Source organism: Vidua chalybeata, chromosome 3, assembly GCF_026979565.1.
Source record: "Vidua chalybeata isolate OUT-0048 chromosome 3, bVidCha1 merged haplotype, whole genome shotgun sequence".
NCBI classification, from domain to species: domain Eukaryota; kingdom Metazoa; phylum Chordata; class Aves; order Passeriformes; family Viduidae; genus Vidua; species Vidua chalybeata.
Genome location: NC_071532.1, coordinates 67958039 through 68018510, shown reverse-complemented (window position 1 = coordinate 68018510; position 60472 = coordinate 67958039). Strand labels below are relative to the sequence as shown.

The 60472-nt window shown below is 41.1% G+C and overlaps 2 protein-coding genes across 5 annotated transcripts; both read right to left on the bottom strand.

Moving 5' to 3' along the window:
• Positions 1–319: 319 nt before the first annotated feature.
• On the bottom strand, positions 320–10847 carry DDO (D-aspartate oxidase). Of its 4 annotated transcripts, XM_053939641.1 has the most exons (6): positions 10530–10847; positions 8031–8137; positions 6025–6232; positions 5721–5829; positions 4732–4908; positions 320–2207 (listed from the first exon to the last, which is right to left on the bottom strand). In XM_053939641.1, exons 3-6 carry the CDS (start codon positions 6194–6196, stop codon positions 1640–1642), a joined length of 1026 nt encoding a protein of 341 aa, XP_053795616.1. In that variant the 5' UTR covers positions 6197–6232; positions 8031–8137; positions 10530–10847; the 3' UTR covers positions 320–1639. The 4 variants fall into 4 exon arrangements, with proteins under 4 accessions (XP_053795616.1, XP_053795618.1, XP_053795615.1 ...); XM_053939643.1 differs by lacking the exon at positions 4732–4908 and having other exon boundaries at positions 10530–10611; XM_053939640.1 differs by lacking the exon at positions 8031–8137 and having other exon boundaries at positions 10530–10601.
• Positions 10848–13746: 2899 nt separating this feature from the next.
• Positions 13747–48914, bottom strand: SLC22A16 (solute carrier family 22 member 16). Its single transcript, XM_053939142.1, has 8 exons — positions 48817–48914; positions 31235–31711; positions 28498–28615; positions 26193–26742; positions 24203–24330; positions 23699–23808; positions 23094–23193; positions 13747–18262 (listed from the first exon to the last, which is right to left on the bottom strand). The coding sequence occupies exons 1-8, from the start codon at positions 48864–48866 to the stop codon at positions 18050–18052; spliced, it is 1746 nt and encodes a 581-aa protein (XP_053795117.1). The 5' UTR covers positions 48867–48914; the 3' UTR covers positions 13747–18049.
• Between the last annotated feature and the right edge of the window lie 11558 nt (positions 48915–60472).

The window sequence follows — 60472 nt, the reverse complement described above, 5'->3', positions numbered from 1 at the left end:
CACTGGAAAGGACAAATGAGGGGGGGACAATGGGGGGAGTGCAAAATTAGCTTTCAGAGCTGAGAAAAAGAGGATTCTCTTTTTCATTCTTCTTCAGCTCTGCTGAAGGCAGTGCTAGCTTAGGCTGGTCCCAGGAGCTTATTGACCCATAATTTAATTTGGTGATGTTTCTTCTGACAGCTGTCCCTTGCAAATATAACTGTCCTCATCCCCCCTAAGAACAGCAGGAGTTGGTAGCTGAATGTGGTCTTTCTTGGCCCTGTCAGGCCATCCCAAATGAAAGAAAATCCCTTGTTTATGAAAGGAAACACTACAGAAGTGACCTTTGCTCCATTATTAGAACTTTATTAATCACTGGAATTACTGAATGTTTTTGAATGGTTTTGTAATTCTATGGACAAAAAAGGATGATAACACCCTCAAGTGAGCCATTAAAGATTTAATGAGTCATTTAATCACTAAGAGTCAGACCTGTGCTTTGATGGCAAGATCTAGTTTTGGGTAGTGATTATCTTCAGACACATCAAAGGGCATGAATTGCTGAGGGGAGTGTAAAGCCCAGCAGAGCCTCTGCCATGGAGTGAGAGGATCTGGGCTCTGGTGACTCAGTTTTCTTATAGCAGAGGATCTTGCTCATGTCCAGTTACAGACAAATTTTTCCTTAGAGTGTTTATCTAGTTTTAAATGGCTCTTCTATGAAACTAATGCTGGTGTTAGAAACCTTACTAGTTTGTCTCCAATTTATTCGTATCAGCTGTTGCAGGGAAAGCAGACAGTGTTGTTGTGAAGTAGAAAAGGGTTGTTGCATTCTCCAGCCCACACTGAAAAATCCTCTTCAGTAGAACAAAGGCCATATCAATGTTGCTGTGTGGGGGAGGAGGGGAGGGGCTGGGGGGCAAATCATTGGTGTCTGAGAGCAAAATCTGAGGGCCTTGAAGGAAAAAGCAGATTTGCAAACTAGCGTGAGAAAAGACGCACAAAATTGTACTTTGTGGGGCACTATTAGCAGAAACTTTAAGTTCCCTGAGGTGCAATATGAGCAAATGCAGTGATGGGTATCACAGACCTGCTCTTAAAATCACACTTGTCTGGTCACTGTGTGTGACAGTGACCTAATGCTGCTTTCTGTAAGAGTTGACTGGAGCACTGTAATGCAGCAATGCATGGAGTTTTTGTTTCCTTTTAAATCATATAGACAATGAAAAAAATTTGTTAGCAAGGTGGCAGAAACAAGGGCAATTCTAGATTAGATTTGGTACAAGAGGAGACAACTTACTTTTACTGAATCTGAGCCTACTGCATCTGACAACCTTTAGATGCAGGTGCAGAAATGCTAAATTGATGTTATTTGTATTATACTGCAGCAATCTGATCCCTGTTATGTGAAGAGTACTTATGTATCTTGTCTTCTTCACATGAGACTAGGACAAATGCCCAGGGCAGATGGAGGAGATGATCAGCTGAGCTAATACTTGGATCAATACATCATGCCTTTCCAAGGTGGTTAAAGATACCACTGAGTTACTGCACTGGAACAAGATGTTGACTTAGTTCCCTTCTATACATTAATGGACTTAAAGTCCAAGCTGCTGCTAGGAGATGCAGCACTAGCTGTAAATGGAAAAGGAGCCTCTGGGATTCAAAGCTTGGCCCTTGATGAGGAGCCTTGCAGAGCAGAAATGCACTCTTCCACCAGGTGAGCAGCCTCTTTGGCTGTGCCCCTGTGCACTGAAAAGCCACCTGCCCCATGCCCATAGTTATGAACCACTGGGAGCTTAACTCCTCCTTGGCTCAAAACCTCTCTCTGCACTCTCACACACTGCCTGGATGGCCTCAGGCCCACCTTCACCTTGATATCCTGGGCTCCCTGCAGTGAGGGCTCAAGGGAGCAGCATCTGTCAAAGATGTCTTTAGTAGTGTAAGCATCAGGGGAGAGACTCCAGCTCCCCTTTTCCCTGGTTCCCCCTAGGGTCACCTTGTGTATCCCTGGGTAGATGTAAGTTAAGCCATCTCCATCCCGGATGAATTGTTTCACCCAAGGAGCATGAACCTTGAGTACTTGTCCCCTGACAGGGAAGAGCTGCTTGTCCCCCACCAGCTGTTGGGCTCCCATGCCTGTGCAGTTGACAACGATGTCATATTCACTGTGCAGCTCCCACAAGTCTGCCACTTTCCTGGTGTACATCTGGGTGCCAGCTGCTTTCAACCTGCAAAAAGACTCCAGAAGTGAGGCAGAAAAGAAACCCCTAAACCTTTATGTAATTATTATGAACATTAAGTAAATGAGATAGATTGCCTTTGCCTTTACATACTGACCCAGACCAAACAATAGATAGGACAAAAAGCAAAGAAAATGCCATGGGGGTTCTGTTTGTGATTTGTCTGATTTGATCAGAAGTATTTAGCCTGGTTGGGCTGAAAAAAGTATGGCAAGTTGAGCAGTTTTAGAGAAGGGTCTGGCATCAGACCCTAGGCAAACAGTGAGGTCTTCATGGTTCAATTAATTTCTGTAACAGTATCAAGCTTTAACAGCCCAAGCAAGCTGGGAAACAACAGATTTATTTACCAACTTGCTCATGCTAGTGGCAGAGTTATTGTCCTACATCCCTTTTAATGTGTCTGTTATATGCTGTCACCTTCATTCCCAACTCACCTCCTGAGCTACATAGCCATCTAGTGCCATGTGCCAAGCACTAAGATCTGCACTAAGGCTGGGCACATGTGGCACAGGACCCCCAGGGTGCCCATAACCTTCTGGAGAAGCAGCCAGGAGTCACCCAGGATGGGTCAGAGCATTATACATACATGTCTGCTCTCCAGTGAAAGTCACCTTTTCTTGAGATTCATTTTTGAGCTCAATTTCAGGCCAAATCCTCCCCTGAACTTGCCTGAATTTTGAAGCCCTTCCCTGTGGAAAATCACTGGTATGAATTGGAGTCCCTGCATGCTGTCAGCTGGATCCCTTTGCAGGGGGTTTTTGCTGGAGGTTTTAGCATAAGCAAATCAGGAGACAGGTCTGTGATGGACTAAGTGGAAAATCCCATCCTCTGCAACATTCTAGCAGCTGGCAAAGTCATCAACTCTACTATGAAAGCAGTGGTTTCCCACAAAGCAGTGAGTGAGCCAAGAATCAAGGGCATAGTTGATGCTCTGGGGCTTGATGTAGCAGAACACTGAAGTTGTCTGGGAAGAACAGGGGAGATCTCATGCAGCAGCTGTGGCTGGACAACTTGCAGGAAGAGTTCCTAAGAGCTGTAACTAGGACTCTGTCACCATGCCATAAATAATACACAATGAAAAAAACTTCTGAAAACTCCTGAATTTGGGCAAGTAAGCAGGAAAAAATTCCTGAAGTCTATTTTTGGCCAAGCAAGGTGGGCACAGCAACAATTTTCCTTGTGGATTGCCAGGAGAATTGTCTATAAATACTGCTAAGGTCACTAGGGGTTTGAGAATTAGTTACATGTTTAATATTCTCTCACTTATCATCAGGGAGAAGAGAAAAAAAAGGAGCTTGATCATCTCATTAGACTAAATCCTCTGAGAAATAAGAAGGCTACAACAGGAATAAGGAGGGAGTAGAAATCACATGGCAGATACTAAATGGGTTGTACAACTTAGCTGTCCTGCAGCAGAAATTTGCTTCAGTTAGGCAATGAAACATGACAGATCATGTGTACCAAGTAGATGGCACAGACCTCACATGGCACTGGTGCCACAGGAGAACTCCCAGCCCGTTTGGCTGCCACAACTGCTTTTTCACATTTTGCAGTGTGATGAAAGGCATCCAAGTAACCAGCTGAGCTGGCAATTTGTACCTTGGTGTCAGTACACATTTCTTTACTTAACCCCAAATCAGCTTGCAGCATGTCTCTCTCTCAAGTGGATACAGCCATTTGCTCACTTTAGAGGTATTTATTTGGATTAAATACTTACCCCAGTATGTCCCAGGGTGTCAAAAGCCTTTTACATCTGCATCCTGTCTCTCCTATGGTTCTCCAAAACTGAGGTATTGTGGGGAAACTTAAAAATTTGGAAATCGGCAGATTTTCTAACTTTGATGTCAATCCAGGCATGAACTCTGAAGTTACAGCTCCTCAGAATGGGTACATCACCCATCTTACGCAGGCAAACATTTTCAAAAATTTGTTACAAGATGATGCTGTTTAACATTTTGGGTATCTTTTTACCTAAATTGATTAAGAAATTACTCCAATTGTTGAACAAATTTGAGATTAATTGGTCCAGCTACTTCATAAGAGCAATGTCTTGACAATAAGATACGTTCCTAGATGTGCTTGTTCTCACAGGGACTGGATGTATCTTCAAAAACAGAAGGATATTATTTGGGAAGTTTGACAAATGTGGAGCGGCCAATTGTTTTCTCAGGACATAGCAGGTTCCTGATGTACCTTCAAGGTCTGGCTGGCCAAGCAAGGCCCCTCTGGCTATGTTTGCCCTATGCTCAGGGTCACTCACACTCCAAGCCCCATTGTGCAGACACACTGGGAGAAAGTGGACATTGCATAAATAGGACCTTCCACATTTCAGAAAAGTTCTGTATTTATTTCCTGTGCTTCTCCCCAAGCAAGAGTTTGTTGCATTTTCCGCAATGAGAAACAGCCTTTTCCCAGTTTTGTTCAAATCTAAGGCTCTCAAGGAGATCCCATATTGCCTCCAGTCCCTCTGCCAGGGTTTCCCTCTGCATGCCCAGCCTGCAGCAAACCCTACCTTTTCTCCAGCCACAGCAGGTAGGGTGGGCAGTCGCATTTCAGGGTCATAAAGGCCTGACCAAATTGGTGCTGCGGGAACTTTTGAAGTTCTGCTTTGGACATTGGTCGAAATCCCAGCACAATATCTGACCAGAAAGGTAACTCTTCCTTGGGAGTGCTTTTAAAGACCTGCCAACTAAAAAGACAGAGAAAAGTCTAGAAAACTTCACTGCTATTGCTCTGCCTGCCATGTTATGTGTCATGGCAACTTAGCACAAACCCAGGATCTCAGGAACCTCTTTCCCCTGCAGAGTGCAGCTCTGCAAGGCTAACAGCAATGGTGAAAAATTGCTGCCTGCTCCTGCAATACCTGCCTGGGCAAACAGGCAGAAGGTCAGCACAGCTGATTGTGAGGATGGCATACCAGGGTAAATAAACTGCAGAGAGCCCTACCAGTGACAGTGTATGTAGAGAGTGCCCTCATACAGTGTCCCCACCACAACTGCAGACACCTGGCTGGACCTGGTGGGGCCACTTGCACACCTGTTCACCATTCCTTGGGTATCCATAAAGCTGCAGAGTGCTCAGTCTCAATACTCCTAAGAGGTGAATTTCTCAGTACATAATAGGCACCACAAAACACCCCCAACACACATGCCCCAGTTGAACACCTGTATCTAGTTGCTGAAGCTGGAGAATCCTGTAGTTCCATCCCTACTGAGATGATCCCTGCTGCAAACAATTAGTGGGTGACAGTGTGGAAAACATAGATTATTAAAAGATAGTCGGTGCTGGTCAGACTTGAGTGGGTTTTCTGTGCACACCTGTTCCTGAATTTTGCCTAAAAATACATTGTATGTGAGCAGCTACAATGCAGTTTCTTGGGAATACAGACATAAAAGCTATTCCTTGAAGGGAATACCCCTGAATTCTAGCAAAGAAAACCTGCCTGCCTGCTCCACAACACAGGACAAATGTACCAAAGGCTGCCCCAGGGGCTGCTCTTACCCAGAAACCAGGTGAATGCCAGCCTCTGATGCCTCGGCTGAGTTGCTGATGGCAAAAAGGTAAGTGAAGGTCTCTTTGAACCACTGCTTCTGCCTGTGGATCGGTGTGTCTGCATGTGAACAAAACCAAATGTGCAGAGAGGAATAATGCAAAGAAGAGAAGCATACAAATGAGTGTCAAGGATATGGGACAGACAGGGAACACAGGTCAAGGCACTTTTTCTCCTGAGCATCCATGCACCGCTGCACACCTGGACACAGCTGCATGAGGTGCCACGGGCAGTGCTGCCCTGAATTAAACAAACCTGGGTAGGTGTGAGGGATGAGCATCCCAGCTGCCACATCGCTCGTTGTGTTGGGGCTGAACTGGTCCGAAAGGACCGTCACAGAGCAGCTGGGACAAGTCTCTGTGATGCACAGTGCTGTGGACAGGCCGATGACTCCTGCACCCACCACTGCAACCTTGGGTGAGGCCATCTCCAGGATGCAGAGCCAGAGGAGAGAGGCTCCTACCTGCATTTGGAAACAACATATCACACGTCACTGTCACCCAGGGCGAGTATCAGACGATGAAATACCTACATGAAATGTAACATAATCCCAGGACTGTGGTTAGGATTAAAAAAAATCAGCCTTTGATATGACAAAAAAGTTTTGAAAAGTCTTTAAGCAGCCACTACTTCATCCTCAGCACAAGTGAGTGATCTGTACATGCACAACTAGTGCATGGGCTGGTTTGGGGAAGGTTTCCTCAATAAAATCTGAGGGAGTGAGGCACCCATTCTATCGTGTCAGGTGCAAAAGGCACAGAGCTCTGGTGAAATTGGCTTTTTTAAAGCTTTTTAAGCCTAAAGGTTACTTGAATATTGGAATCTCCAGCAGTGAGGTCTATCCAGTGTGATTTGGAGAAGCAAATCACACTGGAGGTCTACAATCCATTCTTGGTCCTTGTACCTGCCAGCATGACTCACTACCTTGGACAGATTTGTGGGCATCCAAGGCTGCCATGCTCTCTCAGCAGCACATGGCAGTCCCCAGGTGCCAGCCAGTCTTGCTGCTCCAATGGCATGTATTTTTGCCTCTTTCTGCATTTCTTTAAAACTTGCTTTATGTCCTGGAGCAGCTCCACTCCACTCCTCATCTGCTGATTGTAACTCCAGGAAGTGCAGTGTTTCCATTTTCCCCTGTCCTGGGCAAGCTTCGGAGCTGGCACCTGTCCTGGGAAGTGGCACACAGCTCTTGGTAGACAGTTGCTTGGTTGCCCATCCCAGTGAGGTGCCAGCCTGTGCTCCTGGCCGTGGCCAGCTCAGGTGCCACTGGCAAAGGCACCAAGCAGAATTGAACCATGCAGCTCCGTGCACCCTGCAAACTGCCTAAAGCCAGGACTAAATGGGCCCAGAAGAGAGAGACTGGGCAACCTCAGAGGTGATAAATCCTTTAGCAGCTTTAAACAGGTGAGTAGGGGTGCTCCTGCTGGGTCAGGCACCCCTTCCATAGGTCACTGCCAAAATCTGACCAAGGATGTAGGGGGAGGATCCCTTCTGCCTATGACTAACTTTTTCCTGGAATAGCTGCAATATTCACTCTCAGAGAGCATGCTGAGTGAGACAGACCTTCAGTTTTGTGCCCTGGTGGTTCTGGTTTCTCCTATGGGGCCTGCTTATCAGTGACTGTAGAGATCCAGCCTCACTAATTGCTTTCTGAGAACTTTTACTGGAAACCAGTGCCTGCACTTAAAATGACAGGCTGATTTAGCACCTTCCTGTGGCTTTTTGGTGTCTTTGATGTAAACTTAGGCAAGACAGACAACCTGGAATTATGATAGGTCAGGTTTATTTATGAGATCCTTGTTCATAACTGTTCACGCAGCTTCTCACTTACCCCTGAGGTTTTACTACTTAAGATTTGATGTCTGCTATGTAAGAAGGGAAAGAGCAGCAGGAACTGTTGCCTGTCATTGCATTCCTCCTGCATCACAGCCAAGGGTTGTTACAACCCGTCTGCTTCCTCTCTGGGCAACGCTTAAGTTTCTTTCTGCTAATTATCACATCTTCTTTCATAAGCTGACTACAGAAGTGCCTGCACAGCAGAGGAAGAGGACACAGTACGGGAAGAGGGGAAATGGACCCTGGACCAGAACTGCTGGCCTGCACAGCTGACACCCAGAAACCCAGTCTGGAAAAATGCTGTGGAAAGGGAAAGTAAGGAAGAATATTAGTAACAAGAAATTAGGGGGCTGGGTAATAATTCTGTAATTACTGAGGAAAACCGGTTCTAAGAAAGGTATCTAAATACATCTTTATGAACAAACCTTCTCACTCAGAACTGGCAGCTGTGGAAATGGCGTGTGGCTCTCAGAGTGCCCAGTGAGCCTCCCAGCAGTCCACAGACAAGCACAGCCCTGCTTTTTCAGCTGCCCTGGAACATATGCAACGGGTACATTATCCACCTGCCAGAGATGTGCTTTCAGTTGTCCCTCACAACTCTCCTTCACTGAAGCCCTTGGACCATGGTGGAGATTGAATTTCCTGACTGACCTCCCTGTCCCCGGGGAAGAAAGGGGAGCTGTGGCTTGGTGAAGATTCAGGTTTCACAAGTCTACCCAGTTCAGATGGGATTTTTGCAGATGAGCCAGTTTGATATCAACTGATCCCTATGCTGCAAAATCCAGCGAGGGCAGGAAGGGGCTGCTGACAGTGCTGCAGCCTGTGAGAGCAGCCCAGAAGACCATGAAAAGCACCTGTTCAATGCACCACTTTTCCTGCACCTACTGCTGCAGTCCAGGAGCACAACAAGCCTTCATGTCAAAAACTAACCGGGTGCAAAGCAGAGGCTACACACAGCTTGTATGAGCAAGCACAGCTTGGGCTTTGCAGAGCTACTGATCCCACTTTGAGTACAAGGCCCACCTATGGCTCTGCCCTCACAGCATGGCCTGCATCTTGCTGGGTGGAGGCAGAGAAGGAGAAACTATTTTTAGTTGATGTGGCAGCTCAGCTCAGTCCCAGCAGGGTTGAGACTTCTCATCCCCTCAGACAGGCCTGAGTGTTTTGCAAAAATCAGCATTTAAAAAGCAGATCAGTTGCAGTAGCTCTTGGGTAGGGAGGTGAATGGTGTCAGGTATTGTTTAGCTCTCTGTCCCTTCGTAGTGTATGAAGTACAGGACAGAAGCCAGAGAGAGTCACCTGGAGCTGTATTCCCCAGCAACGAGGACATCAGTTGCCTGATGTGGGTTTCATGTCCCTGCCACCCTCCTGCTTCTCCCAGGCCAGAACGAGTTAGTTTTAAAAATATTGAGATACTTTGTGACATGACTTCACCTCCCAACTCCTGCAGCTAAGGAGACAATGTCAGTCTCATGTGACACAAGGAGGTCTTTATTCTTTCCTGCCTCAAATAGCTGTATGTCACCACTAAGTGCCACTAACTCTCAGCTCTAACATCATTCTGGCAGTGGGTAACGTGGCCAATATGGATAAATACACTGTTCCCCAGCACACACACACACAGAGGAACATGCACATCCACTGCCAGCTGCAGCTGCAGCCCACAGTCACAGCAGGCCGGACACTTAGCTTGTGTCGCAATCCGGCTGGCCCACCAAAATAAGCATATTTACACACCCAAATAAACAGTGGAAAAAGCCCAGCTGAACTGTTGACCAGAAAAGTTAGAACAGGAAGTAACTAAAGAAAACCAAAACCTGTTCTATTTGGAGGGCTTGGTTTGTTGTTTTTTTTTTAACTGACTCTCACCATAAGTGCTGAAACAGTGTTTTGAATTGTGTGAAGCCTGTGGTACTGGGGAGCAAAGGCTCAAGCCTTTCTGAGCTGCTGGAGGGGCTCCTCATCCACCACCACAGCAGCTATACCCACTGTCCCTGGCAGTGCATGCCATGGAACACTTTTTCCCTTCTTTTTTTTTTTTTTTTTTTTTTTTTTTTGTTTGTTTGTTTTTTTATCATTTTTGTTTTAACACTTCCCCAGTTTACAAGCACCCTTGGTGTTACTTCCCTTCACACGACCCCAGAGAGTAGTTTTTCTGGGCAAAGACTGATTCATTTTTGGGTGTTTGCTGCAGAGGAGCTCCTGATTTTGGCCTTTTGACCCTGGCCAGGTGCCAGGTCCCCTTTCTGCTCTTTGGGCTGCCCTGCGAGATGTACATTTAGGAAGAGCTGCAGGAGAAAGGCAAGGATGATCTTTCTTCACTGAACAAAGGACTCTAGAGGCTTCTCGAGATCCCCTCAGCCTTTCTGCACACACAGCACCGCTGCCAGAAAGCAGGATTCACAGGCGATCACAGAAAGCCACTGTCACGGGGGTCCCCGGGGCTACCAGGAGGCCTTAGCTCCTCCTTCAGGTGGATTGTTTGCAAGTGTGAGACACACCTTCGAAGGGATGGTAGGTACACCCCTCCATCAGCCACCTGCAAGAGCCGCCTTCACCAAGAGCACCTAAACACCGAGCGATGCTCTTGCTTTCCTCCCAGACGGGAGAGGAAAGCAATCCTCTCTGCGATCCTCGCTCCCCCAGGGCCGGAAGGGAAGGGGAAGAAGGGAACAGGGAGCAGCTGTGATCCCGGACCTCCCCCCCAGCTAAGCCCTGCGGTTCACCCCTCCCGCCCCGGTGTGTGGGCTGAGCCCTCCCTGCCCCGGCTCCGGGAGATGGGATCTGTCCGCGGGAATCCCCCACGCAGCCACTGCGGGCGCTTCCCCGGCCCTCGGCAGCAAAAGGGCTCCGGCATCCAACATTTACTTTTTCACCTAGAAGTACGGTCTGGAAACAACCCAAGCGGGGAGAGCAGGCGATACCTGGTGAGGAGGAGGCCCCCGGTCCCGCTTGGAAGAGCCGGCGTCCCGGGAAGCGCGGGGCGGCGCGGGGGCCGCCGCACCCCTGTCCCGGGGCGCTCCCGGGGCCCGGCTCCGCGCCCCGCTGGATGAAGGAGCTGTTTGTGCCCAGGCCCAGGCTCAGCCGCCTCCGGCGCTGGCAGCGCTCCCGGAGCGCCCGGCGGCCTCTGCCGGGGCAGGGCCCTCCGCCGCCTGCCAGAACTTTTCCCCCTGATATTCCCTCCGGGGGAGGCCCAGCGGGACCCGCTGTGCTGCAGGGAATACATTGTCCTTTTCCCTCCCTCGCAGGCAGTCATGTTCGGAGTGTTTCTGGAGCTGCCTGAGGATTGCCACAGCGCTTGAGCAATCGCGCGAGCGGCCAGGAGGGGAACTCCATCCACCGCAGGTCGGTGAGGAACGAGCGGCTCCTGCCAGACCGCAAATCCCTAATGAGCGCAGCCAGGCAGGGCTGTTTTCAGCAGAAAAACATGAGTTTGTCAAAAACAAACCTCTCTGCAGGAGCTCTGGGATGAAATTGCGTGCCATATACCCCGGTTTATTGCCTCCGGGGCATTAGCCGTTGGCAGGATATTTTGGCTAATATTTGACAGCCTAAGCATTCGTCCCTGAACACTGAGCAGGACAGTGTTTGCCGACCGCTCCCCTCCAGCGCTGCCGAACAGCATTTGCAACGGATCTTCCAAGCAGGTGCCTTTTCTCTGTAGCCATTTGAATTCAGACCAGCAGCCATCCAAAGGGTCTCTGTATGAAGAGCAACAGCGTGTGCCACACACGGTGGATTGTTCTTGCCTCCCAATCTAGCTGTGCTCTTAAAACTAAAGCCATGATACATTACACATCACTGACCTTTAAGATACATCTTTTTTAAAGGATTTTCCCTTCAACAAGGCAGAATTCTCCCAAATTATAGCATAGTTTAATTTTTCTGAGTGTTCTGAAAATAAGAGATTAAGACAGGGAAGGCAGCAGACGAAGAGAGGTTTGCTTGTTCAGAAGTTAAAGTTTTGATAGGCTTGCTGTATTGTAAAATGAGCACTATTCTAAGTCATTGCAGGGTATCTGCAATAGATTTGGAGAGGATCCTTTCACATATGGAAATCTACAAATATAAACAGAGGTTGCAGTTCCACCTAAGATAAAAACTGCCTGCTACTTCTCCTCCTGAAATTCTACTGCTTATTGCTTAGAACAATTTACAAATTGGAATTATTTGGATCAAAGTATTCTGTGACAGATGTTCGTGCAAGTCTGAATGTTTCAGGGAATTCTCAGTGTGTTTTTTCCTGAGAATAGGATGCAGGAAATTCAAGCTAGTTTGGGATACCAAATCTAATAATAATATCATTGAAAAGAATCTTCTATGGGCTAAAGTACTTTGCAAAGGTGAACAAACACATTGTGTTTGGCAAAGTGCAACTCATGATTTGTGCATTTGGGAAGAGACAGCCTTCTGGCACAGAACAAACACAGCCGTGATTGTACTTGGAGCTCTTCCTGAACCATGACTGGCAGTGGCATCCCAGCACACCACCAACCCAGCTCGAGCAGTCCTGAAGAAGTGTTTCCTTTTACCTTAGCATTTGTGTGCTATCCTGAACAGAGCCATAACAACAGGCAGAAATGACCTCCCTGAACACAGCAGTGCTGACCTATTTCAGATCTTGTGAATGATATGCATTTGCCACTTCTTTAACCAGTTCAAGTCAAGCATCAGTGTCCATAGCAAGTTACTATTTCAGCAAGGAGTTTCAGCTGTGTCTCATTTTGCTGTTGTCCTATGTTATTTACTTCTGGGGGGAATTCTCTCTCCATGTGGAAGAAACCAGCAGTGATAGCATTCCTATTGAAAAGCTTTGTGTAAATATCTACTGAGAGATAGCCCACTTATCCCTGGTTGTTTCACCATGTTCCTGATTACCTCAGTCAAAACCATTTTTTAATCTCATCACTGGCAGTGAGACTGTGGAGACAATCTTTACAAGAATCACCCCTTGATGCTGTTTTGTTCTTATTCCTATGCAAGTCTGTTCATCTCCACGTGGAAGATTATGAGGCAAGGTTAATAACTAAACGCCTATGAGCATTCCATAGCTGGATCCTATTTACCTGCAACAAATACCCAAGCAGTATCCATGGCTTGTATGTCAGCCAGGAATGCAGAGACAGAACAGTGGGTTTGTCACTAAATGAGATATTCCCCATTACTTCTGATTATTCATAAATTTAGGTTAGTAATTTTTTTGGAAAGTGTTGTTTTGTCCAGAAACTGGAATCTGTAATCACTGTTTATATACCAGTCATACAAAAAAGGATATTTTGCCATATGAAGTATATACTTCTTAGGCTTGATTGAACTCAGCTTGATTGAGCTCAGTGCTCTTGAAATCAGTCTATCAGGCTTGATTCAAATTTCTCAGCTTTAGCAGCAACTATTTGGACCATTCACTCCAGTTACTTTCAGAGAGGAACATAAATCACCTGGCAAGGACCCATTAAACCTTCAAAACGCGAATGATGAAGCAAAGCAATGGGTGTAACTTGATCAGAAAATACAAGATTAATAAAATATGCATGGAAAGTTGGGTCATATACCCTAATTAGAGATTTAAGGGAACTGAAGAATAAATAGGTTCCTGAATCGCTCTAGGGAGACAAATAACAATAGAGCTGTGAATTGCTGCAATTCTTATTTTCCTTGCACTGTCAGCCCACTCCAGTTCCCACATGAGGAAGCTATAGTTAGTCTTCACATGCACTGAGCACCACGTGCTTACAAGTACATTGTTCTGTTGTTCCTGTGGTCACCTACTCTCTCTTCTGGTAACACATACCCATTCCTCAGTATCTGCAGCTATTTTTGTCACTACTGAATGTGTCTGAGGGACTACTGCTCCAGTCAGCTTATACAAAGAAAGACAAGAAAGAATCATGTTTGTCCTGCAACTGACATGCAAAAGATGTCATACTTTTAGTGCACCTTTTTTCATAGTCACCACTTAACAAATTACCCAAATCTTGGCTTACACCTGCAAAGACAAACAGGGAAAAGACACACACATGATATTTGCTATCCTAAACCATAGGATCTCCATGGAATGCCAAAACACCAGCCACACTTTTTAAGGGAGTGTGAATCAAATGAAGAGTTGGTGATAGAAGTTCATTAAATCAGGTAAAGGTGTAAAGATTAAAAAATGTGTGTCTGACTTTATTCTTGCACACAATTGCAGATAATAAATACACATTTAAAAAAACACATTAAAATATATTGTATTAAATCCACAAATTCTGGGCAAACAAACTTTCCTACAAGTACATACTTCCCCTATGTAACCAAAAGACACGCTCCATGTAGTACAGAATCTTGTACAAAATTATTAGGCTGTCAGAACATAGATGTGTTTTAGTCTTTCTTCCTGTGAGAGGCAACTAATTATCAGCATTGACTAGAATTTTCCCTGATAAAATAAACTCAGTTTTTGTCAACACACTCTTCTTTTTAGTCCTTGTGTCTAATTTCTCCCCTAGGAATCTGTTCTAGGATTCAGACAAACATTTTTCAGATGTTTGTAAAGGGCACAGGATGAATTCAGAGTCTCCTTTTTGCAGTCATGAATGCCCTTCTGGACCAAGAGAGCTCACAAGTGAGCTCACCTTTTCCTAAGCCTTTCCAAAAGGCACTCACAGGCCATGCACACTGCTGAGCCTGATGCCACAGAGACTTCCTAAGTGACTGCACCTAAGGGTTTGGTAAAATAAACCTGTGGAAGACACAAGAGAATGCCAATAAGTCCTTCACTCCATCCCAGAGCTGGGATGTCAGGCTATTTTGTCTTTCCACAGAGCCACTACACAAAAGCCCTCAGCCTTCAAGGAGGCTTCACCCCTTGTTCAGACATTCAGGGTACCACCCAAAGCATATGATAACTGAACATGATTAGCATTTTTTTTTTCTACATAGTTGCTTAAATTACAGAATTATGCACATAGAAATTGAATGAAGCTGGTAAAGTAGAAAATACATCTTTTCGTATAGCTTAAAAATACAATTTTGAAATACCGAGCACATGTACTACTTTTTTTCCTTAGTTATCATTAAACTAATAATAGTTGCTCTTATTCTTATATTTAACCCAGAAAGGTATGTCCTTAACAAATTGCAAGACTGTCTAATAAAACCGAATATCAAATTTTGGACAAAAACATTTGCCATCATGCAATAGTGACCAGCAATTAAGACAGATAAGGATTCTAATTCATTATCTCATAGAACTATTGTGTAACTCCAGAGATATTGATGAGCACAAAAAATTCGCACTAAGGATGACAAATACAAACATAAAAGGACTTGTGAACCAAAGTGAGAAACTATGAAAATTAATTCTTTTTATGAACATTGAAATGAAAATATGCCCCATAGGAAGAGAAGTATTTGTTCTCAAATTCAGTGCTCTTTTGTAAGAGGATTTAAAAAAAACTATGAATGCTTAAGAGAAAGAAATCAACTCACCCTGATTTTCCTACATTTATAATGCATGACTAGTGTTAAACATATTTTTGCCCAGATGGAAAAAACAAGCAAATAGAAATGCTAGAGACATAGAGATACATGCTATTTTCTTTTTTTTTTAAGTAATATTCTTTCTCAGGTTAAAGAGTAGGATACCCCAAGGCAATCTCTAAGCTATTGATGCATAAAATCACAAAAGATATACCTGTAAATCAACAAATATTTTATTTCCAAGGAAAAACAGTAACATCATTAGTTCAGGGAAATTCAGGGGTCATTTGAATCAAAGACCAAACACCAACTGACTTCAGTGACAGGAGGAAATGGCTTTTGGGGTTAAGCTGTCAAGCTACATTGTGGTCTAGAATCATAATTAAATTTTAGTTGTAAGCAGTATCAGTATCATTGTGTACATAACTTTCTTCTTGTTCTTTTCTTCACCTTATGTGTACTGATTACACATGACCAGGTCCTGAATCCCTCAAGCCAAAGGAACACAGAATATGCATTGGCTGATTTTGGTTCTAAGACCGAAATCAGTTACTCAGCAGGTAAGGAAATAGAAAAATTAATTGTAAATATTCTTTAGTACCTTGTTAGAAATAGACTATACTGTTCCTAAAAGTTATGACTAATGAGTTTTGAGACAGATGGAGTTAGATGGAGTTTTAAGATATTAGAAGAGGGAGTATCAGTGTGAAAGAACCCCAAAATAAGGAATTTGGAGCTCTGTGTGTGGGGAGGGTGGTTGTAAGGCAAGACAGTACCAGTTTAATTCCTTGTTAGGTGTATTGCATGATGGTGGGTTTTTAGCATGATTAAACCCTTATTTAAGGCAGGGCAGGTAGAGTTTGGCAGTAGATCTTGCAGATAAAAGAGAGCTGCTCTGCTCTGGGAAGTGGAGGGGAACCTGAAAGCAGTGGAAGAATACTAGGTTTGCTCTTCAGCAAAATAAAATACCACAGCATGTGAGTAATCTGATCTTCAGTCATCAAAGTATGTATTCAAATCATTCTCAGAATAATGATGGGATTACTCACAGGGGGAAGCTTAAGTGTTTTTGCTGAACTCATATATCTGGACAGAAGCCACAGTATTCTATGCAGGTCTTTCTGGAGGTTTTCCCTGCAAACACTGGAACACCCACAGAATTGTAAGAATCATGAAGACTCCTTTCTGCTTTCTATGTAATTATCTCAGAGAAACTCCCTAAACTGATTTTTGCTTGCTTCAAAGCATCATAATCCTCATATAGGGTATTATTTTCTCTTAATAGCAGGACCAAATTCTAGGACAGTGCAGTGTAGAATAAAATCTTTTGTAAGGGGATATAAACCATTGTTCTGGTTTCAGAAGTCATTGAAACTAATGAAACTGTCCAGACATAATTGAAAAATGTGGTCATTAATTTCTACAGTATATAGAATATCTACAGTAATATAGATATCTTTTGGGGTGGGTACATGGCAAAGATCAAGGAAGACTTGTTTTGATGAGACCATGCCTGAGAATGAGAATAGGGGCCTAAGAGGGGAAAACACTGATTTCAAACCAGGGAGGAGTGAATTCACACAACCCAGGCAGGAGAAGGCTGTCTGAACCTCAACTCGCAGATGTGCCTGTGCTGCTCCTTTCAAACCAAGGGTGGTCAAGCCAAGGAGATGCAGATCCTCAGACAAGGAAGAAATCCCCAGGTCTGGAGATAGACTGAAAAAAGGGATGTGGGAGAAAGCCATAAAAGGAACAGCCAGAATGATGCATTCCTATCTATCAGTTTTCTATGGTCCAGAGTCATAAGGCAGAACCACTGCACCAACAATAAGTGTTGATGCACACAAGGTGTAGCAGCAGTGGGATGTTCTGACACTTTGACTAAAACTACTACTAGTAACTCTTCTCGTGATCAGTGTCCTCCAGCTACCATCTTTTAAATTCTATTTTTCTAACTGGTTTTGTGTGATATAATAAGGGAAAAATGAGTTACAGACAGCTGATCTATGAGAAAAATGGTGAGTGGAAACCGTTTCTACCAAAAATTAATAAGTAAATCCACTTCTGTGCAGAGAGCCTGAATAAGAGCCATATGCCATTTATTCTTTTCCACTGAGAGGACTATGAAGACCTTGCTGGAGGCATTTGGCAAAGTTGCTGGTCTACTCTTAGAAGTTATGAAAAATCTGATGCTAGATCTAAGCTGAAGATCTAAGGGTGCACTGAAATAATGGTCTGGAATAAATATGACTTTAAATGGGATCAGACAGTTTAGTTTACCTAAACTAAAACAGCAGTAGATCCAGTGAACTTTCTTTGTTTCCTAAACCCCTAATAAAAACACATTTGCCATTCAACAGAATGAATATACAAACTATTTGCACATTTTGCAAACTTAGTATTATTTTTTCAGTCAGAAGTTGTGCCATAGAATACTTTCCTTTGTTAGCAATGGCACATTTCTAGTAGAAAACTTGAAAGAAAAAGAAAAAGAATAAATTAGTTTAAAATTATTGATATGACCTGATGCAATGTTAAGGCTTCTCTCTTGAATTGTAACTGTGTTCTGAAGTCTCAAGCCTGTAACTGGCAGCTGCAACAGGATGAGATCAGGCAGGGCACTTTGTTGTAGGCTGACAAATCTAACTGCAGAAAATGTGAAGCAAAGAATTGGCATATTTTTTTTACATACATGTGATCAGATAGGTTCCAACATTTAGACTAATCATTCCAACTGGTCACACCAAGTCAGACAAGTGTTTTAAAGTCTGGGTAATTTTAAGAAGGGATCTAGAAATCCTATCAAATTTTCTGCAGTAACTCAGTTACTTTGAAAAGGTTTCATACAATTGCTCTATTGAAAAGGGAAAGCAGAATACAAAGTAAAAGGCACAGATGTTATATAACAGTCACATTTCTTGAATACAGAGATGTTATAAATTAGATAGTGATTAAAATTGGGAACAGACATTTTGCTGCTGTTTTATTTGTCAGTGCTGACTTTTTCTTGACCAAACATCTCTATCTTTTCTAATTCTGCACCACTAGGTGCTGGAGGAGTCTTTTCTGAAGAGCTTTTCTTGTTTCTTCCCATTTCTGTAGCTTCCACCAAAGTATTAGTCAATGGTTTTCCCAGTGTTTCTGGAAGCATTATGGTTAATATTCCACTCAGAAGAGCCATGATTCCAACAAGCAACTGGAAGAAATAAACAGCAGCTGTAAAGGTAGATAAGTCTTTCAAGCTAACCATAGTTTTGATCTTGCTTGAGAGTAAATCTAAAATAAAGCACAAGGAACTGTAAAGCAAAGATCGTAAGTCTTAAATGTTGCCTGTATAAAAGATCTACCTTTTTTGTTGCATAAATGAAAAGATTATGCAGCAGAATTAATGAATGAGCAAGTGAAGTGTTTTGTTCACAAGAGATCAATACAGTGCAAGCAGGAATAATTCTGTTTGTGTAAACAACACTTATTACCTTCATTCGGTATTTCAGTATCAGGAGTGTATTTAAGAACTGATTCTAGGATTGCATACATTTATTTTTACAGGCATCTTCACAGAGCTACAATTTCCCTACCACCTGTAATCTCAATTCACACTCCTGTGTACCTGTACCTGTGTGCTTGTTCCTGCTCTACACAACCAGATTGGAATTTCTCAATATGGCTCATTGGCCCAGAGCCACAAAAGTGCACATCTGTGCTCAGGAGAGCTCTTCAGCAGATGATGAGCTAGCTCTCAACAGGAGCACTTTGCTAAAATCAGTTTCAAAAAACTGTTAGGAGTGTAGACATCTACTGACATACGCACTGGGATCACATTTTGGGTTTGTCCATGGTATACACAATTCCACAGCAACAGCATAAGTGGTGCAAGGATCAGGATAATGTGGGGTCAGTAGAGAAACACTCACTTGTTCCAGGAATATCTACTCTTTCTTTTCACATTCCCTTCACACAGACATTTCTATGTCTTGTTCAATGACACCAATTCTTGCTTTGATCCTCTGAGTACAGAACAGCATTAAACCCCTGACAGTCCTCCAACACCAGGTTATAAATGACCTAATTCTCTCCTCATAGAAAAGCTTTTACACAGAACATCATGCCTGCTCTCAGTGTTTTTCCGTTCTGTGACTGTGAACTTTGATGCTGCATTATCCTTATCTTGCCCTGTGCTGATTCTGAAGTTTGTCCTTTGTTTAATGCATTCTTTCCAAGGGTGAGAGAGAACATTTGGAATCACTGTGCCTACATCTCTCACACAGAGCTTGAAACAAGAACTTCCCAGCTACTTTCTGCAGCTAAGCCAGACTTTAAGTCAGAAAGGTTCTTTAAAATCAGAATTCCCTACTGTAACCTTGAACAGTGCTATTTGCCTGCCCATGTACCATGCTGGTTTTGCTTCTCTTCCCTTGCAAAGAGGATGGTTTGTTTCATGTATTGTTTTGAGAAGCAAAATGCACTGTTGCATACCCTCCTTTTTGCATTTGCAATAAATATAGAGGCAGACAAAAAAAGATCAAAATACTGTTAAATACTACAAACTAGAGGAAATACAAAGGCACAAACTGAGTGAGATCGTTTTAGACATGTATGTGGCAGAAGTGGTATTTAAAAATATATTCCAAAATATTAAAATCTCATCTCTGAGTGTCAAATTTCTTCTCTACTATTCAGACATGATTTTCTGCCATGGAAAGGCAGGATAAATTGACACATGGCAGCTATTCCACAATATCCTCTTTTATGTACACTACCCTTTAGTCTGTCAGAAGTTTATAACTGAGGATATTGGGGCCTGTAAAGGATATTGAATCTTATAGACACCCATAAATTTGGAGTGTATGAGAACTGGGTCACTAATGATACTCAAAAGAACAAGCTTAAAGTAACACTGTGTGCTTTGAATATGTGTCTTTTTTTGTTATTCTTTTTAGACACTTGGCATTCTTCTCATGTTTTCCCTCCTCATGAACCTACCTCTCATTCCCCTGAGAACTTTCACTATTCTGTAAGTGTACACACCGCCACCTTTCCTGCCTTTTCATCTCAGCTCTCATAACTATTTCATCCCATGTTAGTTTCCCTTTTTTTTTCCTCTATGTGAAAGCTGCTGCATGCTGAGTAATTCAGTACATTTCCCTTCTCCCTGACCCTCAAACCCTTTTCCAGTATTTCCTACAACAGAGTATGAAACAATTAAGTCACAGTGTATTAATTCAAGGACTTCTCAAATGTCATCTACCTTTTCAGGGGCAGTAGCCACAGTTATCAATGAAGGGACTCACATTTAGTAAAAGCAACTCTTTTGCAGTCTTGGCACACTTCTTCATAAGGCATCTGACATAATTTAATCCTTTGCTTGCTCACTACAAATGTGTGCATCTCGTATGTACGTATTTGCTATTTTAAATACATAATTCAGTATCAGAAAATGTTCTCCTGATATGGTCAAATGCTTATGTGTACAAATAAAGTGTATTTGTGTTATTGTACAAGGTATTAAGTATGTTGAAGTTAATTTGACAGACATATATGCTTAAATGCATTGTGTTTTCAGGGTGTTAATTTGAAATCTGACTTTTTGCTTAGTCAAACTCTTAAAGTGTTCCCAACATTTCAGTACAACCAGCAGCTTCTAACAGATACCATAGAAACCTTCAGAAAATATTTACCATAATTTTTCTTATGTCCTCTTCCCTTTCTGGAGCAACATTTATAATTTTGCAGTGGTCTAAGACTAGGACTTGATATATATACTCCAGAGTAAAAGATTATTTGAATTAAATATCCCTACAAAATTTCTACTTCAACAAAAAAGATTATATTTTGACATGAAAAACTGATAGTATTTGACAGAGAGTTTGTATTAATTGATTAACATCAGTGTGGGCTTTTTAGATTTCTAATTTATCTTTTTTCTGAGAGAAAAATCAAGCCTGTTAAAGGGCAATTGCAACATAATTCTTAACAGCTGAGAAACAGAAATAGATTTTATAAGGGGCAGTTGTTTTACTGCACATTTTCTATAAAGTTGTCACATGAAAAACATACTTGGCAAGTTATTCAATTTATAGACTTATTGAAGATTTATAGCCATTCAAGATGCTTGCAGTTCTCACAGGTGGCATAACTGTGCATGAGGCAGAGTGCCAAACAAATAGCAGTAGTAACTATTCAACAGTGTGTGGTGTTTGCAATAGATCAGGGTGATGTGTATCAGTTTACTTACAAATGTAATCCATTTGATTTCACTTCCATTCCAAAACACTTACTTGACCTGAGACTTGGCACACTATGCTCCAACTCAAGACTAGCCTATTTAATAAATTGACAAATGCTCTATAACAGGAGCTAATAATGGAAACATGTTCACTGTGAACTAGTACTCAACTCTACAAAAATTCTGGATAGCTTTTGTACCCTGAGAGTTGTTCATAGCTGAAATAATTTCTGTGTTTATACTGACATTTGCACCGCTCTCCAAAGTGTTTGAGCACTCCCCCATCTGTGGTTTAACTGCAGCACTTCTGCACAGATAAATCTTATTTCAGACAGTAAAGGCAAAATGCTGACAAGAGGAAAAAAGAAATGTTCTCCCATGACATGTGCAAATGTTTCTTTGTCTTTTCTGGGATCATATCTTGGTTTATGTGGAGACATTGTTAAGAAAGAAAACATTTTTAGGAACTTGAAAAAATAAATTCATTTGTAGTCTCCTTCATCCTCTTAGTTTTCATCAAAAACAACCAAAAGTAATTAATTTAAATAATGAAATGAGCTCAGAAGAATTCTCTGAAACAAGCTAAACTAAAGATTTTTTAGTTACCAAATCAAAGGGACACAATGCCCTCGGTTAGGAAACTCCAACATGGTGGATAAAATTTGACTAAGAATCTAGGTTAAAGACACATCCCATTACACTTTCACTTTCTGACATGTATAATATACATGTAACAGCAGTGCCCTAGTCACAGTGAATTCTAAGGAGTTTTTGAAAGAATTTAAACAATTTAAAATTATTAATAAACATTTATTTACTTAAAGCTTTAATACAAATTTTGTAATTCCATCTGGTTTTACATGTATAGGCATAATTTATCCTTCAGGAGAAAAAATGGATTGAATTGCTGCAAGATTTCTAAGCAGCAAATGCTTCGTAACAGAAATGCAATGAAGAAATGTCATTCATGTGTGAGCAGGAAACATATAAAATATTTTGTGGTAGTGGATCTACTACATAATGCCCAAAGTACACAAAGGAATGGTCCCACTTCTCTTTTCTGGGGCAACTAGTGGTAAAAGACAAAACCTAATGGTAACCTGACCTGGTTCTGTTGCTTGTCAAAGTCACCATGAAGCTGATCAATATACCATTTATTTTTCTATCTCATGAAATGCTTTGTTCAGTTCTGGTGAAAAACACAGAACAGGAGCTTTGGGACAGTTGTGGAGACCAAATATAGTAAGCACAAAGCATTCTTGATCTTTTGGGAGGCTATTCCAAAGATGCAATGTCCCAAAGAAGCCATGGAAAATGTTAAGGCATAATGTAAGAAAATCCAGCCACCTGCAGTGACTTCAGGAATGGAAGAACTATGCCTTTAAAAAAAAGTGAAACTAAATCAGGAGCATTGTCAAAAATTGCTAGGCCTGCAAATAAGTCTGGACTACAACACTTCCTAAATGTTACATGGTAAATACAGAATATTTTTATCAATTTTATGCTAGGATTCAGAGCATAAATATTTTTCTGTCTTCTGTCATAAGAACTTTTCTGAATATTTCAGTGATTCAAAGTCTCCCTTTTGCTTTAGCAGCATATTTTTAACAATATGAGGCTACTAGAATTTGGGACTTGAAAATATCAAACTAGAATGGTTTACTCAATTTTCTTTTTGAAATAAATGTTCAACTTTTGGTTCCTTTGTCACATGAAAAACATACTTAGTAAGTTACTACAGAGAAAAAAAGTGACACATACGCCTTTTCAAAAAACATTCACCATTGAAATAAATACCTACAAGTGGCATGAAAATCCAGACACTTCTCAGATATACACAGAAAGGAGCAACCACACTTCCTACACGGCACATCATGCTTCCACTTCCAACAGCAAGTGATCTACACAGAAAAGAATTTGAGTAAGAATTCTGGCAGTTAAAGGAAACAATTAGAAATGCACAGACACTTAAAACATCAGTAAGATTTGTGTCTTTAAGCAATTATACTAAGAAGCTGTTGCTATGTCAATGTAAATTTATATTGTAGTGAAATTCAGCTGCTTCTGTAACTAAGATTAAAAAAATAATTATCATTCAGCAGAGATCATGGGATGAATAACCAGGACTTATAAGAAAGGAATAAAAAATGTTTAAGAAAGTATTGAGTATTCTTCTAGTTCCCCAATGGAACCTATCAATGCACATGGAATGCAAAATAAATAAAAAACTATGGTACAGCTAAACTCCAGACAGCTCTGAGGCAGCTGAGGAACTCGTCCCATCCCAGGTCTCTCAGATCACCACCACTGAGATGCCAAGAGCTGCTGGATCTTATGTAGAATAACAAATTAATTAACGAAAATTAATTAATTAATGAAAAATATATAACTGGCAAAAGTTCTTACCTTACTATTGTTGGGTACAGTTCTGCTGTGTAGAGATATATAAGGCCAAATGCCACACCTATGGAAAATTTTCCAGCCATATTTGCTAAGATAATTAATATATTGAAATCCTATTGAAAGAGAGCACAAATAAATATATCACCAGAAAATTACACCCTTCCAAACATAATTTACATTCTTCAAAAGCTGTGACTCTTCTTTAAACAATAAACAATACTCATTGCTTGCTTTTTAAAAATTGCTCAGTAAGTTACTAGTTTCCATATCACTTTTTACCAGTCCTGGTTCACTGAAGCCCTGGGAGCATTTTATGTGTGACTCCAGCAATGAGATTGAAATTTGTACTGAAAATACAAAAAATCTATCTTAGTCTGGCAGCTGCAACTTAAAACCAGCCTTTAATTAACTATTCTATGATTTAGAAAGAGCAGCTGCATCTACCAACTTTAGAGCCTTTAAAATCAATTTCTGCTATAGGAACACTTCCAACCATACGTGACTAACCTGAGGTATGAACATAATTAAAACACAGATCAGTGCACTTAAAATAAGGAACGGAATGAGTGTGTTTCTCCTTCCCAGTTTGTCCATCGCAACGCAAGCAATGATATAGCAAGGCAACTCCACAGCACCTGTCAGTATGAAATTATCTCAGTTTAAGCCATGATTACACATATTCATCTCATAACTGTAACTTCCTCTTTATGAGGAATTTATCTGATCTAGGGGGTAGTAAACAAGTAAAATCTAAAGATAACCAGTGTGTTGGGCTAGTTCATTTGGTTACAGAAAGTGTGACAGAAGGCAGAGAACAGCCTAAAATACAGAAGTGGGAGTGGAGAAGGATAAGGGAAACAGGTTTCATAGCACAGAGCAGCTCCAGTTCTCTTTGGGGTGGAAAATTACAGAAAAGAGCAAGGCCACAGTTCTGTTTCTATGACACTGATGCTTCTGTCTGAAAGCTCTACATTTGCTGCTCTTCTCCTTCAGGTATTTTCACATTAAAGCTCAAGTGTGCCCGGAGGGAATATTGCTGCTGTCACACCGACACACCTCTCAGGATCTGCCAGCTTCCACCTGGATAGGGAATGGTAGCCACAGATGCCTCTGCCAGCATCAGCTCAAAATCATCTCAAAGTAAAAGGCAAGAAAGGTCTGTCCACATCCAGTTTTCTGAGTAAGCCCCACTAATACAGAGCTTCCTCCCTTCTTCATAAAAAAAGAGGGCTTACAATATGCCACTCGTAATACAGATTATCCTGTCCTAATATTTCTTTCCAGAGAAAAACTGCTGCTGCTCTAAGGACCTGGCATTTGGCTAGACCTGTTTGCACTGTGTAAACATAATTTGCCCCTAGACAAACAATACTGAGCCAAAGCCAGTTTGGACATGTTTTAAGTGAATTTGCTCAGGAAGAATGCTACTATGTCCAATGTAAAATCAAGGAAGAACATAAGATACAGCCCTGAACAGCCTGGATTCATTTATTAAGTACATATAGTATGTCAATACACCTGTAATATCCGGAAACAATCTTTTGGGGTTGTGTTGGAAAAAAGCAGGTTGTAATTATTTGGTGTCTGTTAGTCTGCTAAAACATTTTTAGAAGAGATGAGTACAGTGTACTCCACAATAGCAGTTTAGTTATCTGGGCAACACCAGCACCCACTCTTCAACACATCAGTCTAACAATACATGGACAAAACAAACTGGAATAATGAGAACCCCAGTCCTTCTGTGAGCCTGTATACATGATCAGTCACATTCACTTCACTCAGAGTACTCAGCTGCACAAAGCAAAGCACATGATTTAATTCTTCACTGGCTCAGAGCTGCAAGTCTGATCTAGAGTCTTCTGAAGTCAGTGGAATATTTCCACTGATGTTAACAAACTTTGGATCAGGCCTTGAATGCACTGAGCTGCCTTTATAAACAACTTACACGCCAGAGAAAGATTACAGCCAGAATGATAAAACTAAAGGAGTATTACAACTTAATTAAAAATACACTTCTGAGAAAACTAAAATGACTCTTCCTTCTGACAATTATGATTATGTTTTCCAAACAGGCAAACTCAATATATAATGACTGTAAGTGATAAAAGGAATATTTTTTCCTCCCATTTTCCTAGTTTGTGCCTTTAACAGAGCTGTGTGAATTTTGTGTTGCTTGTCTTCCTGCTTCCCCTGGTGTTTGTGTGGATCTATTATAAGCTTCCAAGGCAAAAAAAGAAGACAAGCCAGAATATGGTTTTACAATCAGAAAGACAAACAGAGAAGAATTCTGTGCACCAACAAACTCTAATTTTTTTTTTCTCAGATACAGTGAAATTTGGAGTGAATGATACTGTGTTAGTCAACTTTATGAAGAATTAGCAAGAAACTTTTCACAATTGAATGAACAAAGTAAAAAATTGGTTGTCAAATCTATAGACATTTTTAAATGCTATGTTCCAGTTCTGTCATTAACAGAATAAGGTACAAGAATATTTACCTATGAGAAAGAGATTTAAATATTCATTGCCTCCTAGACTGACAGAACTGAGGGAGAAGACGTAGTACCCCAAGCTCCCAGTGAACCAGATCAGCCAGACTGTGATGGTCCTTCTTGCAATTTGCCAGTTACAAAACAGGTCTAAGATGTTGTGCTTCTTTGCTGAGGATGTATCATCATCACCTGTTCTGCCACTGGCTAGATCATCTTGTTGGACTGAGAACAGTTCAGAAACTTTGCAGGGAGTGCTGACTTTATTCCATCTTGCCATTGTATCAATCACTTTTTGTGCATCTTCATATCTTTCCTCTGACAGCAGCCAAAAAGGTGTTTCTGGGAGCATCCAGCAGCACAAGACAAAGGGAAGAGTTGCTATGGAGAGAAATATCTGATAGACCCACCAGGTCCGAGCCAAAAATCCCACGAGTGCCACAATCATAATTCCCATAGCAAAAAAAGCATGGACATGCATAGAAGCCCAGGTTCGTGCTTTAATGCCAACAAATTCAGTCACATAAACAAAAGCCACAACCAGATAGCCACTTGAAACCTGGGAGGGTGGGAGAGAGAAAAGAAAAAAAAAATCCAGAGTGAGGTTTGTTTCTACTATCCCTGTGCACCAGCAGTAAAAAGAAGCAGCTAACAATGTTCTACATCTGTGTATGTTAAATTGTCACCGCGCTGGCCTGTCTCACACTGACAGAAAAAAAGGCAACCATGAAAACGAATCAGCTGGAGAAAAAAAAAATCACTCAAACCTTCAGACTGCCTGGACACTATTTAAAAATGTAAAGTGAATTAGGATGTTTCTCTGTAGTGGGGGACAGCCAGCAAGAGACACCTGTGAAGAAACAATTTGCTGATGTCATTAAGGCCTTCTCCTCCAAAAATCAGGTCCCTTAATGACATAACAAACTGGATGCTTGGGAAAGAGAGGTCCCCTGAAGTAATTGTCACTTCTGAAAATCTTGATCTCAGCTTTTAAGCAGACTGTTAATAACCTGCATGTCAGAAAACTGCACATTTATGAACAATTACCTTCCACACTCTTGTAAATGATCTCATTAAATCAAAGTTTTTACAATATTGGAATATATACACAATATATACACATTTACAGGTTCTCATGTGAATGCAATTACTGGCATGTTCTACATAATAGTATTTCTTCATTGAATATATATATATTATTGAATATATATATATATATTTCAATTTCTCAAATAGCACAACATCAAATTCCTGGTGTCATAAAACATTGCAAAACACAGCTGGAGAATATAGACTAGAAAATATTTCAGTATATTGCTTTGATTATATTGATTTGATTTATATTTGAGTATATTGATTTGATTTTCCCGTTAAAAATATTCCAATTAATAGTCTCCGATTCTCAACCCACTGATAGGAAAGCTGCACTGACCACAGTGGCATGGGGCTACAGTTTAGGACTGCACCTTGCAAATCAGTCCCAATGGCCAGATAAAACCTACAGCATCGGTCTGTATCTCCAGATACAAGGTCCTGTCTTGACTAATGCACTGTCAGTAGGAACAAAATAAATTATGGGAATATTTTCAAATAAACAACCCATGTTCAATAAGTTAGATTTTTTTGTGTTTATGCATTATGTAGTGAAAAGTTCAAGAATGTATTTTGGGCTGTAAAATAGTTATTTAAAATTGGTTATTATGTATAAATATTGAATATGTGTCAGATATTGGATGTATACTACACATACATAAACTTGTGTGTGTGGGTCTGCATAAACACATATACTGAAATACCCTTAAGTACAATATAAAACATCTAGGTGTTGAATATATCTGCCTATGTATTTAGTATTCCAGATACAGCTTAAAAGACCAAAGAGATGCATGGAAGAGAAAATGTGCATCTCTCCTCCATCACTCAAAACAGTAGAGATAAAAATAATACTTATTATAGATTTGCTAGTTTAAGAAAAAATATATTCCATTTCTAACAATAAGGAGAAATGCAACAGCAGCTGCAATGCAGAATCCAGAGTTTGCTGCTCACACTTGGTATTTAATTACCAGTCCAGCAGAGGTTGGGATGGAGGAAGTACCAAACACTGCTTCATACAGACGCTTTCTATTAATTCAAAGAGGAAAACTGCTGTGGTCCAAGAACATTCAGACTCTCCCTGCTCTGCTGAAATAAGTGCAACAGACGGGGCTTTAGAATAATGAAGTAGGAGAGGAAATAATAACAAAAGGGAGGTTTTCCTGAGAAGGGGTAAGAAATGACATGGAAAAGGGCCAGGGTGAACTTCCTTTCTTACCATAGCGAGGAGAAAGCGCACAATCACGAAACTGTAGTAGTCAAACGTGAAGGCCACTGCAATGCCAAATACAAACTGACCAGCACTTGTGAACCATATAACACGCTGTCTTCCCAGTCTGCAAATCACAGCAGTAATAAAATCATCAATAACCACAAACATTCTATTAAAATACACCTGCAGCTCCAGAGAGCCTAGATGGAAGTTAATAACTCACCACAGAAATTCTGGTTCAGTTACCTGTATTAATTTGTCAGTAATTCCAGATTCCAAGAAAAAGGATGAATGGAACTTCCATTCCACAATTCTTGGCTGGAAACAATGTGCAGTGAGCATTACATATGTTCACCTCCAGTTTTAACTTCTACATAACTGATTGGCAATTTTACTCTTATTTATGAGGACATAAATCAGTTTTTCAGATATATTAAGTAGCATCATGTTAATAATTTCTGACAAAAGTTAGCTGTGATAACATATGCCATCTTTTGTCAAAGTAACAACCAATTTGGATAGTAATGAAAGGTCTCTGTACCTTTGTTCAGTTCTTTAAAATTGAATTCTCTAACAAATGACAATCACACAGTTCCCCATAATTTTCTGATTTCTGACAGCACATATACATGTATATAAAAACACAGAAATTCAGAAAGAAAGTAAACTAATGGCAAAAAAATCATGTCAAATACTAGCTGCAGCAGGAGATATACAAGACTCCATTGGGAATTCACTACATTCTAACTACAAATGCTTTGTAACACAAACTGCGTGGAATTATTTTTCTTCCCTGATAATAATTCCTTGGTTCTTATTTCCTCCTCCATTGCAAACAGCTTTTCACAAATGGGGATATTACTTTTAGACAGAGAGTTTGAGGACTTTTGGACTGTTTATTTTATGTGAGTATTTTGTACTCCAGTGAAATTCCTCCTGTTTTTTCTTAGCCTTGACCCAAAGTCATGATTTGGTCTTTGATCCCCGCCAGGAAAGATCCCAGTAAGTCTTAGCTTTGTGAACTCTTCTGTTGGGAAATCTGTTAATTGGTAATGGGAAGGATACACAAGCTTATTTCCCATGAGCCAGGATGTGTCAGAAAATAATAACTTGCAGCTGTAAATTCTGCAGCTGTAAATCTGCATCTCAGAATGTGTGTATTATCTTAACTGGTTGTCCATGGGTTGAATTAATGGAAATGAGAACAATACAATCCTAACCTTATAAATCACATCCAAGTATTAACTAATAAAGTTATGAATTATTTAAATGGACTAAAACCAGATGTTGGCATTATATTCTGGTTTTGTATTAAATACAGTTTTACAAAGCCTGGGATTGGGAGGCAGATTGATTCCATGTGTTCTAAAAGCCAAATTAAAAAGAAATATTCATCATTGCTTTTGTATTCCCATGTTGTGACTGTCACACTGTAGTGTTGTGCTAATGAAGGAAAATCAGAAAACAACACGTCTGATCTCCTTGTTCTGCTTACACTCTTAGATGTGGGATGAAATGTCACTCTCCACCCAACAGAACTGTCAGTCAACAAGCTCCTTTATAGAAGGACATAAATAACTCTAAACCAGCCTTCAAAGCAAAGCACAGGTACAGAAGGTGCCCAAGACAAAGCTAGGTTCAACATAACTTGGATATTTGATTCTCATATGACAGACAGGCATGGCTGGGTGCTCTCTGAGGCAGGAATATGCCCGTTCGTGTTGAGAGAGAAAACCAGCTGAGGCAGGAGGCCACAGATGTACACCCTGAGGCTCACTGCTGCTTCTCAGTCCAGCTCTGATGCTGGATTTCAGTGCATGGTCTGAGATAACACTCAGGGAGGAAGCGTTGGACAGGAATGGGCCTTGGAACTGTGAGCAAGAGACTGCTCGGGTTGAGTCCCTCCAGGACTGATGCTCCTCGTGCTCAAACAGAACTTTGTACATGCTGGTAAATGAGTGAAGCTGCAGCACAGCTCACCCACGCCCATTTTGCCTCTTATGTTCACAAGCTTTCAGGAGACTGAAGTTTAAGCTAATTTTTCAGGGAAAACCTACAACTGGACAGCAAGGAACAGTAATATATGGGTGTTTTTTTTAAGAAGGGGGGACTTGATTAAACCCTCAAAGCCTTTGCATCAGCTCCACTGAGCTGTACTCATGACAGAGGTTAGGAAAGGTGATTTTCAAATACATGGTATTTAACCTTCTAGTAGCCCTTCAGCTGTTTGTCATATTACAAAAAAAAAAAAAAAAAAAAAACAAAAAAAAAACCCAAAAACAAAAACCAAAAAAACAAAAAACATCTGCATTTCCACATTTCCACGAGGAAACTTTTCTCATGAAAAATGAGGTGAAAATCTACTCCCAGGTTTTACCATTGCTATTACAATGAGCTATTTCTATTCCTGTCAAAATAAGTAAACAAACAAACAAATAAATAAAAATCTAAAGGCAAATACTAGCTACACAGGGCAATTTCAGGGATCAAGGCCTAGAACAATGGATGAGAAAGTGTGAAAAAGTTTTAAAAGTAAATGACTTGAGAATACATTTTAAAATTAGGACTTGTTATAGGAAAGAGAAACCAAGTTAAACAGATCTGTGAATAAAGCAATAACCAAACCTCCTGAATGTTGCATATGTAGTTATGAATACACAATGAATGGAAACAACAAAAACATGTAGATACACATGGAGTTACTGTAGTCCGAAGAAACAATTTTCAGAGGACGACACTGTACCTGTCAGCGATGTCACCAAAAATCACTGCTCCAATCAAGACTCCAAGCATGAACATAGGCTGGATTAATTTTGCAAGCCATTCTCGGTCACAGACCAGATCCCACTGCGTAACAACAGTGCTCTTCCACTTTGTATCATCATAGAGAAATCCATCAGAACAAGGAAATACAGACTTGTTGCCTTTGTATTCATATGCCAGATCCAAATTGACTTCTCGTTTGGACCTGCTGCATTGATCAAGTTCCCAAATTTCTCCATTTTCCAGCTGGACTACAATGTAGTTTTCTGTTGATGTCCATAGTGTCCAGATGTCCTCTATACTCGATGCAGAGGAGTTGTGGAAAAGAACACTACTCACATTTCCAGGGAACCCACATACAAAGTTAGGAGTAACAGCCATGAACACAGATGCTAAGTAATGGATACCACATGACATAGCTTGAAAGACAGATGCAAAATAAACACATGCTTGAAATCTGTAAAGGGAAAGAAAACATTTTACTGAGGAAAAGCCCTCTACTCATGAAAAAAATATTCAGCATAATTGTTTGGGTAGATCAGTAAATGGAGTTATCATTAATGTGTCTAGTGTTTTGTTGTGTGGGGCTGCTTCAGTATTAGCTAATCTCTACAAGGGAGATGAGAAAGATGAGAAGAAGATCCACAATTAGGAATCTATTGTTAAGAAATGAGTGCTGCTCTTAGTTATGTGTTCAGTCATACAGAGAAAACAATTTAAAATGAAACAGTTCTGACCTTAAGCACTTAGTTTGAAGCAGCCTTCCACCCTCCAATTCTCTGTAGCACATCTCCTTAAAATAAGGCTTTAGATTACTTGAATGCTTAGAAAAACCAAAATGTTGCAACCTCGGGTTCTTGGGGACAGAGATATGTGCATCAAATAAAACAAACCAAACACATTATGACCCTCATTCCACCTAATTGTATCTCTGTAGCCGAATTCCATCTATTTTCCATCTCTCTTTATTGCAGCCAAAAGACAAAGAGAGATTACATGTAGACACACGTAGAAGATAGAATCTGAGCAATGTGAAATGTTTTGTAGCAAAACAGAGCTCTGAACTGGGTTGGGTTTTGGCTTAAACAGGGTGTGCAGTTATCCATTAAAGATTGTATCATAAAGCAAACCTAGTAAAAGAATGTTTTATGCACAGCCTGAATTTTGGCATTTTAACAGCTTTTAAAACTTGCTTGAGATGTAAGTAAATCTTAGTAAAAAAATTGCATGTGTTCAGAATTTCAAAAGACTTGCAATGAACTCTAGTGTCACTGTATGCAAATTCTAGACCATTTCTGATAATTTAAGCATAAGGAGTCGTTTTCTCAATTAAATGTTTAAATTATGCATATAATTAGTACAACATCTGTTCAGAAAAAACAAAAAAGCTTTTGTTCTCCTCCCTTTTTTATTTCCTGAAGGCAAATCAATTGCAATAATTTGAAGTATTCAGTGAGCTTCTATACATATATTCTTCCTGCAGGATGCAGCAGGCCTTGGCTGTGTGAAACAAAAAGCAAATTTTTTTTTTTTTTTACATGATCAGAGGCTATCTCTGCTGAAGTTATAGGAAATAATGTCTAAAACCTATTGCCTTGAAATGTCTTTTGGGAAAAGTCAGAGCAATTCCAATCCCTGTAACAAATGCAGACTCTAGATACTCCTTCTCCAAAATGTATCTAATCTAGCCATGAATTCCCATAATATAAATCTCAACAGTACATACTCTAGGACTTTTAAATCTATCATCAAAATTTCTAAGTAATTTTGAAACTGTCTATAAGCAAAGTATTGAAGCAGAGTTCTCTTGTAAAGCACACCTCCATTCACCATCGTTATTCTCCTCTGCCTTTTAGCTTGATTCTTATTTCGTTGGTAAATGCAAACCCAGTGGCCTATCCTGTCCTTCCAATGGCATTTGACATTGCTGTTGTTCTGCTGCAGTGCTTTTTATCCCCCTTTCTCTTGACTAACAGTTCTATTGACTTTTCTACAGCAGTCTGAGGAGTGAGTTGAATTGCTAAACCCACTGTGGCAGCTCAAAATCTGGCTCCACTTCCCTCTGGAGGATACTGCAAGGCAATCCTCACACAGGTGCTGTGCTGCTCCTTCCCGAACAAAACCGAAAGATATGGTCAGGAGAAACTGAACATAACCACAGCAACCCTTTAAGTCTATCAATTCTCTCTCAAGAGAACAGCTTCTTGAGGATTAAGTAGCTAGCCATAGATCAAAGCAAGGCTGAAACAGCTCTGAAAGGTGTTTGAGCTATCTTGGGCCATAAAAAAAAAAACAAAGGTTATTTTGAAATGTAACCCCTGGGACCCTATTGATGCAGACAAATATGGTCACAATGTTTTTTTAGTTCCTCTTCTCTGGTTTCATTTTAAACTGTTCCCATCAAAAGACACAAATTCATTTTAAAAATAGCAGAGCACGACCAAATTCAACAACCTGGGCTACTGTTGCAGTATGCAGAATGCTAGAAAGAGATAATAGTGAATTAAACCCCTAGAAGCTGTCATCTTCTACTAGCTAGTAAAAAGTGGCATACTTGGAATCAGGGTCCCCAGTATTTGCAATATCTGTCATTATGCATTAGAAAATTGCGGTGTCAAATAATCCACTTGGTATTTCTGAGAGAGACGGAGAATGAAATAATTTCAAACTCTCATACACACCTCTTGAGTTTCCTAATCAGTTCTTTCAATACAAGAAATATCAGGACCATCATTTATCTTCATCTCAGTAAGAGTGAGTAGGAAAAATATATTTATGCCTTTTTTTTTGTCAGAGAGGCTTAAGGGAGATAACAACTTTTAAGGATAGAGTCTGAGAAGATGGCATGAAACAATCCACTACAGAAATTTTCACAAATTCAAAGCCCAACAGTATCACCAAGGCTATGAGCAGGTCCGGTTAATATCTGCTCTCACTACTCACTTGAGAGTTTTATCTTTCCTGAACATTTCTTGTGATCATACTTCAATGACCATTTTGACAGACCACTCCACTGTCAAATCTTTCTGTGGGAAAGTTTCTCATTAAATCTAATCTCTATGTCCCCTTTTCAGATATAAGGCTATTATTAGCTTATAAAACACTCTGGTACAACCTTGAATAAATCTTCCTTTTCTTTTATCACTTCATTGTACAGAATTCTGAGTTCTCCTCCTCCTCCTGTTACTGCCTACAACCATACTAACTGCAGTCTATTACCCTTTCCTTTTCTTTGTGTCCTTTCTATCCACCTCTGTAAAAAGCAATACAGGATTCATTTTAAAGAAATATCTGTCAGACAATATTTCACCCATCTTCCAAGGGTTTCGCTTACAATTAGATATAGCTTATTCTTGTAAAAACATCCTTCCGCTTCCAATGTTATGAAGATCTTACTCAGTTTCATCAAAGAAATCCACTCTGTAGCATCACTGTTTTTCTTACCTAATTTGCAGCATCAATGTTAAGCAAACACAATAAGTCAGAATACCAGATATACATGAACAGAGGTAATTTATGCTGAATATGACTTCATTTAAGAATAGGAAAATGGGTTTTTACAGCAAAATGACCATGTTAATCAGAATTTTGCAGGCAGGATTGCATTGCAGATTTTAACCTCTACCTGCTCAATAAAAGAGCCAAGGAGCAGGCAGGGGGAGCTGGGATAGGGAGGAATAAGGCCTGATGAAAAGCATTTGGAAACACCAGGGTCTGAAGGCACTCTGCACCACACTAAAAGGCTGCTTCCCTGCCTGCAAAAACTATTTACTGCTGTCTCCAGTAAAATTCCACACTGGGCTGGCTAAGCCCTTCTCTGTATATACTCTGTATGTGCATATTTTTGTATATACAAAACACAGAAAAACTACCCTGAAAGCCCTGTTTTGCTGTGAAGGAAAAACCCACTGCTGACTTCGGCAGTGTTTCAACAGCATTCTCACTGGTCCTAGATTGAAAAGCCCGACCTTATGAGCTTCTGGCAATCTCCCATGGGTAGGAAGAGCTTTTCTTCCAGAAAGACCAGTGGTATAAATGTCAGGAAATTCCTTAATCTGTATAGTTACCAAAGAGGAATGAATTGGACCATTAGGGACAACATAGGGAAAGGATGAAAAGTGCATAGGGAGGTCGATGTGTAGGGATGTAGGAAGGTAAGTGTGTAGGGATAGGAGGTGACAGGAGAATACTACAGGTTCATGGAATTTTACTTTCCAGACCAGCTGGAGATTGAAAAGGAACAAAGACACAGGTCCAGCATCAGGGCAGACAGGGTTGCTGGAGCAGAGACTGGGGTGGCAGAGTGCTGAGCGAGGAGGAGCGTAGAGCTGCTGCCTCCTCTGTTGCCACCTGGGATGCCTCCCTTTGAACCCCTGGGTACATGAGCTGCATCTCAGACCCTGTGCTGTGGCTATGTGGATGCCCTGCCCCGGTCTCAGAGCCCTGGGACAGGTCCTTGGCTCATGGTCATGCCATGGCCCAGCAGCCTCCGGCCTTTGTGGGAGCCTGGAGCAGCTCCCCGGACGCTGTGCGGGGCCAGGAGGTCACAGCACAACATCTACAGGTCATGCACTTCACTGACCTGTGCTGGCACAGGGTAAAGTCTAGGCTGTCCTTGCTCCCCACTGTAAATTATTAACTTCTTCCCGAACTCTTAATTTAAGAACAGCAAACCAATAAGGAAGTCCTTTATTACTGAGCTTAAAGCTCTCTGTTGCAGACAAATATACACTATAATCCCTTTATTAACCACACCAAACTCAATGTTAAAAGTTAAATTTCCCTGAATAAAGAAATACTGTTGTTCATGCATTGAAATGGTAAGAAAATACCATTGCCGGAGCAAAAACCACTATTGAACTTCACCAAAAAAAAGCAAATTCGGTGATTTATTTTCCAGGACTGATCTCAAAAAGGACAGATTTTGGCAGTAGGGTTTTAGATACCAGTCATCTTCACATACACATAACAGATTATAGAACATACATTGTTGCAAATAATCTAACCTATTTTACAGATGTGTTTTCCTTTTTAAAAACCCCACTTTTTGCCATTTTAAAAAAAGTACTGTGAACATGATGACTGTCCTAAAAGGTATGATAATTTCTCTCAGTGTTTTTCCATCTCTTCAGTGACTTGCCATGGGAGATAATTATTTGGCAAGTACATTTTTTCACTCTTGCCAGGAGTGTCAAATATAGAAGTCAAGAAGACTTTATAGGTTACTGCTCCAGTATAGAGATGCTTAATGGATGCCAGAAGTCAAATGAGCCTAAAATTGTCTTCACAAAAGCAAGACACAACATGAAAACATTCCAGTCCCTCTCAAAATATTTGTGATATTTCTCCACAGTATTTTTTTTTTTTTACTTTGCAGCTTATAGTAAAAAAAGATTTTTGCATTTTCTATTTCCTCTTCACAAGTTCAAAGATCAGGAAGAAAAGCAACTGGTAATATCATGTCACTACCTGAATATGAGAAATACTGTTCCATAAAGACAATGAAGTAGATCTCAGACCACTGTTGCTCCGGCTGTAATCTCATGGCACAACATCTCTGTGGCACTGTCACTGCAAGATATTTTCTCCCTTCTCTTTTGCCACTTTATTCCCCCCTTGAGACCCAGTACATTCTAGCCTCAGCTGTAGTGGTATTTCTTTTGTGGACCATCTGTGAACTTTGTCTGGCAAGCTGATCTGACTTGAATAAAAAAGTCAAAATAAATATTTAATTTTTTAAAATGAAAAACAAAACCAATAAGCTAGACTAGTTTTTCAGTCTAATTTATATTACATCCATGCAAATTATCCACACCAGTCTATTTGGAAAGTCATCCATCTCACACACAGAAAATACTTGAAGTGCACATTGCCACATAGATGTTAGAGAATAAATCCCCAGCCTCAGAGTACTTTTAGCAGTGTCAGTTATTGAAGTGTACAGCAGGGACAAGACTTGCTATTGGACACTAATTTTATGTTAAATAAAATATGATTCTGATTTCCTTGTTTGTCCATCAAAAAGAGAAGAGGAGAAATTACCAGATACTCATCAAAATCTAATATAAACATCTTAAATAATTTTGGTGTAGAATAGACTCACAAAACTGTTCTGTGATTAACAAAATATTTGTACTACTCCACAGGCTTTATAAGAATTATTTTTCTTCTTGTCTTGTCAACGACCTCATCTGTAAGTTGCTTAAGTCAGAAAACAGTATGTTTTTGTTGTGCAGTGTACACTCAACAGGATAGATTCAGTGGAAAGAAATTTCCAGATATTTACTATTTCTGAAAGAATTTGTGTTCAGTAACCACTTTAACCTCTATATTCCATCCTGGGTTGATTGGGTTTTTTTTTGGTTTTTTCATGTGAGAAAAGCCATTCAGCATTCTTTCCACTCTAAACCAAAAAGCTATGATGCACTTCCACATTTATCTTTTGAGAGGAAAGGAACTGAATGTGACTCAAGAGTATTTTTTCTATGGTGCAGAGATGCAGATTTGGAAGCAGCCTTAAATATACAACATGCACAAGCTTATTTGACTTATGGTGTCAAGAATAAATTTCCTTCCCTCCTAAGGTCAGTTTGAACTATGCTGAGAGTCTCAGCTCACATGGTTTTTGTCAGAATTTGTTTTCAGAGGCAGAAGATGCTGTGTTTGATGTCCAGTTTAAACCTATCAACAGCACAGATGAAACACAAATAAAGGTAACTGTGGAGATCAGGAAGATCTCAGGAATTAAATGCTGTCATCACTGACAACGTGTGCATCAATGTGCAGTCACCAAACATCAAACACCAAATCATTCTTACATTTAAAATGGATTCTCTCAAGAATTCACTTCCATCTCATTAAACTTATGCACATTAGCCTTTGATTAAGACAAGTTCAGCATTTGTTCACCAGAGTCAAGAAGAAAAATACATTGGCTGCTCACTACTCTGCATTTGGTATGACAGATGAAGGAAGTCACATCAGCATGAAAATAAAGAAACAGTGCTACGGAATTAAGGGCCATACTTAAAAAAAAAAACTATATATTGAAACTTAATAAAACAGTTCTACAGTTCTTCATTTTGACTATTTAGGTCAGGCACATAAGGTTCCTGTCATCACCTGTGCCAAAATAATAAATATTGCTGAGTTTCAACAGTTGAGTAGCACAGCTTTCACTGATGGACAGCCACGCACATCTGAAAGGGAGCTGCTGCTAAAGGTACCCCAGAGTTTCTTGCTGCCCCCCTGCCAGGCATGGCTGCCCCAGGGCAGAGCCAGCCAGGAAAATGGTGTGATCATGGCTCAGCCACTCCAGCCCAATACCCAACCTTCTCATTTAAATGGCAGTGAAACTGGGAAAGACACAGAGGCTTTGGATTTGCACTCAAGCAACCAAGGTACACATAAACATTCCACTCGACTTTCCTGGGAAAGCAACTTCTGATTAAGGGGGAGCACACCACTGGGAGCAACAGCAATTCCAACAATTTTATTCTCGTTACCCACTTGTCCTTTCTGCTATACATGGGTTAAGGACATATGCCAGGTAATTTAATTAAGAAAGAGCATGACCATGCAGTTTGTAAGCAATTTAGCTTTGTTTTGGAATAATTTGGACTAGTGCTACACACAGCAGAGTGGTTACACTTGAACAGTAGTAACACTTCAGGCTCTGTACTTGGAAGTTTCTATTCCAGGAATGGCATTTCTATAAACATCTACCATTTAGAAAATTAGCATGTACTCTGCATGATGTATCACTAGCATTACTTGTCACAGGGAAAACTCAATTTCAGTTTCTCTGGTAACACTGTTTTCTTTTGGTCAGCCTGTTTTTTGTGGACAAATCGAAATTAGGTATTTCATTCCCTTCCACACTGTACCGTTTCCATCAGCTTACGGAAGCAAATAATTTCCCATCATAATCTGTAAAGTGTCTAATAGAATTTCAGTGTTTTTATTGAGATTCCATCTAACTGTAGACATAGGCAGTACTTCATGTATAGACAGTTATATTTCATTCTTCCTTTCCCATTTAGGAAATAGGATGCTTTCTCCTGGTTGCATTGCTGACACAATGGACTAACTGTGCTCAAACTAGATTATATTTATTTTAATTCATTTTACCTTTTTTCTTCTTTCTATAATCCTGAAATAAAACTAACTGGTTGTCATAGTAATTACATTCTTACTCCTCTGTTATTCTATTTACATATTTATTCTGGAAAACCTTGAATCTGTTGCAGCTGACAGTACAAACACATGAGCTGAATATGTACTTCAGAGTGGTGAAAACTGCCTATTCTGAGGCAATGAGCAATCTATTTTTTAAAGGTTAATTTAAAAAGTAATTAAGCCTTACAGTTCTCATAGTTCTATTATGCATTTTAAGAACTCTTTTTTTGTTGTTGTTTTTTCCTATTTATAGTCATACCTAAGAAGATTTGGAAACAGACAGCTCATTTTCAGTAAAAATTCTACATAAATTCTCTTCACATCCTGCCACACATTGTAAAGCATACTACCCAAGGTTTTAAATTTCTATATTTGAAATTTAATTCCTTCCTGGAAAATGACTGTAAAATTACTTATTCTTACAGTTTTTTGGAAGTTTTCTGGAAAAATGTAAAACAAGTGAGGAGTCTGTGTAATTAATTTAAGAACACTGGACATCACTTTCCTAGGGAATGTTTGTATCTGTGCCTGTACCTATGAATATCTTATGAGTTTTCAGTTAGAAATTATATGGAATATTAGCTCCATGGATCAAAGTATGTTTGACTCATTTCTATAAATACTTGAGAGAAAGGTCGTGGAATTTTGGGTTGCTCCATTCTCTAAATCTTCCTTAATATAAGCAGTGATTTTATCCATAGCATTACTTTTGCAGCCTTGAATATGGTTAAGGTAATTTAGTCTATTTCTATGAGCTACATAAAGCTCATAGAAGCTTTATGATAGATAATGTGTCATTTTATTCTCCCTGGCTCCATTTGCAACTCTTACAATGTTCTTTGTTAATTCTGGCATTCACCATAGTGACTCTTCATCAAAAGCAAAACTTAAAAGCTGAAGTAGATACCTTTGCTTTATTAGCTTTTTTTGAATATTTCATTTTTTAAAAAATACCACTTAACAAGACATTACATTAAGAGAATTAAGTGTCAGATAACTCTGTCTTCTAAAATTTTGGACAAAGTCAACATGTAAATCAAGGCATCCCTTCAGAAAAGGCAACTCAGTGTCAGCCACAGATTCTTTTCTGTTGAAGAGAATACTGACAGTTCCAATCCTACCTGTATGGAATCCTATATTTTCAATTCTGTATCTCTACAGCTTGAAGAAAGAGATTCAATTTAATGCAGGGTCTGGTATGGTCAAATTATTTTCTTCTGTTAAGCATGCTTTAGCTTCTGGAATTGTTTAAGTACACCCGTATTTAGTGGCTATGTAGTACATGAGAAATAAAACGGCCTCCACATAGACAGCTCTTCTCCCTCTCTGTAACAGAGTAGCTTGAATCTTTAACAAAGTCTTCTGCTTTGTTAAAACCCAGTTTGGATAGGAAGAGGAGTAAAATGTATCTCCTTTCTTCCTCTCTCTTCAGGAGTCTACGCTGATGACCCACCAATGGTTCAGGAGCTCTTGGGAGGGCTCAGGTTAATAGCCCTGACAGCACATCTTCCCCAAGGCAAGGAAAGTTATTTCTAAACCCACAGAAAAGATGGGTCCACAGCTATGGATAATGAGGATAGTGAGAGGGCTTTCAGCTTCTTTTGCAGGTTTGTGCCTCATCTTCCCTCCAAACTGTTCCTCTTCACTGTAAATGCATAACCCATTCTTTACTTCCACAGTACTGTCAGGTTCTTTCCTTGAGTCTTTCCCTTATGGTATCTCATCCAAGGGAATGATCTGGAGTAATCCTATATTCTAACTGCACATTAATATTTACAAGCATTTTAGAGGTCCTGCTCTCCACAAAAATAAAGAAGCCGAATTCTGCTCAGACCTACCAGGATTCTTCTACATAAATCTACTTTTGTACTAACTGCCCCCTCTATTCTCAATGAGTGAGACAGAACCAAGGTTGGCTACATGATGTAGCCAACAAAGGATGTCAGTCCTTCAAGAAGCCTAAAATACAGATGTAAATGAGATGAGGTTCCAGTTTCTCTGAACCTGGAACTAACATGTATTATCTCTCTCAGAAAGGTGGAGCTGTATCAACTTTATGGTGTTCCCAGCCCTGCTGACACACACCAGTTCTAAAGACACGGGAAAAAAGATCAAACAATAATTTGTTCTGGAATATCATACCTAAATATAAATTATAAATTATTTAAATGAAATCTGTATAATTTTACCATGCTTACAGCTCACAGTTCATGTAGATGCAATATAATGTATACAGTATGCAATCCATATACATCTATACTATTTCTCTAGATCCCCTTTCCACTTGGTGAAGAATCACCCACAATCCAGGATTTACCTTGTCCTAAACCACGCAGTGAAAACAAGACAGATGGGTCATGCCCTTAACAGTCCAATTCTCCCTCTGGACAAGGTGACTTTACAGGTGTCTGAAGTTTACACTACAAGCCTGTAAAGATATTGAGGTGAGCTCTCTAGTGCTTTGATTTGGACAGCTGATTCCCCACACAGCTAGAACAGACTTTTACAGATGTATCAGGTAGGAACTTAGATGCTTCCATATCTCTTTCACAACTTAGAGAGGAGAACAAAGTCACAATACAGCTGGAAAAGTTCAGGCCGTCATGGATATAACACATTTAAATGGCACTGAACTCAATCCAAAGTGTGGTGCTGATTGCTCTTTATAGAGCAGCAAATTATTCCCAGTTCTTTGAAGCACCTTTTCAGAACTTCTTTTCTACTTCTTGCTGCCTTATTGGCCTTTTCCATCTATCCTTCAGGGCTTGTCCTGTATTCTTGCCTCAGCACCACTGCTGCAGTTACATCTTTGATGCAGCTACCTAATGGTAATGCCTCCAGATATTAGGAAGAGGAAACCTAACTTCAGCTCTTGATGAAAACATTTTCTTGAGGAAAGGGTTCAGTATATGATCCAATGGATGGTGCTTCTAGATTCCTCAAATCATATTTTCACCACATGATATTTTCAAAGAACATCTGCTCTGCATGAGCTAATCTGCTAATACATACCTTAATATGGTACATTGATGGCCAAACTATCATTATTAGGACTTGTAAATCTCTGTCTTCTACAATTTTTCATCACAATTTTTCCAGTCTTGCAATTGTAACAAAGATATAGCTACTTCAGCTGATATCTTCTCTGGCTTGCTATTTTTTCCATATTTCTGAAAAGTTGAGGATCTCATGTTCTTGTTCAGCTGCTAGAGTTTTGTGGCTCAAGTTATAGTAAATAAAATGCCAGCAGTGTATGTATCTCAGTACCATCCTTGTTGTGTATAGCAAAATGGTGGCACAGAAATTGTCACAGAATATGCTAAAGGCTCCTGGGGCCTTCCAAAAATTCCCTAAATTTAAAGATGTTTTCAGCTTGCATGATTTTACTTTCTGCAATAAATTCAAACTTTCCATGAGTAAGGCCTTTAATAAAAATTTCCTTCCAACTTAGAGATATTTTAGTATTGCTGAAAGTCATTACTATTGTAAGAAAATTACTGATACAGCTTTTATAGGAATGGTATCCCTGTCCTAGGCATTGATTACAGGGAACACACTGTCCAGTGCCCTACATGTTTCATATTCATTCACACCATAATATTTTAGGATGAAGGAGTTGATCATCAGCTCCTTGACGTGTGTGATAACTGCCTTACTCTGCCATAACTGTGTCTATGCTACAGCTTGGTTTAGAAGCCACCCTAGGGTGCTGGCAACATTTCAGAGGTGAATCTCAGCTGTCTGGTTTACAAATCATAATTGATTTAGCAGCTTTAAGTTTCAGTGTTGCTCGCACTGCAGGTTCTAACCTTAGAGAAAAAATGGATAGTACAGGTGCAATTTCATCCCACTTTTTATTTAGTCGTCTTTCTATTATGGCAATCTACTTTTTCATCTGCTTCTCTTACTATAATCTACTTTTTCAAGCCAGAGACAGGCAAGCACCTCCAGGGTGAGGATGCCAGAATGTTCTGTGGCTGAACACTTTTATCTATGCAGATCTTGCTTTAGACTGCCCCCAGTATGACCTGGATGCCAGCAAATGCTGTTAGAACCTCCTGCAGACCATGCTGCTAGTTGCCACCATTATCCTGGAGCACTTGCCAGTATCCAGCTCTGGCTCTGAGTCTTGAGAATATTTCTACTTTTGCCTAGCCAGGCATAGATAATAAGGCCTTTGTTTAGGCTGCTGGAGTTTGCTCTCTGAAAACACATGGGCTGTCTCGGTTCTCCAAAGCTATTACGATGCCTTCCAACCAACAAGGTTAAGTACTATTAGCAAAATATCCCCCCTACACAGACACAAAAAAAAAAAAAAAAAAAAAAAAGGGAGGGGGGGGAAAAAGAAATGCTGCCAAGTCCCTATTTCATCCTAGGAACATCTGAAATGAGCACAGGCTGACTCAGATGTTATAATATAGCATAGTTTTAAGAATGCTTATCAAACAATTCTGTCAAACACCACCCCGACTAGGAGCCAAAGGAGGACTTAGATATGAGATTCTTCTGACTGACAGCTGTCCACTGGTACATTTTGAAAACAGAATGACAGATATGTTGCAATAAATTTTTCTACTGTATAAGGTAGCACATGGGGGAAAAAAGGATTTTTCTTTTGAAAACAATGTCTAAACCACGGCACTTTGTTCATCTTCAGCAAACTACTCAAAGGTCAAGCAGAAATTCACATTATATAATTTAAAAACATTAATTTTGTGTAGAATGTACTAAGTACTAAATGTATTAGTAGTTGAGAAAAATCTTGTAATGCTTCCACTTCTTAAATTAAAACTTGACTGTTCAAATGCTCAATATGAATACAATGGCCTGCTTCTCCATACTAACTTGAAAAAGAAAAACCAATTTCTTTCCATATCTAACAAGCACACTTCTCCACTTGAAAAATACATTTTTGCTGGGAAAGAACCTTTCAAGGTATCTGTAAAACACATGAGTGTGAAAAATCATTGCTTGAAAGTGTTCTTTTTTTCTTTTTGGGAAAAGAAGAGGTGAGCACAATCTTTGAGATACTTGGGACTCCTTCTTAATTGACACAAACCAAGAATTTCTGGAAGTAAAATGTACACAGCACAATTTGCAGATGTAATCTGATCACAAAAGCTTTGAGCTGTGAAACAAGAGAGAGGATAAGGGCAACAGCATGAAAAGAGGAGCCTGGAAAAGTTCCAAGGTGTGAAAAGAAGACAGACTGTTCGGTGGAGAGCTTTAGAAGCGAACCAAAGCTCTGCAAAGTAGGGAGAAGAAAAACAGTGTTAGCACCAGCCACTCAAATATTGCTACCATGGCACTGAGCAGCAGTCAGCAGAAGTCCAATACAAAGAATTTCTACAAAAGTCAAGCAAGTTTTTTTAGCTAAGTGGACTCTCTCATATATTTATAAACGCTAGAAAAGTTCCAGGGTAATAAAGAGACATTGAAACTGTTTGTGTGTGTATTAATGTCTACTAAATCCCATGTTTGGCTGGAACAGGTGACTGCTCTATCCAAACAAGCAGCCTGTCCTGCTCACCTCCTCCTCACAATAGCCATTGCTAATCTTAGGTTTGCTTGCTTCTAAAGTCCAAAAAGTAGCAACTCCACAACTCCAGCAAAAAGTTCATAGAAGACAACAGTGCAAAGATGTCAAAACCTGAATAAATACATAAATATCTCAGTAAAGATAAATAGTAGTAATTTTAAATTTATTAGATAGTCTAGCTGCTAGTAAGATGTATTCTTTATAAAACCAACACTTGAAAATCTAGGTAACGTGCTCAACTTTGTAAAAGACAGAATATTTCAAAAGAAGAGGCAATATTTTAAAAGATTCTGGAAATACTTCATTACAAAATCTGGAAATAGTGTCAGTGACACCCAATCTTCCTCTCTCTCCCCAACAATTTTCACCACCTGCTTTTAGCTAAAGTATAAGCCAAGATTTGAAAACTGTTAATCACAAGGAAAACGCTGCGTACCATGTAAGCTGCATCTCAGAGCTACCAGACGTTCCAGCTGGGAAATCAAATCCTTATGCTCATCCACACTTACCATAAGGGGCACCTCCCCAGATCTCTCTTTAGACCGTCATTCCTGATTAGATCATGTCTCCACTCAGCACACTGCCATGGTGCAGATGAGAGCAACAGAATACATAGCCTGTTTCTCACCAGCAACCACATACGTACATTTTGTGTCCTGCTGGTAGATTAAAGTCACTGAAGTGATCAAAAGTCCTTTAGTTTACCTGGGAATTCAATGTGCAGGCAGTGTGAGCCATCTCCCAAGGCTCACCCACCCACTATGCCCACAATTTGCTACCAACCTTTTGCCCACTGGTCGTGTCTCCCCTTTCCCAGCACAGGGCCTGCCAGGGACAGCCAGTGTCTGACTGCACCTGGTTTTGCCTGATGGGCCCCTGAGAGGGTTTTTGGACTTGGAGTGGGTGGGCAGAGGGGGGCTGAGGCAGGGGGTTGAGAGGGAGAGCCCATAGGTGCAGTCTGGCAGGATCTGCTGCATGGGAGAAGGGTGCAGTTCACTGCAGATACATTGGGAGCTTTAAGGCTTGGCAACCCTTTAGTGATGAGGCCATCTGAGTCAGGCAGCACTATTTGTCTGTCACCCAACCTCTGCAATAGTGACCAGTGATCTCATGCTCCACAGACTCAAGAACAATATTTAAAACAACCTGCTTGAATTTATAGGCCACAGATGCTACCCACGCCCAAATTCAAACAGAGGCATAAAGTCTTCCTTTAATGGCATAGGCTACAGGAGCCATGACATGTTTATGGTTGTTCATGCATGTCTCAAGACCCTCTTAAGAACAATGGCATCACTGAGGCTTGTAAAAGAGAGCCCAAACGGAAAGCAAAATATTGTCAGCATCCATGTGAATGTAAATTCTGTAAAATTCACAACCTTAATCAATGAATATTATTATCTATATATTAATAACTTCTATATAGCTATAATACATATAATACAGCTATATTATCAGATATATATACAGCTATAGCTGTATTATACATATAATACAGCTATATTATCTGTATATTAATAACTTATATACAGCTATGTACTATATATTACATGTGTATAAAATGCATGCACACTATCTCTGTATTTATATATGTATGAACAGCTGCTCATTCTCTACTGCATCTGTCAGATTTTAAGAAAATTGAAACAGTCTTAAAATACTGACAGTCATGCTTGGATTGCTCAGAAGCTGACTGTGTCCAATCTATAGAATTTATATATAGTGCATAGGTTATATGGGCCTTAAGGTTAATTGCTTGAACTGAAGAAATGAATCACTGATTATCTCTCAGCACCAGGATGCTGCAAACTGAACAGAACTAACTCGATGGTTACAGTTATTAACAACTTTTCATATGAAATAGGATGATTTATCTAGCACTATCAAAGGATTTTAAAAAGTTTTTACAACATTTTTAAATAGCTCCACCCACCATAAGCTGCTATTATAATTACTGTTATACTATACCAGTAGTGTGGCCTTTGAAATCTCAAACAGCCATAAGTCTAACAGGACCATGCAAATTTTGGTAGCCTGCATCTCATCTCAAAGCTCCTAAACTTAAAGCAGCTCTTACTGAACTGCATCTCAAACAACTTGGTCCCTAGATGTCAGGTAATTGTTGTAGAATTGGTCTCCTTTTAATTGCAAGGAGTAGTTTTGAAAACTTTATCTAAAGTATTGATAAATGTTCTCAAGTAGGAAAACTACTCCAGTAATTAAAAATACCTGCTTTTGTGTTATTTCAGTATTCAGTGTCAAGTGCTTGCTTTCCACAAGGAGCACAAAATAGAAAAACAACAGCAGCAGCAAAATCAACTGATTGCTAGGATTTCTCTCCTAGTTCACAAAGAACAAGGTATTTTTGTGGCTGACCCAGAACTGATAACAAACGAGATTTGTTCAGATACACATGCCTGTAAGTCACAGCCTAGACAAATAGCTAATTTAAGCACAGGTGCCACTTAAGCAAGAAATCCTAACCATCTGAAGAGGCTGTTGATACCCACCACTACTGCTTGCACATGATATTAAGAGCCTCTCCTGCTGCAGTTCAGGCACTTCAGCCATTACAAGGAGTTCCCAGGCTTTGTCCAAAATGCTGCTCCTGCCTGCCCCTGAGAGAAGACCAACACTGTGGGTTAGGCTGGCTCACTGGTCACCGAGTTAGAAAGCACAACACGGCAATTCAACAGCTTGAACTCATAGCCAAATTGTGGCACATGGGTCTATTCCAGCCATCTGCTCTGAGGACCGTGTGCCTGCAAACCCCATGATGATCAGCACATCATGGAAGTGCAGGAGAGAGCTCACTGTGAGGATGTGCACCCATTAGCCTTAATATTCATATCCTCTAAAACTTAATTTCCTTGCCTAACATTTCTTCTCCATTACCTGCTATAAGCGGTCTCAGATGCCAGCCTTGCATCCAGAGCTACAGAAGCATAAACACACACACACATGCCATGTCTGTGTACCCATCCAACAAACCCAGGCCTCTGTACACACACACCCCCCACAGCCACAAGGCACATCAAAGGAAACTCGCCACCAGGCACACATCATTTACCATACAGGTAAACCCTTGCTGATAAGGATACATGCACATGCTCCATATGCCTGTAACACAGACAACAAACCCAGCCTCAATAAAAAACACATCCTCTCTTGCACTCAACAACCCTGCGTCCCTAAGCAGAAACAGCCTGAGTGTCACACGGTGCTCCCCTGCATAATGCTTGTGCCCTTCTGTCCTTCTGTCACCCCTGAAGTGCGCAGGCTGTTCCAGACCCTGGGGCTGTATGTGTGTGTGTGTGTCTGTGCGTGTGTTCACACGTGCAAGAAATGTGTGAGTTTTAAGTGTCTAGGAGTGCATGGCCATGACGGGGTGGCTGCACGCACGTGGTGCCGGCAGGTCTGTGAGGCCATGTGGGATCGGTGCTGTGTGGTGCCTGTGCGAGCACGGCACGCACAGGGATGTGCTGCGCGGTGTGAGTGAGCACACGCGTGGAGCGCTGCGCTGTGTGGAAAAGTGCACTGCGGGGGGGAGTGTCGAGTGCCGCAAAAACAAGCAGCAGTGCCTGTCATTTTCGCCTGAGTTCATACAGCGCGGTGCCGTGTGTCATTTTCTGCGTGCGTGTGACAGTCCCCGTGCGTGTGTCCGTGCGGCGGCCGCTGCGTGTCTGAGCGAGCGCCCCGCAGCCTGCGCGATGCCGGGAGCACACGGGCGCACGGTGCTGTCTCCCCCTGGGGCAGCTGTGACCCCCGGCCGGCGCGGGCAGCCATCAGTCCCCGCACGGGGATGTCCGGGTGCGACAGCCGCGTGCGCGGGGCACCCGCAGTACCTGCCGAAATGTCCCAGGGAGTCGAAGAGCCGCTCGGAGCTGAGAGCCATGGCGGGGCGGCTGCAAGCCGGGAGCCTCGGCGTCGCTGTCCCGGCGGTGCGGGGAAGAGGCACCGTCCTGTCCCCTCCCGTCCCGTCCCGTCCCGTCCTGTCCGTCCCCAGCCCGCCCCCAGCGCCCGCCCGGCCCCGGCGCCCCGCCCGCCGCGCGGGGAATGGGCGGGCGGCAGGGAGCGGCGGGCGGGAATAACGGGCGCGCCCAACAGCCGCCGCTCCCCGCGGGACCCGGGAGCCGGACCCGGCAGCCGGACCCGGCAGCGGGACCCGGGAGTCGGACCTGGCAACTCCCTTGGTGGTGGCCCTGCGCGCCCCGGGCTGGCTCCGGGCCAGTCCCAGCCCCCGTGTCGCCACTGTGGAGCCTTGGTTCCCGGGAGAGCCGTTCAACCTCCCGCATGACCGAGCGCCTCAGTCCGTTCATATCTTTCATGTTAAAACGAAATTAAAGGAGGCAGTTATGTGCTTACATCCTCCTGTAACAATCCAATAATCCAATATATTTAGGCTGTAGTGTATTTCAAGTGGACGTTTTGAATTAAAGGAGGGTAAAGCCATTTTTTTTTTCCCCACAGGGCAATATCAGAATCATTTTTAGTAGCTTTACAATCTGCACTGCTATTTGGATACATCACCTTCCTCCCCCGCCCCCAAAGTTTTAGCACACAATGAAAAATGGAATTATCATTTAATAAAAGTAAAATATGTAACATGTCCCATATCTGCTTGACTGTCATTAGTTCTCAAATTTGTAACAAAGCATCTGTTACATTTGGACTTACTTTTCTGCCTTGCCCATAGTAGGCCAAGATAATCACTTTGAATTTGTTTGAGGATTAGCAAAGCGAGTTGCAACAGAAGATCTTTGTAAATAGCTTAGCAGAAGGGTTTGTTGGAACAGATACACTTTAGCAGCCCAGTAACTCTGGGCTCTGATAATCAGGCAAAATACAGGGGGAAAAAATCCCAAAACTGTTGCAGGTGCAGCTCTCATATTTAAGGCTTTTCTTCCCTAGAGAACTTCATTTCCCTTCTCAGACAGATACAAGCTTTCCCTGCTCAGAGAAAGGCGGTGGACCAGATGCCCTCCAAGTCCCCTTCCAACCTAAGCTGTTTTATGATTCTGTGATGAAAGACACATTTTCCAGCAGATTGCATTATCTCTTTCTGGGCTGCTCTATTGAAAAACACAGAAGACCGAAACCAAACCAAAACAAATCAGCAAAAAAAAAAAAAAAAAAAAAAAAAAAAAAAAAAAAAAACCAAAAAAAAAACCCTAGTAAATTCAACCTTATTACTTGTGTACTTCATTTTTTAGGAAGCACAGGAAAAGCTGAGAGGTAAATCCCTGTTAAATCCCTGGAAGTCATCGTTCTGTCTCCAAAACCTGACCCTTCTGATCACACTGAGACTCTGCTGCTTGACAGGGAAATGTGCCTTTAAGAGGCTCTGGCACCAAGCAAGTACCACAACTGTTCCTCTGCACAGAGCAGATGTTGGGGCTTCAGGGTGACAATCTGTTCCAGCATAGACCTGGAAAAAGCAGATGTTTGTCAGGCTCTTTGGCTCTGAGTGACTCCTGACCACACCAGCAAAATGAGCAAATAGTAAGTTACACAACCTGAATAATGAGTTCAGCAGAGGGTTGCTCCTTGCAGCTGATGAGTTGTGAGACCACTCACCTCATCCACCAGCTCTGAAGGCTTTGCTACTTCTGACAAAGCTCCCCATATGTCTCTGTGCATCTGCAACAGACATTTTAAACACTGAATCTAGACTGTTGCAGTTCCTTTCTTAGGCTATGTAAGCCAGAAAGCCTAAGGATAGATCTGTTTTCTTTTGGTATGAATTTTTTAATTGCTTCAGTTTTACCTTATAAATACCAGCATTAAATTTAATCATCCTGGGGTTTTGGGGGTTCTTTGGGGTCTCTTTTGCATGTTTTTTCCTGCAGAATGTTTTTCAGGTTTAAAATGGTATGTGCTTGAATGCAGCACAGATACGTTAACAAAGCGTTTCTTTCTTCAAAGAGCCACACTAGCCAAATAATTATTTGCATAAACAAACACCACTGAATGGTAAACATTCTGGTTAAATATTGCATTGCTGCTCATGTGCCTGGTTTTAGTGTCTTGCTTCCTAAGTAATTTAATCAGTTTTCAGTAGCTTTACAGTCAGTAGGGAATATCTAATTTTGGTGTAAAAGTCGAGCACAAGAGAAAACCTAATCCTTTTCAGTGCCATTTTTAAACCCAAAAAGATCCATAAATAATAAATTTTTCATAAATTTCTCTTTGCAATCTCTTGTAGGCATTCTTGTACACATTTCTATGCTTGTCTCTTTGATAATATCATGACTTTACTGCCCATAGCAGAGAAAAGGAAAGAAATTTGCACACACTCCTATTAAAGTTAATAACAAACTCCCACATGCCTGCATTTCTAAGGGTTATTAATGTAATGTCTTTAATGTCTGCTCTCTTAATCTTGTGGTGGTCAGAGATTTGCCTTGTTTCTTTCAAGCCTGTGAAGATGCACAACAAGGTTCAAGCTTGCCTTTTCTCCTATCCTGTTATGCCAATCCTACATGAAGTAGTAACTGTGCATCTAGTCCCCATCATTCCTGACTGAGATGTTTTTCACCAGGCACCTGGAAATAGTCATAGCACTGTTCTCATACAATACACAGCTCTCTTCCCAAATGATGATGCTCCATGATAAACTCTTGTGCAACAGAAACTACAGGGAACATCAAAGAAGGCATGATAGATTCCTGTAATTAAAATGTGTCAGGGAGGGCCACCCACATCTAAACTCTACTTACTGAAGAATTTTAGGTATTTTATTAGGGATTTATTCAGAAGAAACTGAAGCAAGGTTGTGATCCCTTTCCTATGTCTTCAGGTGGAAGCATCAAAGGTGTTCACAACAGACAAACACTCTTCAGGGTATTCTAGAAGTTTAAAATGCTGGTCTTTTAATCCTGCAAGGGGAATGCGCAATGGTTCATCACAAGAAAATTTGAGTTAACCTCATTTCTGGCACTCACAAGCAGGCTGTTGTTCAACAGGGACATTTGATACTGCACAGTCCTTGAGGAAGGAGTGAACTTTACAATGTGTAACAGGAGATGAGACAGCTTACAAAATAATCTCCTTCAGTCTGACATTCCCACTAGAAAAAATCCAGCACCTATTGGTAAGGCCTGTTCATGGTCTCCCCTTTTTTAAGTCAAGTAAGAGCGTCACCAATACATGAGAGGTGTCAGAGGAACGTGCCTCTGACGTGGTTCTAATACATCCATGCACGTACACAGAGTTTCACATTGCAGCTGAACCCAAAACACCAAAGTGGTGTGGATGGCAGATAACTGGTGGTGTTGCCAACACAGTTCCATGGACACAGATAATGACTTCTTAAATAGAGCCAATTCCTGACCCATCTGTTTCCCCACTTCCATTGGCAAGGTTTGTAGATCAGAGACAAGGAGCAGTGCAGGAGCTGCAAGAAACAAGAAACACAGTTGATCTACCTACTGCCCACTCTCCCCCAGGCTTTCACATAGACTCCATCATGAGTGCTCTCTTGACATCTGCTTTTATTGTAATAGTGAAAAAAAAACCCTTACTGAAATCAACCACAACACATCTTGAATGTAACCTCTTACTTCCTGTTTTGAAGTTAGAAATTTCTGTTCCCTTGCAAGAAAAAAAACCTGCAGGATCCATGGCAAACATATTTATCAATGAAAACACAGCTTCTAGAGAGTAAGCCCAAAACAAGCTTTACTTGCATAAATGTGTGTCAGCCTTTGAATTGCTGGTGTTGACGGACACTTGCAGAAAACTTGTCTTTATGAAAGGTTAGGCAGTGGTGCAGAAGTTATTTTTATCTGCTAGAAAGTAAACGAAGGCATTATAAGCCATTTATTTTGGCAGTTTGGAAGCCTTGCAATTACCCTGCAGTAGCTTGTTCATCATTTTACATTTAACAAACTTACAAACATGGTCAGCAGTGTAGCAAGCAGGCTGATAAAGCAGATCAGCACGTGTACCCAGCTAAGCAAAAACTTTTGAGATTCTTCTGGACTACAAGGAAGGAAATCTGCAATTCCCTGATTTCTCAGGAGTCCAAGCAGTCAGTCTGCAAGAACCAGAACTGTAGCAAGGTTGATGGGAGAGTGGTTTGCTGGCAGCTGCTGCAATTATGCTCAATATACCTTGTTTTCCTCCCTGCTGCTGCTCAAAGCCAGGCAGGCACGAGGCAGTGGCAGCAGCCCAGAGTCATTCACTATGGCTTTGGCTATATTTTTTCTTCCACTGTGTCCTGGACAGAGCTCTGGAATAATCATGAGAGGCTCCCCTGGAGAACTCACTCAGGATTTGTTTTCAGTGCAATAAAGGCCCAGATAGGATTTGGAAAGCCTAGAGAGTGTCTCCTAGCTGTACTGTGGGCAACCACAAGGATACATATAACCATGACACTTCAGTGTGGGCCACTTCAGCTTCACATTTTCAAGAGTTCTTCCTCCACAGTGTGCTTTTGTATTTAGTTATTGCAGCTATACAGGTGTTGAATGTATATGAACAGAGTGTTTCATCATGAAAACTTTCTTCACTGGTCCAATATGATTAAATACCCACTTTGAATAATCTTAAAATCATACAGAAATTCAGAAAAGTAAGTTGAATGTTCAGGAAAACAATGAAATCTTTACAGGTCAATTACTCCATCTCAAGTCTCTGGGGTAACAGAAGCCTGTTAGTCTATAAGGAAGATGGCAATGAGAATTTATCTGAATATTGTTTCAGTTTTGGACTACATCTACAGGATATACTTTAGGGAAAGTAGAAGCTAAACTCCATGATAACTTCACAACAGAGCTCTTCAGGAATGTCGTCTAAAAGACAGATCCATCTGATAGGGTCATAAAAATACTTTTTAGCAAAAGTTTAAAGAGAAATTCTGAGGAGAGTGCTGTAATTAAACAAAACACAGCACACTCAAAATCCCATCTTTGATTTTTATTCAATTATTATGAAAGAGGGCAGATCTAGATATAGGGAAGAAATTCTTCCCTGTGAGGGTGGTGAGGCACTGGAACAGGTTGCCCAGAGAAGCTGTGGATGCCCCATCCCTGGCAGTGTTCAAGGACAGATTGGATGGGGCTCTGCTGGTCTAGTGGAAGTGCTGTCCACAGCAGGGGGTTGGAACTGGATGATCTTTAAGCTTCCTTCCAACCCAAACCATTCTATGATTCCATCATTACTCCCTTAGTAGGCTTCCCCCCTTCCTGTATTATCCGTGATCCCACATTGGCCAGGGCACAGCACCAGAAAGCACACCAGCAGACACAGGCTCAGTGGCAAATATTCTCTCAGTTCTGTCTGTTCTAAGGTTTTCACCACAACTTCCTGGACACTAATGTGACCAGTAAAGTGACAGTGTGGCCTTGTGAACTCCCTAGAAACCTCCTAAAACAGCAGAAGTGATTGCAACAGCAGTGCTAGCAAATTATTCTTTATTTATTCTGTATTTAGCTGGGGAACTGAGAAGGCCTCTTTAGAATATGCATCATTTAGAATATCCTGCATTTTATACTGGCTATGTTTGGATCTTTAGTACCTTTCCTACCAAAAGATATAGATAAGAAAATGCTTCAAAGAGGGTGAAGGGAACTCACAGTTCAATTTTGTAATCTTGTTAGAAGGAAAACAAAGAAGTGACTAGAATTTATTCTACATTAGAACCTGAATAAGGAAAAAATACAATAACCAAATGGCTCTATACACCAGCAGAAACAGAGATAATATAAACTAGAAGCTGAAGGTTTAAGCCAGATTCATTAAAATGAGAAACAAGGTCCATGGCCATAGCAGAAATTGTAAATAATTACTGAAACCATCAACCAAAGGAACTGATGGATTCTCCACTCCTTGGAATTTTCTAAATATCATCAAATTAGATGTTTTTATCTTCTACAGATGGACATCTATTTTCTATATAGAGATATTCTCATGTACAGATAGTATTTATCAAATGAGTTATATAATAAACCAAGTTGAAAGTCTGTATCTTTCATTATGCAAATGATCAGACATGCAAGATGTGCCTTCTAACTTACAAATATATTCAGTGAGAAAATTGATGAGGAGAAACGTTTGTTGCAGCTGATTAGTTAAAACCACACTGGCAATTACTGAATTCCTTTCACTGCTGCCATGCCAATGTTTGGAGCTGTTTTTGAAAACTGGACTTTCTTTGGGACCTCAAAGAAAAGCATTGTGGCTCCTTACCAGTGCTTAACAGTGCAGAAAAAAACAGCAGCACATCATGTTAGCTTAAGCTCTTTAGCATGATTAACAAAGGACACAGATCTGACAGAGTTAGATGAAGTGATTGAGGATGATACCAGTACCAGGTGTCTGCTCCATGCCCTCTGCTTGATGCCTCAGCAAATATATGGTCTGTGAAACTGCCTGGATGAGGTTCAGATTTCATATTATTTGGCCCTCTCTGTGTTGGCAGACACATGGGCTGGACCTGAGTGCCAGCAGTATCTTAAACCCCTGCATTTGGACTCCCAGATCCTGTCTGTTGGTGGTCTCAGCAAGGAGGAAGTGGCAGCACAGATTTCAGAGCAGGAAGGACGCCAAGAACAAGCACCTCAGGGATCTGGAATGCATACTGTGTGTACTGTACACTGCAAAATAACACCCTGGCTAATAAAGCAGACCATGCGTCAACAGGAGCTACTCGTTTTCTAATGCAATATGACTTTAACATATGGTAAAGAGCAATGAAGAGTAACTGAAATTTTTGAGAAAAAAATACTTCCTTAGTGCAAGAAAAGTACCAAAATCAAGAGACACATTTTGTGTGTGTTTCACAAAAATCACATGGAGTCTATATGTGGATATGCATCCAGATGTTTTCAGATACTCTCACCAAAAATTCTAGTTTGAAGTCAAAGATTTTAGACAAGTTTGTCAACAGATTCAAAAACTATTACCACACACAATTATAGAAGCACAATTATTCTGCATACCATTTAGGGACACAAAATGCCATGGGTGAATTTGCATTCACTGGGCTGCTTGCATTTAGGCTATGAAGAGTCAAAGAAAAAGGAGGCTGATGACACATGCAAGCATCCCTCACTCAGAAAACTCAATCTCAGGCTGATGTTGGCCATATAAACACTTTATATATATATATATATATATATATATATATATATATATATATATATATATATATATATATACATATTGCTGCCAAGCTGAGGCAGGTGACATCCACAAATGGCTAGAAAGCAAATCCAAACTCCTATTTTACAACCTTGCCAAAGCACACCCCAATAGAAAACCTTGTGCCAAGTCATGTGGCCAGGTCTGTTGTTTCTTCAGAGGCATGGAGAAGCCACTCTCATGAAGCAATACTCCAGATGGGTTTTTCCATGCTAAAGTAGAACAAGGGAAGCAGAAGTGGGTGAAGATAATGCCAAAGCCAGGCAGCACAGATGGATAACACTGCAACAAGGACCTTCCAAGAGAATCCCTACCAAGAGATGGTCTTGTCTGTCCTTGAAGGCACACCACCACTCCTAGACAACAGAGGCAAGAAAAATTACACAGTTTGTAAATTCATTTGAGCAAAGTTCACTGGCAATTTTGGCTATTATGCACTTAACTGTAACTGATTTCCTGTAGAAGGTAAATCATATCTGAGTAGCGAATCCCACAACAGATGTCATTTCGCACTCTGTAGCACATACACCCTGCACCAAAAAACCTTTGCATTTCCTGTGCCACTCCTTGCTTAAAGCAGCTATCAACCACTGCTAGCTTAACCTGACACCAGCTGAAGCTGTCCCTCCTTTTCACTTCTGAAACTGGCATGTGTGACTGTTCCAGATTTGCAGGGTCCTGTGCTCTTTAGACAAATATGAAAGTACAAATGAACTTTGGTGATGTGCTAGAGAAGCCAATATCCTATCCAAGGCATTTCAGCTGCTTTGCTTTCACTTTGATACACTCAGCTCTTCAATCTCGCAGTGAAAATAACCTGGACTACACTTTTTTTTTTTCCAGTTACTTTACTCCCAGTTGACCCAGTTTATTCCTTTACTGGATTTCTGATGCCTGCTATATGCTGTAAGACCACAGTGAGGCAGGTATGCTCAGCAAGTTCTTGCCAAGCCTTTGGGATTAACAGTTTATTTAGTATTCCTCCTACACCATCATGCTGGCCTGTGTGAGATTTCAAGCAGAAAGCAGTGATTATTCAGGATGCTGCTCCTGTTACTTTTGAATTTGTTCAGCTGCCTCAAGAGTGACTGAACTAGGACTGCACAGGCTCGAGGACTTCCAGTCCTCTCAAGACAATTATTTTAAGGTACTAAATATTGTTTCTGTTCAAAACAAACCACACAGGATACACAGCTGAGTTTTCCAAAGGGCATTATTAAAATGCACTTGATTTTAATACCAAATCAAACCACTCAGTGTTTTGACAGCTCAAAACTCAGCAACTCAGGAAACTAAAGGAGTGATTTTGTGTGCTAACTATACATCACCTGCTTCTCTGAGATTCCCCAATATACAAACAAAAATCATCCCAAGACAGTTACTCCTGACATAAACTTGGCTAGATGGAAAAATTGGGTCCACCATCCTACAACACTACTTCAATCCAAATGGAAAAAACAGGCAAAGAGCCTGTGAAATTAAAGAAGTAAAATAGTGAGGCTCTGCATTTTCTTCCATTTGTTTGAAAAACATCAAGCTGTGATTGATTTGAAGCGTACATGAAGAAGATAGAGGGGACCAAAAAAAAAGGAAAATTTGTGGCTTTGGATTTGTTACCAAAGTGCTTGTTCCAACAAGCTGGGTCTCTTCCTTGGTAAAGAAAAATGAGCTGAAATATTTTTTTTTTAATTAGAATTTGCCAATTCAGTGATGTTGAAATATCTTGTGGAAAGGCTAGGACTTTGGCAAAGTTTCAGAGGAGCCCACACTTGTCCTAAACAGTTGCTCAGCACTACTCCCTGGCTGCCCGACAAGGACTCATCTACTAGCAACACAAGTTGCTCTATTTTCAACTTCTCAGGAGCCCACAGGCCCACAATTTCCAGGATGAAACTTGCTGAGTTCCATCATTTCAGACATTTCCAGCTGAGACTTGCTGCTTTTTCCACTGCCAAGGTTGCAAGTCCCTTCCATAGAAAATCTGATGTATTGGAGTTCTGCAGCTAGGTGGAACAAGACCAAAATGCCTTGTGACAGTGTTAGAGAAGGCTCCCAGCACAAGCTCCTAACTCAGCTGTTGCTCCATAGGCAACAGGCACTGGAGTGAGCAACAGGCACTGCTTGTGCACAGGTGTGAGCTGTGATTGCTATGGCACATTGCAAATGCCAAGAACAGTAGATTGAAGGAGGGAAACAGCAGTGGTGGATGGACAGAGGCTCACCCTGAGCGGTGTTTCCTTGAAACCTGGAGGTGTTTCTTGCAGCTTTACTGTGGCCTTTTGCAAATGGGGAGGGGAGATGATGGTGCTTAAAGAGAATTTATAATGTCCTCAGCAAGAAAAAGCATAAAACAACTAAAGATGGGGTGGCTCTTAATCCCTCTTCTCTCTGACTGCCTTTTAACTGGCAATCAGAAGCAAAGTCAAGATTTAGTGGAGCATGATGGTATCTATGCAAGAAGTCCACATGATCCATCTGCTGGGTGCTGCTGGTAGTAGGAATTCCTTTAAGGAATATTCAACACAACACGTCCAAGTAGCTTGGGAAGAAGAGACACATCTGCTATGCACCTTTACTGACAAGAGACACAAAGGTATGTGCAGACTGTTTCTATCCCACTGTCTCAGCAGAGACTGTGTGCCTGCTAAACCCTGGCAGCTGCAGCAACACAAAACTTGGCCCCAGCTTCAAAACCCATCCAGAAAGTAGGGGATGAATGACCATGTAGGGAATAAAGCTGTGTACATTGTACTGTAACTTCCAGGGTGGTTGCCACCTCGACACGCTTCTCATGTGATGCAAAGGCAAGGTTTTATTAGCAGAACAAGTCGCATGAGTATCTTGAGGAAACAGAGCAAGAGCTGCTGTTGCTGAAGGAGAACCCCCATGAAATCCTTGGGTGTTCTCCTCTCAGTTTCCCAGTTGCCTTCTAATAACCCTTCACTCTGTTTTCTCCCATCATCTCCCTTTCTCCTCTGCTCCATCTCCCTCAAATTCTAAAGGAGCTGGTGAGCACTGGCTAAAGACCAGCTAGGACTTGTGAGCAGCTCTCAGGGGAAGCTATCCCAGGTGGGTGTGGGTGATCCCCTGCACGCTGCTGGTGGTCAGCTCCGTGGTCTCTGCTCTCTGAGCTCAATAAAAGTGTGCCCACACCACAGGTGCAGCTCAGAGCCACTGCCTGCACACCACTGCCTCTCACTGACTGCAGTGGAGGGGACTCCATAGCTATGAGCAAAGATCCTGTTCCTAGCAGTGTTGTCTCTATGCTCACCCATGCCTTCACCTGCCAAGGGCTGCGCGTGGGCTGTAGGACCCCATGCCTCTGCTGAGGAGCACAATACAAGCCATGGCTGTGCTCTCCTCCACTATTTAGGCAAGGACAGCAGCAAAGTTGTGAGCTGTGGAACACCCTCCCTGACACCAAGAGGTGACCCCCCCCATCTCCTCTCTGTCCCCTGGGTCATCACAGCTTGCAACATCCCTGGATGACCTCAGCAACCTATCAACACATTTGAATCAGAGCAGCAAATATCATCTTCCTACCTTCACACACCCCTGCTCTGGGTTCACAGGTTACTTTGCTGCAAAGGGCATAGCAAAACCAGGATCTTTTCTGCACTTGACACCTGGCTTTCACAGCCTGGAAGGCGTCCAGCTGGCTGGAGCCCTTCACAGCCCAGGGACTTGAGCCCACATCCTGTGGGGGACTGGCTCTCTCCTGGGGCATCGTGGCTCATGGGCTCAGATCTCAGTTCTCATTTCCAGGCAGCGAAGCCACAACTACTTCAGCCCATCATGTGTCATGCAAACCCAGGGAAAAACAGTGCCAGGAGCACCAACCTTTCCCACACACGGGACCAATACAGGCACTGCCACAGCAAGGGGAAATGAGAAATTACCTGCCAGGCTTCAGCTGCTCTAACACAACCAAGGAGGCTGTAAGCCACCTTCCCTGTCCTTGGAGCAGGGCTTTCTGCATCATCTCACACCGGTACCTGGCAAAAGCACCATTACCGTCTAAAATTTTCTGCCGTTATCCTTCCAGCCGCCAGTAGATGGTGATACTTTATCTCCATCCGACATGCATGCGTGCACTGCAGTCAGGGAGGCAGCAAGACAGCCTGTTTGAGAAGAGATTAAAAAATAAAAACAAAAATAAATGCTAACATCAGGCTACAGACAACCTCCTGCTTGTGCAGATGCTGATTTTTACAGTCCATCTAATATCCCAAACCTCACTTGGGAGCCCTGGCTAGATTTACAGAGATGAAAAAGCTGCAACTTCATCTATATCGCTTGCTTCCTAGTGTGATCCTTTGTATGTACATGAGTGGGTACATGAGAGGAGCACTGAAG

Coding starts and splice junctions, on each gene's coding strand:
- SLC22A16 (XM_053939142.1), bottom strand. CDS start 48,866: ATGGCTCTCAGCTCCGAGCGGCTCTTCGACTCCCTGGGACATTTCGGC. Junction 31,712..48,816: donor TCCCTGGGACATTTCGGCAG/GTACTGCGGGTG, acceptor TTCCCTTTACAG/ATTTCAAGCATGTGTTTATT. Junction 24,331..26,192: donor TTTAAATCTCTTTCTCATAG/GTAAATATTCTT, acceptor TCATACTGACAG/GTGCTGTGGAGTTGCCTTGC.
- DDO (XM_053939641.1), bottom strand. CDS start 6,196: ATGGCCTCACCCAAGGTTGCAGTGGTGGGTGCAGGAGTCATCGGCCTG. Junction 5,830..6,024: donor CATCCCTCACACCTACCCAG/GTTTGTTTAATT, acceptor GTTCACATGCAG/ACACACCGATCCACAGGCAG. Junction 4,909..5,720: donor GGCATTCACCTGGTTTCTGG/GTAAGAGCAGCC, acceptor CTGTCTTTTTAG/TTGGCAGGTCTTTAAAAGCA.